The 67,347-nt window shown below is 38.8% G+C and overlaps 11 protein-coding genes across 16 annotated transcripts; 2 read left to right on the forward strand and 9 right to left on the reverse strand.

The window, feature by feature from the left end:
- Positions 1-490: 490 nt before the first annotated feature.
- On the reverse strand, positions 491-2,245 carry LOC111472915 (NAC domain-containing protein 40-like). 2 transcript variants are annotated; one of them, XM_023118512.1, is made up of 6 exons: positions 1,932-2,245; positions 1,728-1,848; positions 1,592-1,667; positions 1,423-1,488; positions 1,211-1,345; positions 491-874 (listed from the first exon to the last, which is right to left on the reverse strand). In XM_023118512.1, exons 1-6 carry the CDS (start codon positions 2,107-2,109, stop codon positions 668-670), a joined length of 783 nt encoding a protein of 260 aa, XP_022974280.1. In that variant the 5' UTR covers positions 2,110-2,245; the 3' UTR covers positions 491-667. The 2 variants fall into 2 exon arrangements, with proteins under 2 accessions (XP_022974280.1, XP_022974278.1); XM_023118510.1 differs by adding an exon at positions 945-1,061 and having other exon boundaries at positions 491-841; positions 1,184-1,345; positions 1,592-1,848.
- Positions 2,246-6,893: 4,648 nt separating this feature from the next.
- Positions 6,894-9,192, reverse strand: LOC111472910 (protein CUP-SHAPED COTYLEDON 2-like). Of its 2 annotated transcripts, none has more exons than XM_023118503.1 (7): positions 8,863-9,192; positions 8,738-8,771; positions 8,528-8,670; positions 8,381-8,460; positions 8,009-8,143; positions 7,544-7,933; positions 6,894-7,445 (listed from the first exon to the last, which is right to left on the reverse strand). In XM_023118503.1, exons 1-7 carry the CDS (start codon positions 9,038-9,040, stop codon positions 7,107-7,109), a joined length of 1,299 nt encoding a protein of 432 aa, XP_022974271.1. In that variant the 5' UTR covers positions 9,041-9,192; the 3' UTR covers positions 6,894-7,106. The 2 variants fall into 2 exon arrangements, with proteins under 2 accessions (XP_022974271.1, XP_022974272.1); XM_023118504.1 differs by having other exon boundaries at positions 8,381-8,455; positions 8,523-8,670.
- A 10,995-nt stretch (positions 9,193-20,187) lies between these two features.
- LOC111472913 (NAC domain-containing protein 62-like) lies at positions 20,188-21,887 on the reverse strand. The gene is made up of 4 exons (XM_023118508.1): positions 21,600-21,887; positions 21,261-21,517; positions 21,035-21,142; positions 20,188-20,934 (listed from the first exon to the last, which is right to left on the reverse strand). Exons 1-4 carry the CDS (start codon positions 21,775-21,777, stop codon positions 20,365-20,367), a joined length of 1,113 nt encoding a protein of 370 aa, XP_022974276.1. The 5' UTR covers positions 21,778-21,887; the 3' UTR covers positions 20,188-20,364.
- Positions 21,888-24,061: 2,174 nt separating this feature from the next.
- On the reverse strand, positions 24,062-27,762 carry LOC111472916 (NAC domain-containing protein 53-like). Its single transcript, XM_023118513.1, has 6 exons — positions 27,576-27,762; positions 27,191-27,465; positions 25,978-26,085; positions 25,482-25,811; positions 24,691-25,023; positions 24,062-24,520 (listed from the first exon to the last, which is right to left on the reverse strand). Exons 1-6 carry the CDS (start codon positions 27,751-27,753, stop codon positions 24,233-24,235), a joined length of 1,512 nt encoding a protein of 503 aa, XP_022974281.1. The 5' UTR covers positions 27,754-27,762; the 3' UTR covers positions 24,062-24,232.
- A 2,977-nt stretch (positions 27,763-30,739) lies between these two features.
- LOC111472911 (uncharacterized calcium-binding protein At1g02270-like) lies at positions 30,740-34,456 on the reverse strand. 3 transcript variants are annotated; one of them, XM_023118507.1, is made up of 11 exons: positions 33,918-34,456; positions 33,698-33,834; positions 33,511-33,615; positions 33,319-33,424; positions 33,004-33,224; positions 32,860-32,936; positions 32,655-32,769; positions 32,441-32,566; positions 31,529-31,618; positions 31,341-31,448; positions 30,740-31,213 (listed from the first exon to the last, which is right to left on the reverse strand). In XM_023118507.1, the coding sequence occupies exons 2-11, from the start codon at positions 33,785-33,787 to the stop codon at positions 31,031-31,033; spliced, it is 1,221 nt and encodes a 406-aa protein (XP_022974275.1). In that variant the 5' UTR covers positions 33,788-33,834; positions 33,918-34,456; the 3' UTR covers positions 30,740-31,030. The 3 variants fall into 3 exon arrangements, with proteins under 3 accessions (XP_022974275.1, XP_022974274.1, XP_022974273.1); XM_023118506.1 differs by having other exon boundaries at positions 30,740-31,243; XM_023118505.1 differs by having other exon boundaries at positions 30,740-31,246.
- A 363-nt stretch (positions 34,457-34,819) lies between these two features.
- On the reverse strand, positions 34,820-36,398 carry LOC111472914 (uncharacterized protein C594.04c). Its single transcript, XM_023118509.1, has 3 exons — positions 35,951-36,398; positions 35,600-35,863; positions 34,820-35,509 (listed from the first exon to the last, which is right to left on the reverse strand). Exons 1-3 carry the CDS (start codon positions 36,185-36,187, stop codon positions 35,027-35,029), a joined length of 984 nt encoding a protein of 327 aa, XP_022974277.1. The 5' UTR covers positions 36,188-36,398; the 3' UTR covers positions 34,820-35,026.
- Positions 36,399-36,929: 531 nt separating this feature from the next.
- Positions 36,930-44,554, reverse strand: LOC111472909 (transcription factor 25). The gene is made up of 4 exons (XM_023118502.1): positions 44,251-44,554; positions 39,209-39,756; positions 37,702-38,613; positions 36,930-37,522 (listed from the first exon to the last, which is right to left on the reverse strand). The coding sequence occupies exons 1-4, from the start codon at positions 44,437-44,439 to the stop codon at positions 37,249-37,251; spliced, it is 1,923 nt and encodes a 640-aa protein (XP_022974270.1). The 5' UTR covers positions 44,440-44,554; the 3' UTR covers positions 36,930-37,248.
- A 5,754-nt stretch (positions 44,555-50,308) lies between these two features.
- Positions 50,309-52,301, forward strand: LOC111472906 (probable WRKY transcription factor 12). 2 transcript variants are annotated; one of them, XM_023118497.1, is made up of 4 exons: positions 50,309-50,706; positions 50,778-50,851; positions 50,949-51,116; positions 51,706-52,301. In XM_023118497.1, the coding sequence occupies exons 1-4, from the start codon at positions 50,419-50,421 to the stop codon at positions 51,866-51,868; spliced, it is 693 nt and encodes a 230-aa protein (XP_022974265.1). In that variant the 5' UTR covers positions 50,309-50,418; the 3' UTR covers positions 51,869-52,301. The 2 variants fall into 2 exon arrangements, with proteins under 2 accessions (XP_022974265.1, XP_022974266.1); XM_023118498.1 differs by having other exon boundaries at positions 50,313-50,706; positions 50,955-51,116.
- A 647-nt stretch (positions 52,302-52,948) lies between these two features.
- Positions 52,949-54,425, forward strand: LOC111472907 (nucleoside diphosphate kinase). The gene is made up of 4 exons (XM_023118500.1): positions 52,949-53,110; positions 53,381-53,429; positions 53,760-53,991; positions 54,082-54,425. The coding sequence occupies exons 1-4, from the start codon at positions 53,060-53,062 to the stop codon at positions 54,194-54,196; spliced, it is 447 nt and encodes a 148-aa protein (XP_022974268.1). The 5' UTR covers positions 52,949-53,059; the 3' UTR covers positions 54,197-54,425.
- A 4,879-nt stretch (positions 54,426-59,304) lies between these two features.
- On the reverse strand, positions 59,305-59,811 carry LOC111472899 (ethylene-responsive transcription factor 13-like). Its single transcript, XM_023118491.1, has one exon. The coding sequence runs from the start codon at positions 59,809-59,811 to the stop codon at positions 59,305-59,307; it is 507 nt and encodes a 168-aa protein (XP_022974259.1).
- Positions 59,812-61,299: 1,488 nt separating this feature from the next.
- On the reverse strand, positions 61,300-66,707 carry LOC111472908 (serine/threonine-protein kinase D6PKL1-like). The gene is made up of 6 exons (XM_023118501.1): positions 66,349-66,707; positions 64,877-65,501; positions 64,073-64,809; positions 62,134-62,586; positions 61,912-62,066; positions 61,300-61,844 (listed from the first exon to the last, which is right to left on the reverse strand). The coding sequence occupies exons 2-6, from the start codon at positions 65,450-65,452 to the stop codon at positions 61,558-61,560; spliced, it is 2,208 nt and encodes a 735-aa protein (XP_022974269.1). The 5' UTR covers positions 65,453-65,501; positions 66,349-66,707; the 3' UTR covers positions 61,300-61,557.
- Between the last annotated feature and the right edge of the window lie 640 nt (positions 66,708-67,347).

Genomic DNA, 67,347 nt, shown 5'->3' on the forward strand with positions numbered 1-67,347 from the left:
TTTGAAAACCAAATGTTATACCAATACTATCATGAGGCAGCGTCTCGATTACTTGAAAATCAAGTGGTAACCTTGAGCTCATGTTGAGTTAGGTAACTTCTTGGTTGCTAGAAAATCAAACATCATCATAAAGCTTATCATGATGCATCATCCTAAACCGTGAGCTCATCTTGTATTAGAGTAGCCTCTAGCCCCTAAAGCTTATCATGAGGTAGCACTAGATTACTTGAAAAGCAAGTGCATATCTTAGACTCAATTTTAGTTAGGTAACCTAAATAAAATTAAAAAAAAAAAAAAAAAAAAGTGTTGTAGAGAGTAGGGATTTTTCGAAGCATACTATAGGCGAAGAATGTTCTAGGAAGATTTTAGGGTGAAGCTAGGTGAATGGCTGCCGATATGATCAACAAACTTCCTTGGTTAGGTTTCATCTCACTATTTAAGACACGGTGGGACATGAAACCTATCGTTAGCATATTAAAAAAACTCATAGTGGCTCTCAAATAAGAAAGTTTTACTAGACTAGAACAATATTGAAGAAATTCGAGGGGCATCGACGACATAGTAGACATAGTAGCCATATAATCAATACAAGACCTGTGAGGCAGAAGACAGATACATGATATGAAAAAGCTTAAGCCGAGATTGAGACAATGCTTCATGCTAATATTTAGCGCCTGAGTCGGTATAGCACCATGTCTCGGGCAAACATTACTAACATCACGATGCCTAGCAATGCTTTCGCAAAACAGACCAGTGGGTGTTGACTGGAGTTGTGGTGAATGCGCTTGGTAGATGGCTGGGGTTGGTTCACAAGTTGTGTACGTGTGTTATCCCCCTGAAGCTGCAGAATTGAAAATGAGAGTCTAAGAGTGTCGGGAAATCATGTAACATGAATTGTCACAACAACAATAGCTTCTACACTAAAAATACGCGTATCCCTTCACCTTGGATGGGGACACATTTGTACTTCCGGGTTTCCTCGGCAATGGGGCGTTTTGTGGTTTACTTTCTTCGTATACCTTTACACGTCTGAGTACTCTACGCAAGTATTTTATTTGGTTCTGGAATTGACAAGTAAAAATATGTGAGAAAAGAAGAGCAAAGGATGAGAAACTGTGTGGGTGCAACCTTCGAATTACCCATCACTGCAAAACAATTCAATCAAATAATTTTTAGTCAGTACATCAGAATAAGTGTCATCCGATTCCTCCGATTCCTCGTGGTTGTTTGATGTCATCTCGTCCAAGTTTTTATGCTTGCCTAACACCGATTCCATAATTTGCTTTTCAAAATCACATTCACTCTGTATGGCATTATCTGGATTTTCAGAAGTTCCAGCTCGAGGCTGTTAAAAATTAAGGAGGTCATCTCAAGCTCAGCATACAAGGTTATGTTCAAAATGTTCATATTGGACACTCTTACCTTCTGTATGATTTTCTTCTCTCCATCTGCATTGTTATCCTTCAATTTAAAAATGAGGAATGGGTGCTACATGGGCAGCAGTACATAAGAGGGACAATGTTACCACAAAAACCTCATTACTTAAAAATACTCATCATATTGGGAATAAAAGAAGCGTGGGAAATGAGACCTGGGAAGGGATTTTAGTGTCTGGGTGAAGCCTATACTCGCGTATCACCCAATTGGTCTTTACACCCTTGGCTCCCCGCCCTCGATGGAACACGAAGATTTGTCTACTTCCGATCACTTCATTGGTTCCTCGAGCCTTGATTGGGCGGGGTTCACCGGTGGATTTCCAGCTGCCAGTACCCGTGGTTCTTTCAATGTCCAAGGTGTTGGCCCGGAAGAAAAACCACTCGAAATTATCAGACGGGATGAACGATTTGTCTGCACAGGAACAAGGGAAAGGAAAGAATCAGAGGTGTGCTCCATCTTCAAAAGCTAAAATCAGGAATTTGATAAATACATACCTGGGAGTTGCTCGGGTTCGAACTTGTACAGATCAATCTCCTTGATAAAACTAACAACAGACTCGTTGCCATCATTCTTGTTCTTCAGGTAGTGGGTAATGAGCTGCTCCTCCGTGGGACGGAAAACAAAACCAGCCGGCAATGAAGAAAGATACGAAAATTCAGCGGTGGTGGCCATGGATTTGGTAGGAAGGGCGTCGGAGTTGGTGGTGGATGTTTATAACTATAACAACGGAGCAGGAGCAGGAGCAGGAGCAGAAGCAAGGAGGACTTGCATTGACTGGGTGGGGTGAGGTGCTTAAGTTGTCAAGGGAGACCACTTTCCTACAAGGTACGCATAATTAAATTTAGGTGCTGCCATGGCACAAGTCTTCGCACTACACTCCAACAGCTTTGAATTCGCTATTTCTTTGTACTAGATGTTACATGGCACAAGTCTTCGCACTACACTCCAACAGCTTTGAATTCGCTATTTCTTTGTACTAGATGTTAATAACACTGAGCTCATTATTTCATGTACGGATCACAATAATTTTTCTCCAATTTTTGTTCTCTACACGTTCTAAGAGGCAAAATTGCTATTTGGTCCATTGATATCAATTTTCTCCAATTTTTGTTCTCTACACGTTCTAAGAGGCAAAATTGCTATTTGGTCCATTGATATCAAGATTATTGAACCCATGAGGTCTTAAAAAATGGTCAAAGTCGGGGCAAAAGGGGCATTTTGCACCTCAGCCCACTATAGGGGTCTTGAGGATTTTCCACATATCACAAGAGAAAAGTGTGAGAAAGAAAGTTGAGAGAAAAGAAACTTGAGAGGGGAAAGCAAACGACCGGACTTCTCGTTGGAGAACCATTATCGAAGTTCATTTTCGACCAAGACTTACACACTGAAGTTTGTTCTTGAAGAAAAAGAGGACTCGTGTTGTTGAGGTTCCATTTTCCGTCAAGATCCAAGAGAAATTCGCAAGTTAAGATCTCGAACGTTTCTCTTAAGATCTGAGATCTTCCTTTAGGAATAGAGGGCTAAAGTTTGCTACCTTCATCTAGGGAAGATCCGCTACTGATTTCGTGAGGAAAATCAGACAAAATGTTGAGGTCGGAGAATCTTTCCAAGAACGGTAAGGATGTTAACGAACCTCTTTCCGATGCTCACAACTCGTCGTATGATTAAGTAAAAAAAAAAAAAAAAAATACTGGAACGTAGGTTGTAGTATGATCTAAAACTTTGTTGAAGAAGTCATTTCAATTTGGATTAAGAATCGAGAGATAGAAAAATGAGAAGAACGTCAAAAAACTAATTGGAAACCCATTTGTCTGCTAGGAGGAGAGAGAAAGCAACGACGTGCCACATGTCAACCATCGAGAGGTCTCTCATGTGCCGATAGCCACCAAACACACGTTGAACGCCGTCTGGAGCGACGCGGTTCCAGTTTCCCAGCGACGCGCGTTCGCAGTGGCAACACCCGACCTGCATCCCTCAACCGATCCGACACCTGCGCGACGAGATGAACCGCAATGACCTGCGGTCCACCCAAACCGAACTGACGACCCGCAGTTGCAGCAAAAGTGCATGCGCGTGACACTCTCATGTGGAAGCGCGTGTAAGCCCATTTTTGTCCAGTTTGACTCCTGTTTTCCCTATTTTCCTCCCAAATCCAATCTAACTCTATTTTATTCTAAAGACCTTGGTCCTCCGTCATGGATTCTGAGTCAAAAAGCTTGGTTTGTCTGATGCCTAAGCCTAGTTTAGGCACTTGTATGATCCCTCAACCTTGGATGAGTTTAAGAAGTGTAGATCTCATCATGACTATCCTCTTTCACTCTATACACGATGCATAACACTAGCTTTAATTCTAAAACATTTTCCCTAGAAGACCTAATAGGTCACATGGTTGGTAAACAACATGAACTTGAGGGTATACTTATGTTTGAGATTCAAACCAAGATTTGGAATCTTTGTTTGGCCAATGGTTGTCCTGAAATTTCCCTATGTCTCCCGTGACATAGTTTGAGTTTTGACATCCTATAAAGTATGACATCCTATTAGGGATTGAAGTAGATCATCGCATTAAAGTGAGAAAAATATGTGTTAATAATGTATTGCATTATCGAGAGGTCTAGGGTGACTTAGGGCATAAGGGAGGATTGGGTTGAGTGGTTCCTACCAATTTGATGCATATTAGGGTATTTTGAGAACTAGCCTACTTGGGTGGACTCTTCACCCTAGAACATAGGTTCATAAGTTTATGGATCTAGCTCTAACGGTCTTTCATGAAAACTTGAGGCATATCTAGGCAAAAGTTATATTATAAGGTTCACATGACATTTCATAATCATATCAATCCTTTGTAAATTCATGCCTAATTTATTCATAATGTCATAAGTAGGTTTCATGTCATTTGAAGTTCATTAGAAGTCATAAAATCCTATAAAATATTTATTAAGGGCATTTTCGTTATTTTTAACCTTATCGCTAGTTTACGCTCTACACATATTTCTATTACCTTTAAATCATATATAAAACATTTATAAGGTTATAAGTAGATATAAAGTTTCGAAGTCTTATAGACATTGAAACATTATAGGTGTATATTAGGGTAATTATGGTCATTTTACCTATAATGTTGGTTTATAACCTAAACATGCACCTATGACCTTCAAATTTAACCTAAACATGCACCTATGACCTTCAAATTATAGGTCTAACGGCTTACATTTGAGAGGGTCTTAGCTTGAATTTATTGCACCAAATGGAAGTTCTCGAGTAAAACGCTAATTAGGAAGTGAGGTTCTTCGTCTAATCCTTTCATAATTGCTCTCTTAGTATGCGTCTGTACTCCTTATAATGGAAAAATATCTCGATGCATATGACACGCAAATATGCATGAAATTCGCATAACTTATCATCCTGTCATAATGTATGATCAAGACAAACCTCAATTTATTTATAACATAATAAGTTGGTGAATTATGCTTACATAATTCTTATACATTATATAAAACATAGCATAACTTTCATTTCTTGGTCTACAGAGGTCTATACATTATAGATGAACAATTTCATAACAACTTTATATGCCATAGTATGGTCACAAAATAACATAATTTTATTACATAACATATCTTATCATATCATAACGTGGCATAGCATGACATACCATAGCATAGCATCAAACAATATATATTATGCATACATAATATAGATGCATGGGCCACTAGATACACGTCCTCATAACTAATGCATCTCATCCAACTACTTATCTAGTTGTCGTAAGTCGGAATCTCTAAATATTTCTAGAGTTGGTTCAATTCTATCCTCAAGATCCGTTTCAACCTAAGTTGACTTACGACATCATATTATGATATATTAACGAACTTAACTTATCTAAATCATTAAATAATTTCAACTTCTCGCTCAAAATAATTTAAAGGGTGAAAATAGGAGTTTAAGTGACCTTAAATGCCTTCAATAAGTTCCAACCAAGCTGAATAAGCCACTTGGGAGTCGCGCAAAGCCGAGTTGACGTCAGAGGTGTGTGGGTCAAATCAGTGTCGGGTCGGGTATACGAGGCAGTTATAGAGCAAGATTGCGCGCCGGTTGCCTAACCGGGTCAGGTTGGGTATGCGGGGCAACACACGGGTTGCATCGGTGGGCTGAGGCACATGGTCAGTGAGTTTTGGGTCGAGGACTTGTGGGCTGATCCAAGGTTGTGTGTGGGTTGGTTTCAGGTCCGACCCGACTTCGTTATTGACAAGCGGGGGTCTTCTTCTTTGCCTGACTTTTGGTGCTTCCAGATCTGCGCCCTCTCCGATTTCCATACGACGACAAGGGCTTAACGCACGACCAGTCATGTGTATGGTTGACATTGTTGGTGCCCTTGGAATCCCCCTTACTCCTGCCTCTCTCGGCGGTGTTCTCCATCTGCTTCTCTCTACATTGTGAAGGAGGGTGTAGGTAGTTTCATTCCCAGATCTTCAACGAGATTCAAATTTTGAATGTTTTTTTTTTCTTTATTTTTTTTGTATAACCCACTGCTGTTATAGAATAGGATATAGTTGTTTTCAGTCCTCCAAGTCTTCTAGAAAGTTGTTGTAAGCTTGATTATGAACAGTGTATTAATTGGTTTAAGCTAAAATGGTTGAGTGCAACTCTCTTATTTGGCCAAAATCGAAAGAAAAATACCCAAAATCTAATAGGTTTGTTCTTGTATTTGGGAGGGTCTTGGCTTAGAATTTTTTTTACACAAAATGGAAAGCATTGAGTTCTTGATTTAAAGCTTATGCGCATGGCTACTCTCAGTTCTTGATTCATTTAAAGAGGCTTGAGAGATAACCTGAACAAGGATATCTCATTAGTTGTAGCAGATCTTGTTTACTGTCATTAGAAGCAATTGGAAGGGAAAACAGGTTGATAGGTTCTTCTAATGAGGGGCCATGTGCAAAAGATTGTTGTTAGTGATAATGGAGAGATCTTTTAGTTTCCGAACTTGTTCATCATCTAATCATTCTATCACTGAATCCTGCAAAAAAAAAATGTTGCGAAAGAAAATACCAACATCTTGAGCATGTCACCTTTGAGATTTGGTGAGAAATTTGAAGATGCTTATAACATAGTCTTGATATGGGATGATCGAGAACAATTTGCCAACCACAGTTTTCGATTTTGGAGAATGATTGAAAATATCCAATAGTCAATTCAAGACCTAGATTGAGATTAAGAAGCTACCAGTGAGTGACACAATCTAGATTCTCGCCTCGCCACAAACATATGGATGTCCTACCTTTCTTTCTCAGTTTCATTATTAATAAAAAGAACCCTATAATTTGTCATCACATCACTCTGACTTCTTGGACGGTTACTGTTTAGATTAGGGATTCCACCAAATTCAGAATTGATCACAGAGTGAGCGACTTCTTGGACGGTTACTGTTTAGATTAGGGATTCCACCAAATTCAGAATTGATCACAGAGTGAGCTCAGATGCATTGGTACTTGTTTTTGTGGTCATGGCCCCAAGTTTTTGGCCACAAAGCTTCTTGAGAAATGAAGTTTAAAGATGGGCACCCGCATAATGGCCAACTCCCATTATTACCATTATTGTTATACAAGGCTGCCTTGTGTTAGACAGAAGAGAGATACATGATATGAAAAAGCTAACCACAAGATTGTTCTTCAGCGCCTGTATCGGTATAGCAGCACATCTTGGGCAAACATTAGAAGCATCACGACGCCTAGCAATGCTTTAGCAACATAGACCAGTGGGGGGAGAGTGGAGTTGTGGTGAATGCGTTTGGTAGTTAGGATATAGGAGAACCGATTTTTTGAAGAAAAGCAATGTTGAGCGGTTGCCCACTTGGTTGCTTTGTTGCCCGCTTCACTTTTCAGCTCATTATTAGAATCCGTCCCTGATAGCTGCGGTGAATTGCCAATTTCTATATGTTTTACATCACTGATCCGCAAACGCCTTGGAGGAAGGGGGGTTCTTTCCAACCTTTTCATAGTGTGATTATACTGCAATACATGAATTATGCAGATGAAGTAATGAATGAAGATACACAAGTATCTGGACTGGAATTTACAAGTAAACAATTCAAGTTAATTCTTCTTACCGGCAAGCCGAAGGCCGTATTGGAATTAGTCTCGCTACTATACATGCCTTCCCATTCTTGATTGTTTGATGTCATTTCGTCCCAGTTTTTATCATCGTGGACGAAATTCCTCAAGTAATCAAGTTGACTCTCAGATTGTTGGGTATCCATTAAACCTGGTTGTGGTTCGGAACGTCGTAGGGACCTGCACATATTTGCGGTCAATTTATGATTGAAGATATCATCCCAAATTACTGTCGAGTTAAGAAGCTCTGTCATATTTCCATCTGCAGAATCTCCATCTCCAAGCTGTATTGTTTGCATATTTACTTCATTATCATCATAGGCATTGACAGGTTGTTGGGCACAACTCCCTAGGGGCTTACAGATCGATTGTTCGTCTCTGTTTATCTGTGTTAAAAAAAAATTATAAACAAACTAGAATTAAGAAGGTCTCTTCAGAATGTTCATATCGGACACTCTTACCTTCCGGATTTCTCCTCCCCGTTTGACTTTCTTAGTCCGGTGAGAAGCAACGGTACTGTTCTGTCCATCTTCTTGGTCACGTATTGAAACATCTCTCTCTTCTGCATTTTTCTTCAATCGAAAAATGATGAATGGCTGTGCTACATGGGCAGCAGACACAGGAAGCACAATGTAATAACCAAAAGGTCAATTCTGAAAAATATATGAAACGCACACATACTCATCATATTGGGAATAAAACAAAAAATTGATGTATGTGTGGGATGTAGACTAACTATAGATCAGCAAGTACATATGGAAGGCGAGATCAAAAACCCAGAAGCCAAAAGAAGTTAGTGATACATGAGAAATGGATATAAACAGAAACGAGACCTGGGAAGTGATGTCTGTAAGTGTGTGAAGCTTATACTCGTGTATCACCCAATTGGTCTTTATAGCATTGCCTCCCTTGCCTCGATGGAACACATAAATGTGACAAGTTGCGATCACAATTGGTCTTTATAGCATTGCCTCCCTTGCCTCGATGGAACACATAAATGTGACAAGTTGCGATCACTTCGTTGGTTTCTCGAGCCTTGATTCGGCGGGGATCACCGGTGGATCTCCAGCTGCCAGTAGCCGTGGTTCTTTTATTGATGCCGGTGTTGGCCCGGAAGAAAAACCACTCAAAATTTGAAGAAGGGAGCCGTGGTTCTTTTATTGATGCCGGTGTTGGCCCGGAAGAAAAACCACTCAAAATTTGAAGAAGGGAAATACGATTTGTCTGCTTAGGGACAGGGGAAAGGAAAGAATCAGAGGTGTGCTCCATCTTCAAAAGCTAAAATCAGGGTGGGGGGAAATTGATAAATGAATACCTGGGAGTTGCTCGGGATCGAACTTGTACAGATCAATCTCCTTGATAAATTTAACCAGAAACTCCTGCCCAAGAATCTTGTTCTTCAGGTAGTGGGTAATGAGCTCCTCCTCCGTGGGACGGAAACCATAACCAACCGGCAACAAAGAAAGAAACGGAAAATCATCGATAGCGGCCATGAATTTGGTAGGAAGGGCGTCGAAGAACGGAGGAGGAGGAGCAAGGAAGTGAGGGAGTGGTGGAATCCTTGGTGGTGGAGGATGTTTATAACGACGGAGCAGGAGCAGGGGATGACTTGCGTTGACTGGGGCGGAGTGACGTAATTTTTGTTGGGTAGGTGAAGATAGTGGAGTGGAGTGGAAAGGAGTGGGGCTTGAAGTGGCCGACTGGAATAAAAAAGCAGCCGTCTGGTCACATGTGATTGAAGCGGGTGAGCGGCCTACAATCGTCTCTTCAAAAATACAAAGCATATTGTAGTACTGCATTTCAGCCGTAATACTTGGAGCTTTGCGCTGCAGTCCACATTGGGTCAAAACATACTTAGCCTATTTGGTGGTAGGGATGTTCCTATTATGGGTTGCTGTTCACAGAATTTTTTTTAACCAACCCAACAATTTTCTCAATCCAACTCTTTACTTTTTGGATGAGATACTAGTTATGAAACAATTAAGTGCCAAGGATAAAAGTCCAACAACAAACACAGAGCTAATAAGCCCTACTAAAGTGGAATGGTGTAAGGCTTCAAAAAAAAGGTCGGTCAAAGTTAAAGGGGCAAAATGGACATTTTACCCTCAGCCCATTATAGGGGTCTTGAGGACCCTCCATTGATTTGGTGAAGTTTACTATCTTCATCTATGGAAGATCCGCCACTGATTTGGTGGAGAAGTCTAAAGAAACGTCGAAATCTGAGAATCTTTCCAAGAACGGTAAGGATGTTATCGGACCTCTTTCCGACGCTCATAACTCGTCGTATGATTAAGTAAAAATCAAGAAAAAAATATTGTCACGTAGGTTGTAGTATGATCTAAACTTTGTTGAAGAAGTCATTACAGTTTGGATTAAGAATCAAGAGATAGAAAAATGAAAAGAACGTCGGAAAACTAATCGGAAACCTTGTTTTTCTGCTAGGAGGGGAGAGAAGTCGACGGCGCGCCAAATGTCAACCAGCAAGAGGACTGCGTGTGCCAACAACCTCCGGACACGCGTCGAACGCCGCCTAGAAAGACGTCGCTCCAGCCTTCCAGTGACACACGTCCCCGGCCACGCAACCCGACCCGCGTCCCTCGGCTGACCCAGTACCCGTACGACAAAACAAACCGTCGCGACCCGCGGTCCACTCGAACCACTATACCCGAACGGAATCGATGACCCGCGAAAGCAGAAAAATGTGGGCGCGTGACACTCGCGCGTGAAACCTGTGAGTGATTTTGTCCCGGCACGTGGAAGCGCATGTAAGCCCTCTTTCGTCCCGTTCGACTCTTGTTTTCCCTAATTTCCTCCCGAATCCAATCCTAACTCTATTTTATATGAAATAGGATCTAACTGAGGAAAAATCACTACTTTTCAATATGCTAATTGTGTGAAAACACTGCGTAAGGGCATGCATCATCCAGGTAAGTCACCACACGAAACTTTAGGAAGAAATACTTGTAGGAGTCGCTTGGAATGCATGCATGCTAGTTTAATTATCTTAGGTGGTAGCCTTTCGTGATTGAATGGAGGTATTTGATTGTTAAAAGTAAGATGTATTGTGTGAAAGATTAGGAGAATTATCTGAGTATTGTTGTTATGCTTTAAGCTTTCGCTTTATATATATATATATATGTTTAATTCATGCTGAAAGGAGGATGGGAACTTGTGAATTCTGCGCTCCGGGAGATGATGGATGTTATCGTCCCGTAGAGCATGTATGTTTACTTTGCATGAATTTTGTATAATGATCATGGATGGTAGTTGTGTACACTCAGTTGAATTTTCATGACCTACAAGTTTGATAAAGTCTAGGGATATGTGGTTAAAGCGACAAGTCACTAGGTGTAGACCTAACTTTTCCCAAGGAGCCTAAGAAACTACCACGACCTAAGAACCACCTCTAGAGTACCCTTAGGCTACTTGTGTGTGGATGATGTTATAGCTTCGTGGGGGACCAACGGGTTCCTGATCAGGACTCGACTGCTCGATAGTCATTTTAGCATGGGGAACGGGATACCCACATTGTAACTGACCATTTAGCTGGATGGGATAGGGAAGGTATCCCTCCCAAATACAGGGGAATTACCATGGGACTAGGGGGTTGCAGCTCACTTACTAAGTAAGACACCAGGTAATCTCATAGCCATGTTGAGGTAGCCACTCGCAGAGCACCAGTCCAACACAGGTTAGCATAAGAGGAACTCTAGGGGTATAAATGAAAGGACTAAGAACCAAAGAAGCCCCAATGGATAAGTCCCAAGGGGGAAGCCCTAATAAGCTAAGATTAGAACCAGATGTTCTAGAGCCAAAGGAAAGTTCGTGGATGTTTGTTAAGTTTAGGGTGCGATAAATGCCTACAAGTAGGTGGCTTACTGAGTATAATTTTATACTCATTCTTGCTATACCTTTCTTTTTCAGGTACGTGAGGTGTCGGGTCAAGAGAAGGCGCGTTGAACGATATGGGTTGTCACAGAGGTCCCGAGGCGTCAGTCTAGTCCTACTGATTAGTACACTTTGCCTTTCATGTTTTCTTTCTTTGTTTATAACTAGTCACTAAATCCTTTTTGTATTGAAACGCTTTCTTTACGAAATAAACGATTCATTTTTGAAATAATGTTTTCATTTGAAATTCTTGCTTGCACAGTACACGTCATAGTCATTGTTAGTCACGACTTGAGGTTAATTTTTTGGGGGTCGTGACAAATAAAGTGTCGAGCAGAGAGATAGTCGGCGACAATGTTCGACGAGAAACACAAAGACAAGGTCAAGAGGAGAAATGGGAACTAAGAAGAGAGTTGAACGGAGAAATATAGAGGCGAGCGACATTGACGTCCGACAATAAACAGAGACGAGACGAGAGTGAGATGAGAACTGAGAAGTCGAACGACGACTCATAGAGAGAGCCGAGAGAGTCAAATAGCGAATGACAAAGACGAACGTTGTGATGTGAGTTTGTGAGACTGTGAGTGCGAGAGTCGAGACTTTATTTCACTTGCCGAGTTACCCTCGAGGTCGAAGATGAACATTGCGTGAGACTACGAGTGTCGAACTCACAGTCAAAGAGTAGTCATAGACGATGACTCATGGAACTGGGTAGTCATAGACGATGACTCATGGAACTGGGTTGTGTGGGCGTGTGCCCATTTCATATCTTTTTTTCCTTAAGTTTTCGGGTTCGATCTAGTTAACCCAATGATTTGAATTTTGAACCCAAATCCAATCCAAACTAAATCGGGTTCTACAAAACAAACCCAATCCAAACCCAAAATTCTTTTAAACCCAACCTAAGTTGAGTTCTCGAGATAGTAGATGGGATGTACACCTCTATTTAGTAGTTTGTATTTCAAGTATTAGGTTTTGGTGGCAATTATATTTTTCGGAAAAACATCTTTCGTACATTAGCTAAAAATGGTTGTGGTCCAGCAATCCAACTGCACATTAATTTAATTATCAGTCTAAGTTCATTATTTAGAACATTTACCGTTTAGATTATAAATTTCATTTTAATTCTAATTTAATTTCAACAATTTAAGAATAAAGTTAGTTTTTTTAGTACAGAAAAATAAATTAATATGGTCTATTATTATTACTTCGACTGGAAAATAATTAGACTATGATAAAATTAAATTTTTATTTATTTAATTTTTTTTCTTTCTCAGTTTCCTAATTTTCTTTTAAAAAATGACCTCATTTTTATTTGTAAAATTATAAATTATACTATGGATATATTTTTAAATGTAAATTTGTACTGTCCATTTTCTAGTGCAAATTCTCAATTAAGAGTTACTTTATTGTGTTATTCTAGTCGCTACTCTTTACTCTAATTTTGTATTTGATAATGATATTGTTGGATGCCTTTTGCTACACCAAGAAATTGTTTCCAAATCGAGCTTGATTTATAATTAGAAAATGATTCCATATGATGGCTAGATAAACTTGGATAGGCTATATAATGTCACAATAACCAAAACCTCAAAAACCGACCATCTTCTCAAATGTTTATATCTTCGTTATGAGATTTGTGTTGTCACAAATGGATTTTGAGCATTTGAACCCGACTCTATTTATGAGTCATTTTTTCATTTCATTGGTTCTTATTTCTTATTTCACCATATCCATTTAGGTCTAATTTATTAGTTTTTTCTTCTTTCTACCTATACCATTTTTTTTTCCATAAGAATTCCGCATATTTTCATATTTAGGATTTACATATACAACATATATCACTGTCAAGAGTGAATTTTTTTTTTTTTTTTATTTCAATATTTTGAGGCAAAAGATTAGATTACAAACTTGAAAAAAAAAAGGATTGAGTTGCGCCATACATATGAAAGAGTATACAATAATGTTATATTTGGTGAATCAAATACCATGGTCTAATAATGAACCATTATGATTAGTTGATAATCTAGTTGAGAATTTTGTGAAAGGATTCCTATAAAAGGTTTCATTAACTCCTAATTCATGTCGAGTAGACCTTGTTGTTGCGAGAATTCTTAATTCATGAGTTGTAGGGAGGGACTTATGTCACCACAAACCGAGACTACATTTTATGTAGTGATATTTTTGAATTCTCAAATGAAGGAAAGGTTATCGTAAATGATATATATATCAAGAAGTTTGGGTTCTCAATTTGATCATTTCAATCGTCTTAATCTTGAACGGAACTATCTCCGTTGAAAGGACATCAAAGTCAATATTCAAAGTTTGGTTGGCGCACAAGTTAAAGAAACTAGTTGAGGTCTTAGAGTACTTACCTCATAAATCTCGTATAGACTGCCATTGTCCTAAAAGTGGCGTAATTCGACTAGTGAAGAAATCCTTGACCAAGAAAAATCGACAAAGAAATTGTTGGGAAAAGAAAAAACAGAAAAGTTGAATAAAATAATAGAAATAAAAGAGTATGGAAGATTTGGGATTTGACTTTGGTGAAAAAACACGGTGATTTGTGTCTTGACATATTTAAATAACATTTGTAGGCTAAAGATGACTCAACGGCTAGCTAAAAATATGTCATCCATTCGTTTTGAGTTGAAAAAATTCGGCCAAGAGTAAAAACGTGAAAAAACTAAATAAAATAAACCGCAGGCTTTTATCTAGCCGTCTCTTCCTAAAACATGTGGTATATCTACTTACTATTTGAACTTCGATCTTTGAACGAAGTTCTCAAATTTTACCCGCGTCAGAGACTTGGTGAAGATGTCTTCAAATTGTTCCTCTATTCGGATGAAGTCAATCTTGATAATCCCCCGATCTGCACACTCCCGTATGTAATGGAATCTGATCTCTATGTGCTTGCTCCGGTCGTGTAAAACTGGATTTTTGATCAGGTCGATCGTAGCTTTGTTGTCCACGTAAAGCATTGGTGGATCGCTTTCTCTTCCGATGAGTTCTTCCATCCGCCGCGCAAGCTAGACCCCCCTGTGTGGCTGTCGTCAAAGCGGCGATGTACTCTGCTTCGCAAGAAGACAAATCAACTACCTTTTGCTTAGTTGATTGCTAGTAGATCGCGTCGCCTGAGAGGAAGCCAAGTGGTTGTCGGACATAGACAATCTTCTTCAGCTCTCCGTTGAGGAAAGCGGACTTCATGTCCATGTGGTGGACCTCCCAGGAATGATATGCCATGATTGCCAGTAACAGGCAGACAAATTCCAACCTTGCCACCAGCGCAAACACCTCTTCAAAGTCCACTCCTTGCTTCTGGACGTAGCCCTTCGCCACCAGACGAGCCTTGAGCTTCACAACTTCTCCCTCTTCGTTATGCTTGAGTTTGAAGGCCCATTTGAGCATTATGGCTCGGTGTCCCGGCGACATGTCCTCCAGACTCCATGTCTTGTTCTCAGTGATGGACGCCATTTCTTCTTGCATTGCCTTCAGCCAGCACAGGTTTTTCTCTACTTCGACGAAGGAGTTCGGTTCATTTGGGTTAACAGCATGCAGTTCGTCCACCTCTTCTTCCAGCTTGCGCGCCGCCAGTCCCGGTGGTTCACCTCCTCCCAGTAGATCTTTAATCCTCTGGTACCTGGCCGCCAGACAATCCTCATGATTGGAATCCAACGTCGAGTTCACAGTACGTGGTCTTGGAAACTCCACTAGTTCAGGGGGTGTAGCAAGATGTAACGCCGAAAAAAAAAAAGGGCTAAGTCAACAAAGGGGCAAAAAGAAAAAGAAAGTTAGAGAGAAAATTGAGAGGAAACAGAAAAGAGTCGCCGTGAAGTTCATCGGACCACCGTCGGAATCCACCTCGAGACTTGTACAAGGACTGAGAGGCTAGCGAGGTCAACGCAACGTCAAGATCCAAGAACGATTCGTGAGGTAAGGTTCTGAATGACATTCTTGGATCTAAGATTTTCTTATGTGAATCGAGTCCTAAAATGTTGACTTATTCACCTAGGAACAACTCTACGCCCGATCTGCGAAGAAGTTTGGCCAAAATCTCAACCCGAAGGCAGAGATCTGAGAATCGTTCGAGAATAGTAAGCAAAATTCCGACGCTCTTAACTCGTCCAGTAATTAAGAAAAAATTACAAAAAAAATATCAGGACGTATCCCGTAACACGATCTAGAACCTTGCCGAAGAAATCATATCAATCTGAACTACGAATCAAAAGATAAGAAAATCGGAAATGGGACTTTGTGTTACGGATTGCAGAGGACAGAGAGAGAAAAAAAACCGGCTGGCGAGCGGCGGAGGGCGACGCAACATGCGTCGGACACGCATCGACTGTCGGCTGGAGCAACGCAACTCCAGTGAGATGACGACACATGTCACCTGCAAAGCCCGAGCTGAACCGCAAACTTGAGCAGAGCCGAGCCGAACAGGACCAGCCGACCCGCGACTGCGCAAAAGCTGCCACGCGTGCGGCCTGCAACTAGCGCACTTTCGCATGCGTGGTCGGTGTCACGATCATGCTCGTCCAAGGCGTGTTGCCCATGGTCGCATGCCCATGACAAGCCCAACCCTTTATGTCTTTTCATATTCTAGTCTTTTACTTTTGTATTTATAGGAAGTATGATGTTTCAGAAATATCATGTCTAGCCCTGTCAGACATGAAATGCCTCAAAATGTATTATAAGAGGATTCAACTAGTTGTCAACTTCTCCCTAACCAAGGTTATATACTGTGAGCCGTTGTTATTTCTCTCTTGCTTGCTTATATAACGTCTCTTTCAAAAATCTCTCTCTACCCTCGTTTTCTAAAACCTTGTCTTAAAACCGAGGCCAGAGACTCGAGCATACGTAGCTTGGCCGTAGGCAACGTAAGAACGAATTGGCTTAGCTCACTTGTCATTGGAAAGTGAGTGCCGCACAAAAGTGCCATTGTGACAGTCGGCGCACTGCCAGCACGTGAGCGCGTGTGAAACGGCCTTTGGCCTGTTTGCCCGATTGTTGTCCTGATTCCAATTCTAATACTGTTTTTATGTGAATAGGGACCTAATTTAAGGAAATCAGTATTTTTGGATACTTCACGGGCATAGAAACGCTAGCAAAAATGCACATGTCAACCACCACCCGGTATTTAGGAAGAAATACTTGTAGGATTAGCTTGGATTGCATGCATGCTAGTACCTTTACCTTAGATTAGCTATCCATGAATGAGATTAGTCAGATGGATTGTTATGAGTGTATTTGGGTGAATTATCTGAGTGTTGCTTGTATGCTTTAAGCTTCCGCTGTATGTATGCATGTGTTTAATTTATGTTGGAATTGTGTATTCTGCGTTTCGGGTGCTTGATGGATGAGTTCGTCCCATTGAGCGCGAGCTTCGTGTTCTGGGTGCTTGATGGAGGCCATCGCCCCGTTGAGCCAACGTGCCTAGTTTGCATGAATTATATATTATGATGTTAGAAGACGGTTGCATGCACACTGTTATTTTCTAGGACCCATTTCTATGATAAGCCTAGGAAATTGTTGTTAAGAGTGATAAGTCTCTCTAGCTAGACTTAACCTTCCCCTAGGAACTTAGCGAATTACCACGGCAACAAGGTATCTCAAGAGTGCTCATAGATTGCTAGGGTGACAATGGTATCTATAGCTTCGTGGGAGGACCAAGGGTTTCTGACCAGTCCTTACTACTCTTAGCCATTTCGCATGGGAAGTGTGTCCCCACGTCGTACAACCCATTAGTTGCATGGGAACGGGTTGGGTCGCGCCCCCCATAAGGGGGCTATATGGGCTTAGGGGTATTCAGCACACCCATAGGCTAGATACCATGTAGTCCCAAAGAGCCATGTAGAGGTAGCGCCTCATAGAGATACCGACCATATCTGCTTGGCGTAAAGAACCTCTAGGTGTCTAATGAAAGGACGATGAACCGGTGAAACCTAACGGGCGAGAGCCAAGGGACTAAGATTAGAACCAGATGTCCTAGAACCGAATTAGGAGACCGTGAGAACCTGTTAAATTAGGATGCGAAGAGAGCCTACAAGTAGGTGGCTTATTAAGTATAATTTTTATACTCATCCTTCCTATGTTTTCCTTTTTCAAGAGAGCGAGGCGTCGGTCAAGGACGGGAGTGATGGAGAGGGGGATTGTCACAGAGGAATGGGTTGTCCCGGGGCGTCAGTCCAATCGTTATTTTGTATTTGCATTATTTCGAAATTTATTTCCAAAATGTTAAGTGTGCTCTTTGTTTATTGTTGAAAAACTTTATTGGAATTAAAGGATTTTCTTTATTTCATATTTAAATCACTTTGTGCATTCGTGTATTGACTTGAGTCACAATCCGTAGTAAAATATTGGGTCGTGACACAGGAGTTGCAGTCAGTGTTGACGTAGGCGTGCCCGGTGCAGCTGTTGGCATTAGTGATAGTGCCCGATGCTGCACTCCTCTATCTCCCGGTTCGGTGACGAGGTACTCCACCGTGAATTGATTTGGGTTTTGATCCACCTCGGTCACGTCGTTCCACCGCCAGGTGTTCTCGTTGAAGACAACGTCGCACGACACGTGAGCTCGACCCCCCGCAAGATCATAGAGCCTGTACGCCTTGGTCCCGGGTTCGTAGCCGATGAAGATGACCTTTAGCCCCCTAGGATAGAGCTTGGCGAGGTGGGGTTGCGTGAGCTTGACCCCCCGCAGGATCATAGAGCCTGTACGCCTTGGTCTCGGGTTCGTAGCCAATGAAGATGACCTTTAGCCCCCTGGGATGGAGCTTGGCGATGTGGGGATGCGTGACCTTTATGTATGCGACGCAGCTGAACACTCGTAGATGATGTACTGCTAACTTCTTATTGTACTAGGCCTCGTGTGGCGTCTTCCCGTGAGGCTACGCATTGGCAACCGATTGAGGAGGTACACTGCCGTCATGACCATCTCTCCCCAAAACCTCCAGAACATCCCTGTTGTCATCAGTAATGACCTTGTTGTCCCGACAATGGTTTGATTTTAGCGCTCCACCACCCTATTTTGCTAGGGGGAGTAGGGCGTCGTTAGGTGTTGCTACATGCCGAGTTCGTCGCAATACTTACTAAAACTCGCCGAGGTGAACTCTTCGCCTAGGTCCGTGCACAGCACTCTTATCTTCTTCCTACATTCGACCTCCGCACGCGCTTGAATGTGCTTGATTGCGTCTGTCGCCTCACTCTTCCGTGCAGTAGGACCAGCCACATGAAGCGGCTCTTGCCATCGACCAGCAGGAGGAAGAGGGTCTTGCCGCCTGGGGTCGCCAGCTTGCTGGGCTCGCATATATCGTCGTGCACGAGCTCCAACAGCTCACCAATGCAGTAGGATGCCTTAGACGAAAAGGGGGTGCGCCTCTGCTTGCCAAAGAGACACCCATCACACAGCCTGTTCACGCCTTCAATTGCCGGCAAATCATACACCATCTCCTCCTTGTGTAGTTTTTGTAGAGCAAGAAAGCTAAGGTGCCCATACCTTGCGTGCCACCTCCAAGCTACTTCTTCAGTCCTGGCCGAGAGGCTGACCGGCTGCTCTATCTTCAACTCCAGGATGTAGAGTTGGTTTGTTGTTTGCCGAACTTGCGTGAGTAGCCATCGTCGATCATCGCGGAACTTGAGTAGCCCTCGCTCAATGGAAACATGGCAACCGGCCTCATCGAGTTGACCCAGGCTCACAAGGTTAGCCTTGAGCCTCAAGATGAAGTAGACGTTGGTCAGCTTGCGATGCTCACCTCCCTTGCCGACGAATAGGATGGTGCCACACCCTTCGATCTCGATGACGGAGCTATCGCCAAACTTCACTATCCTGCGAATCCCCGAGTTAAGCTCGGAGAATGCAGACCTGACCCCAGTCATATGGTTTGTTGCCCCCGTGTCAAGGACCCATCGTTGGTGCTCGTGCTACTCGCCCTTCTCGTTGATCTGAGCGAACACACGCTCCTCCTTCAGCTGAATTGGCTCCCTAGCCGGTGCCTTTGTCATGCCCAACTGAAGCTCTTCCTCGGATAAGACCGTCGATTACTGTGGATTTGGAACCAGAATTGGGGACGTCGGATAAGACCGATGTGCTCACCATGAAAAGAGTCGGCTCTTCCTCTTAGGATTGAGCCACATGGGCCTTCTTCTTGTTCCTAAGCTTGCTCCAACAATTCTTGCTCAGGTGGCCTTTCTTCCCGCTTGACATTGTGCAACCTTTCGGTCACCTCTTCCACCGTTAGGTCGTTCATGTCAAGTAATGTCTCAATCGAAATCGAGACTTGCTCAAGGTGGTCTAAGGCGACCTGCAGCATCTTCTTCACGATTTCTATCTCGCTAATTCTCCCATCGAGAGTGGTGATACTATTGGCGAGCCCCGTGATCCGCATTGAAAAATCATCGATAGCTCCTTCCGAGGAACGGTCTCAAGTTAGATCGTCGTTTGAAATAACTGGAATTTTGAGTACAATATATCATCGAGAGTGGTGATATTATTGGCGAGCCCCGTGATCCGCATTAAAAAATCATCGATAGCTCCTTCCGAGGAACAGCCTCAAGTTAGATAGTCATTTGAAATAACTCGAATTCTGGGTACAATATATCCGCGATTGTGGAAGATGTTTCATGACGATCAAGTTCATATATTAAAGTTATCTTTAAAATCTTCATAGACTTTGATGGATGTGTATGTTTCTTTGTGTTCTCCATATGTTGTCAAGGCTATTTCTTTACCATCATTATTTCAATCGATTTCTCTAAATTCATGATTAAAAGTTTATTTATTTATTTATTTTGTGAAGCAGAGCTTTTGTGCTCATGGCACTAAGTTTTTGGTCACAAAGCTTGAAGCCTTGTGTTAGGCAGAAGAGACATACGTGGTATGAACAAGACAAGATTAATACAATGCTTCATGCTAATCATCAGCGCCTGTGTCGGTTTAGCACCACATCTTGGCAAACATTACGGCCACTACGATGGCTAGCAAGGCTACAGCAACAACGACCAGTCGGTATGTATTATTGGTATCAGGGTCGCGTCCACTTTGAAGTACGATATGTCCACTTTGAAGTTTATCAGTCCTCACATGCCTTCTTTTAGTGTAGCGTCGGTTAAAGTGGTTGTTTGGTGTCATCTCATCCAAGTTTTTATCCTTCACCTCCGAGTTCATCCACTGCTTATACTCATCAAATTCACTCTCAGATGATCGCTTATTTACTTCACCACGATTGCCATTCGAAGGTTGAAAATCCGTTAAAACTGGTTCTGGTTCTGGTTCGGATCGCAATGGGGACCTGCATATCGTTGAGGTCGCATCGTCATCTAAGCTTCCTTCCGGATCGAATATCCACTTCAAAATCTGAGTGAAATTTTCATCTTCAGAAGCTCCAGCTCCAGGCTGTATCTGCTGCTGTGTATTGACTTCAACTCCATCATCATAGGCATCGATAGGTTGTTGGGTACAACTCCCTAGGGGCTCACACTCCGATAATTGTTCGTCTCTGTTCATCTGTGTTAAAAAAAATTATAAACAAACTAGAATTAAGAAGGCCTCTCTCAAGCTCTGCATACAAGTTGATATTCAAAATGTTCATATCCGACACTCTTACCTCCCGGATTTCTCCTCCCTGTGTGACTTTCTTAGTCCTGTGAGAAGCAACGGTACTGCTCTGCCCATCTTCTGCATTTTCCTTCAATCGAAAAACGAGGAATGGGTGCTACATGGGCAGCAGAACAGGAAGCACAATGTCATAACAAAAAGGTCAATTGTGAAAAATATATGAAACTCACACATACTCATCATATAGGGAATAAAAGAAGCGTGGGAAATGAGACCTGGGAAGGGATTTTAGTGTCTGGGTGAGGCTTATACTCGTGTATCACCCAATTGGTCTTTATAGCATTGCCTCCCTTGCCTCGATGGAACACAAAAATTTGTCTACTTGCGATCACTTCATTGGTTCCTCGAGCCTTGATTGGGCGGGGTTTACCGGTGGATTTCCAGTAGCCAGTAGTGGTGGTTCTTTTAGTGTCGGAGGTGTTGGCCCGGAAGAAAAACCACTCAAAATTATCAGACGGGAAAAACGATTTGTCTGCACAGGGACAGGGGAAGGAAAGAATCAGAGGTGTGCTTCATCTTCAAAAGCTAAAATCAGGAATTTGATAAATGCATACCTGGGAGTTGCTCGGGCTCGAACTTGTACAGATCAATCTCCTTGATAAAACTAACAACAGACTCGTTGCCAACATTCTTGTTCTTCAGGTAGTAGGTGATGAGCTCCTCCTCCGTGGGACGGAAACCAAAACCAGTCGGGAATGGGGAAGCAAACGGAAATTCAGCAGTAGCGGCCATGAATTTGGTAGCAAGTGCGTCTGTGGTGTTGGTGGTGGTGGATGTTTATAACTATAACAACGGAGCAGGAGCAAGGACGACTTGCGTTGACTGGGGGGGAGTGACATAATTTGAGTTGCTCGGGAGTCACAATAGCCTTTTTCTTGCTTTAGATCGCATTGATCTAGGTAACATATGCTCAAGTCTCTGACCCTAAATTAAAAAAAAGACTTTTAAAAATGGAACAGAGAGATTAAAAATAAGAGGCGACATGTATTCATATGTGATTGAAGCGGATAAGCAGCCTACAACTATTGCTCGTCTCAGCAAAAATACAAAACAAGGAATAGTTAACGAGTGTCTGCACAAGACGCCAACGACTTAGAGTCCACCATTTGAATCATGAAATGATTGTATTATTATTTTAGCCAACGACTTAGAGTCCACCACTTGAATCATGAAATGATTGTATTATTATTTTAATTGTAGCTTTTTTGGCGATCCAAATAATGGTTTGTTGTTTTTTTCTTGGAAATAAATTGCAAACTAATTTTAAACCTAATCCACTTACAAATTCAATATTCAAAAATAATTTTGTATAAAACAAAATTATGTATCAGTATATATTTAAATAAATTATATCAGTATATATTTAAACAAAATTATGTATCATTATATATCAAAAATAATTTTTTACTTAAATCTTATTTAAATAAATTATATCAGTATATATTTAACCAATGTTTTTATTCAAAATTTAAATACAAATTCTTATTCTAATATTTAATTTTTTTTTTTTTAATTATAAATAATTTTATCAAAATATGTCTCGTAGAGACATATGAGTGGAGTATCGTATATAGTAATTTTGTATAAAACAAAATTATGAAATGTTTTGTATCTCATAATAAATCTATTAATTAGAAGATAAATATTTCACAAATTGAGCGTATGCAATTCAATCTTTATTCTGAGTAAGTTCTCCTCCTTTGTGCTCTCGTGTAGCTATTTGACTTAGTTTATCACCTCTTTGCCTTAATTTATATTTCTTAGTCTTCTTTTTCATTCTATTGTCAACAACGGCTGAATAGGGTTCTTATTCCTCGTTTTCTCTGTTTTTTACCGGAATAGAACCCCCTGCTGTTGTATTTTCCGTTCTTTTCGTCTTTGATGCCTCTCTCATTGAGTATTCAGCTATCCATGTGCATGATGATTTGGATTATAATTTCTCTGTCGTCCCTAAAAAATTTGCTATAGCATCATGATTCAGCACAAATATTCTAAAATTATATTAAATGACTCAATTAAATGTACAATTAGGTTCGCTTTAGGTAAATTGATCCCCTTTTCATGTTAAACCACAATATATGACTATTTAAGACCATTACATTCGCTGAGTAACCTACTAGCAGACATTAGGTTCCATAGTCTAATGGTCTCTATTAAAATAATATATAGTCATTTATCATGTATAGCATTGAGAAACCTATAAGTAAACACCAAATTTTATAGCTTAACAATCTCTATTAAAACAACATATAGTCATTTATCATGTATAGCGGTTGAATAACCTACAAGTAAACATCATAGTCTAACCGTCTCTACAAGAACAATCTATGTGGTTAGACTGAAATCTTACATTAAAGTAATTATACTCAAAGTTGTTATTTTTGGATTACTCATAACTCATCATAATCAAATTTGCAAGTTCAAACGATTACAAGCACAAATTAATAAGGACTCGAGCCTTTTCGCACCTTTCGTATGAACAAGCAGGGGCTAATTTCAGACTTATTGAACATGAATTAAGAACTGAGTTGGAGAAGATTGAGTTAGTAAGTCTTATAAATCTCGCAGAGCGACTCTCAACAAGGACGTTGAGACGTGGGCCCATTACAAATTAAGCAGATAAATTTGAGTTAGGTTCTTGACCATATACTTCGTTGTTTTTGGTTGACAAAGAATTACGCTGAATTAAACAAGTTTTGGATTGAGAGAGTAAGGGACCTTCCTCATACATGGTTATGTAATGTTTTGGGGCGTTATGGATGATTCAAGGTCTTTTTAGATGGTTAATGTCTTTACATGTTGGTTCACATCGAGCTAGATAATTCTGATCCAAGGCAGGTCATTATTTTGAAATAAAAATCGGTCCCTTAAATTTTACTTGCTAATTCTATGTGTATGTATATCTAACCCGAATATGAGAGTTTCTTACTAGATATTTTCCATACTCGACCTTTTACAAAACGTAAATTATTATTAATCATTCCTCGATGAGCGTATTTATACAGAAAAGGATAGCTTTAACACAACCAGCTTAACTTATTAACTTGCTTACACAGCTAACACGCGAGAAGAAATAACTTATTATCAACTTAGTTAAACACCTTCCTTAATTACAGTAATGCATAGTAACATGCTATTATGAGTATCATAATTACCTGTATCATATCCATATGGGTACTAAATTTTATCACCAATTTCCATCCAGCAGCATATCTCTTGCAACTACGAAGAACAAAATAAGGCCTATACATACTCTGGCAACATAGGCGGATGCGGAGCTTGATCTGTGGTGAATGCATTTTGTAGTCAGGATACTAGAACAACGCTTTCCTCGACTCTCAACAGACCCACGTCCAGTTGAATTGGACTGGTGGGCTACACGACTCTTAACTTCAGTTTCTCGGTCTACAACAATGTCTTTATTTGAAGTTGCAGCTGCTCCATCAACTTTCTTCCACTTTGAAACTGCTTTTGCCTGCAAATTAAACGATGTTTCATGTAAGACATGCAAAATTGAAGTCATTCAAATTGGTTTCATTTGCCTGCAAATTAAACGATGTTTCATGTAAGACATGCAAAATTGAAGTCATTCAAATTGGTTTCACGAGAAGAACATTTTTGAGTATTTTTGTTCTGTTCTCTCACCTTGTCGGGGGATGATACTACTTGGAGTTGACTTTTCCTCTTCCATTGGACATTTTGTGAATCCTTTGCGTGGTTTACAACCTTATCGGATCTGGGTTGGCTTTGAAATCTTAAAGTTATTGTTTCCCTATCAGAGTCATCACTGAGGTATGAAATGCCATTGGTTTGAAGTTCATCTCCACGAGGCCGGACAGAGGAAAGATCTTCTTCCCCTCCATACTTGAAAATCTTTGAAGTAAGTGGGCTTCTACGCGATTCTTTAATGATCGGCGTAGTTTGAGTTGGTACCCTTGAACTATGTTCATCGAACATGCTGTGAGAAGTAGAATTACCCTGCAATGCACAATGAAATACAGACTATTTAGCTCTAATAATAATCGCTGTGAGAAGTAGAATTACCCTGCAATGCACAATGAAATACAGACTATTTAGCTCTAATAATAATCGAATGCACCGCTAGCAAACACTCTACTCTTTGGACAACATTCTACTTTTTGGACTTTTCCTTTTGGGTATACCTCAACATTTTTAAAACGTGTCTATTAGGAAGAAGTTTTTACACTCTTATAAAGAATATTTCGTTCTCACAATTTCTAACATGACATAAATCAGAAGTGGAATCACAGTGAAAAAACATGGTTTAAGAAAGCTCGAATCAATTTCTTCAGTCAAGGATTTCCACCAAGACATTTGTGTAAACTTAAAGATTTATAACATTTTTTACCTGCAGATTTAAAGTTGCTTTCCACCAAGACATTTGTGTAAACTTAAAGATTTATAACATTTTTTACCTGCAGATTTAAAGTTGCATACATGCCAGTGTCACCTTTGAGTGCACCACCCTGGTCTAGATCAACCTTTTCGAGCAATTCCTTCCAGTTGAAACCACTGGTTGAACTATTTGGTGTCCCTTCATGGAGATAAATCTCCTCAATATCGATTTCCTCATCAGTAGGTCTATCGACGGGAGTCCCGTAGCTGTTGTTAGCTTGGAAATCCATTGAAATGGGTTCCCGGTCACAAAACAAAAGGGACTCCAATTGAGAAAAATCGTAACCCGAAACCTGGAGATTCGGTGGAAACAATGATTGTCCATTTCCTGGAATCTGAACATATGAATGCTAAGATTATTAAAACAAATCATGCTGCAGTAGGCACTAGGCAACGTCCAGGGATTGATCTTTCTAAATTCTAACCTCTTTATTTTGGTTCACTGAGACTTCATTATCGAACGTCAAATTCATAAGACCATTTTGTTCAGCTTCATCACATATCGTTCACTGAGACTTCATTATCGAACGTCAAATTCATAAGACCATTTTGTTCAGCTTCATCACATATCAAAACATCATTCTCATCCAGCTTTTTCTTTAGGAGACAAATAACAAACGGCCTCTGCATGAAAAAGAGGACAGGGATTCTCATCCAGCTTTTTCTTTAGGAGACAAATAACAAACGGCCTCTGCATGAAAAAGAGGACAGGGGGACAGTTAAACTAAGCATCATCAAGAAACTAGACCAACATATACTCCAATGCAAATCGTTAGGAATCACGAATCTCCACAATACTATGATATTGTCCACTTTGAGCATAAGCTCTCATGGCTTTACTTTTGATTTTTCCAAAAGGCCTCAAACCAATTTGGTATGTATTCCTTACTTATAAACTATGATCAACCCCTTAATTAGCCGTGGTGGGACTCCTCTCCCAACAATCCTTAACAATCCTCCCCTCAAACAAAGTACACTATAGAGCCTCCCCGAGGTCTATGGAGCCTTCGAACAACCTCCTCTTAATTGAGGCTCGACTCCTTTGGAGCCCTCGAACAAAGTACACCATTTGTTCGACACTTTAGTCACTTTTGACTACACCTTCGAGGCTCACAATTCTTTGTTCGATATTTGAGAAGGCTAAGTTATTAGTCACTTTTGACTACACCTTCGAGGCTCACAATTCTTTGTTCGATATTTGAGAAGGCTAAGTTAAGGGCATGACTCTGATACCATGTTAGGAACCATAAACCTCCACAATGGTATGATAATGTCCAATTTGAGCCTAAGCTCTCATGTCTTTGCTTTGGTTCTCCCAAAAGGCCTCATACCTATGAATGTCCAATTTGAGCCTAAGCTCTCATGTCTTTGCTTTGGTTCTCCCAAAAGGCCTCATACCTATGAAATATATTCCTTACTTATAAACCAATGATCAACCCCTTAATTAGTCGACAAGGGACTCCTCTCCCAACCATCCTCAACCCAACGGTTAAATTCATATTTCCTAATCAAAGTCAAGCTTTTAGTACATATCAAGATTCAACGTTCAAAATCACATGAGAGCAGCATGAGAGGACATAAGCAGAAGCACAAAAGAAAGGAAATTAGAGTAGAGAGACGCGAAGAAAAAATGAATAGGGGACAAAGAATGAGGGAAATCACCAGCTGCGCGAACTGGGGATCGGAATGAAGAAAAAATGAATAGGGGACAAAGAATGAGGGAAATCACCAGCTGCGCGAACTGGGGATCGGAATGAAGATGATACTCGTGTATGACCCAATTGGTCCTGATTCCATTTGAAACCCGGCCACTGTAGAAGACCAGAGTCTTTTTGGTACCAATCAACTTCTTGGTTCGTGGAGCCAAGATTTTGCGGTCCTTGCCCGTGGATTTCCAGTAGCCGGTTTTTGTGGCCCTATTGGATCGACGGCTATTGGAATACTTCAAATCTTGGGCAGCAAAGAAAAACCATTCCTGCTCACTTGTATGGTCGTTTGAAAGGACTACGAAGAGATACAGAACGTTAGAGAAAGTAGAGACGGACAAATGCAAATGCGAAGGCATGAAATGAAAAAAAATGTGATCGAGAAAGAGGGATAAACATTAAACGTACAAGGAAGATCCCATGGCTCATACTTGCAGATATCAACTTGACGGATGTAATCAACGAGGGATTCCCTTCCAAGCATCTTGTTCTTCAGGTAGTGATTAATTAGCTCCTCATCCGTCGGATGGAAGCGGAATCCGACCGGCAATAAATCCCCAGAAGGAAGAACGATGCAATCGGCCATCTAGTTTGCGATAACGGAATCCGACCGGCAATAAATCCCCAGAAGGAAGAACGATGCAATCGGCCATCTAGTTTGCGATAACTACAAGATTCGTGGCGTATGTTTATGGGAAGAAGAAGAAAGGAGTAGGGGAGCGAAGAGAAATGGAGGAGGAGGAAGGAATTAAGTAGAGGGATTTCCATTGACTCTGAATCGGAGTCTGCCCGTGAGAGTGGAGGTCTTCAACTTCGTAAAGAAGCTAATGACTAGAAAGCGAATATGAAAAGGAGAGTGGCTATTGGTGACTGTCAATTCAAGCCGCACCACTCCGAAGCTTCAAGCGCCAACACTTGACTCATTATCTAAATTATTACAATTTTCGAAAGTGATAGGAAGCTTGGCTAATACCGATTTGCACTACTCTTTAACCCATCAAGCCAAATTTTGGATGTAAATCGACCAAAGTTCTAAACCACACTCATTGTTTGGAGTAACATTGACTTGAAAACAAGGCAAGGCCACAATGTTGTTGGATCAAAACCGACTCAAGCTTAGTCAAGGGCATGTGGGGCATGTGTTATGCACAAAAAGCAGAACAAGATCAAAACCGACTCAAGCTTAGTCAAGGGCATGTGGGGCATGTGTTATGCACAAAAAGCAGAACAAATGTACTCACACCACCAATGAACGAAATTACACAAATAGACCCCAAGATATTTACGTGGTTCGGAGAGAAGAAGTTTCCCTACATCTACGGGTAGCAACCAATCACTAATAAACAAAGTGTTACAAGTGAATATCTCGCTATCACACTACAAAGACTCACCAATACAATATGTCACTCAACAAATACAATGTGACACCCAAAACTCTCCCAAATTCCGACATCAAATTACCTCAAATACCACAATCAAATCTAATCCAAATAACAAAATCAAATCAAAACTTATGACAATTTACAACAGCATGCTCAATGATACTCATTGTGCTCAAAGCCTCAATATGGGATATCGAGGGCGGTCTCCTCAGCCTGATCCAAATTGACCAAATTGATACTAACTCGTTGTAATACCGACACCTCCTTCAAAAACCTAATTTGCCTCAAATGCGCCTTCCAAAAACTTTAATAACGGCTCTTCTCTTTTATTTTACATGTAGTCTTGGTTGGAAATAAACGTTTCATCCACAATATAGAAACATTAGAATTGATTAAAATTTTATTTAAAATAAAACAAAAGTAAAGATTAAGCAAACTTAATGAGAAGATTTTTTTGCCTGTTTTTTTATTTTCTTACTCCAAACTCCACATGTTTAAGCAAACTTAATGAGAAGATTTTTTTGCCTGTTTTTTTATTTTCTTACTCCAAACTCCACATGTTTGAACCACTTTGTTTCGCAACTATTTCAAGTTCGATTTTTTATTTGGTTTCAATAATGAAAGTTACATATTATGATCATTTTTACATTTTTTGTATTTAGATTTGTATGTTACCGTCATTCAAGTAGAGTTACATATTATGATCATTTTTACATTTTTTGTATTTAGATTTGTATGTTACCGTCATTCAAGTAGTGTTGATCAAACTATGTTGTGAGGTGATTCAAATGCGAGTTTAGAAATGAGTTTTTCTTACTTTTGATCTTAACCATTAAGGTAATCTATTCCAAAACTTTTCTTTAGATTGATTTCTTATTTCTTACTTTTGATCTTAACCATTAAGGTAATCTATTCCAAAACTTTTCTTTAGATTGATTTCTTATCGTTTTGGGGGCTTTTAGATAATTTAAATCTAAACATTCTTGTTCGAGTTTCATAATATTTGTTTAAGATGTTGAAGGATGGAATTTTAATACTCCACCAAAGTTTTGTAAGGATCTAAGGCTGTGAGAAGGAATGGTACATTTTACTCACTTTTAGCAAATTTTCTTGATTTTTAATTAATGATGGAGAAGGAAATTCAACAGGCCCAAGGCCCAAGGCCCAATAAGGAAAAGGTGGTTAAAATTAGGGAAGGAGTTAAAAAAAAAAAAAAAAAAAATAGATTTTTTCATAAATAATATATTAAAATATAAAACTGCTAAAAGGGCCCTGAATTTTGGATATTTGCAAAACGGTCCCTACAACAAAATATGCTATCATATTAACGTTAGACTTAACCCGCTGAATAAATATCCAAATATCCAACTGTCCAACTGTCCAAATGATCTCTAATTCCAATAGAATCTTCCAAACTCAAGATTTAATCCGGGTTAATTCTTGAATGTTTTTTTAAATTCACGAGTTCCCGTACATCATTTAATCGAAAATTTAACCATTTTTATTAAAAAATTGAAGGCTAAGAATATCTCGAACCAATACCCCAAATCGAGCCTCCAATTCCAACCCGAGGGTAGATTTTGAAAACTCAATCCAAGCCCAACGAACTTATTTCATTAACTTTCTAAGAGATCAAAGATAATTTGAATAGAAAACTCAATCAACTTTTTGCTCTATTGTCCAAAATCGATGAAGTTTATTCCAGTGTCTTCCTGAAAACAAGATATAAAAGTTTTGTGAAGAAATCGAGTTGAATCTAGGCTTAAATAGATCTATACAAAGACAAAACTAGAGGTAAATGGTAAAAACAATCGTTATTCATCAACCTCAAAGAAAGCTAACCAAAACCTACCCGAAAGAGCGCATTGTGATGGAATGGCCATCATGAGGTAGCTAAAGCCTGCTCTAGTCACCTCAAGCCGAACTAACTAGACCAATCCTTCTGATGGGCCATCAAGGTATGTGTGGCAAGGTGCCATACTCATAGATTCTCTCAGTTTTGCAAGTAGTCTCATCCCTTTCTAGCCAAGCGTGATTAATGCACGAACACTTTGAAATTTGTATCTCTGATATGTTGTTTGAGAATGTCTTAAATCAGTTAGACTACATTCAAATGGACTATTAATCTTCTTAACTTATCACTAAATAATCTTAATCTTAGTATATAATACATTAATTTGCAACCAAAAAAAAAAAAAAAAAATCTATTTATTTCCACAAGCTGAGATTGTGATGTTCATTGCTGTTTCCAAGACTTGAGATGAACATGGACTATTGACCACAAGCTCGAGACTGAGAAGGTTTATAGCACATGTTCCGCTTACCTGAAACTTTACTGCTGCTGCTGCGGCGGCGGCGGCGGCGCTCAGATAATGCTGTTTTAAGGATCCAAGTAACCTTCCAAAGCTTGATAGAGGGACATGGGCAGAGTATTGTTCGTATATATATATATGATACACATCCAACTTTAGTATCACAACTCTAAGAACACTGCAGCATTACTGGTGAAAACTCGACTCTAAGTCGGGCGTGATCGGAGAGGGAATAACCGTCAGGCCATGTCCCTTTCTCGACTTCCCGAGGAAATAGAACAGCATGCTTCACTTTGAAGCCTACAAATTCTTCGTTGCATGCATCAGTTCTCCCATTCACATTTTCCTCTGTCTGTTCGGAACATGCAAAACTCCTTAGCCTCTGCTGCACGTTTAAATTTGAGCAGATAAACACAAATTCCACATGTAAAATTAAGGAATTGGATGAAGATAAGGCTAAGGAAACGTGATGAACATACCAGAAACGGTTCATAACTGGCTACACCATTTCCATCAATGGCGGCTTGTGTCCATAGGTTCTTAGTTTCTTGAAAACTCAACCCATAAGGGAGATCGATCAAATTTACCTGTGTGAGATTTCTAATCATATTAATACCTCCGTACAAATAAATATATGCAGAACGGAATTAGGCGTGATCTAAAACACCTGGCGAAGTGCTTCACACAAAGTTGAGTATCTAATTAAATCATCATTTGTTTCATCCTTTTCAGACACTGAAACTTTTCCGAGCTGATTCTGCAACAAGCAGTGATTAAAGATTCAGATATAGCCCTGTCATAAACGCAAAAGAATCCTTTCCACAACATCAATCCTATGGCAGCACTCTCGTCCCCCTCACCCACCCAAGCATTAGAAGTCAGTGCTTGGCATTAAGAATAAGGTTTTAAGCAGACCGTGCTTGTGTAGCCAAGTGTGAGATCCCACATCGGTCGGGGAGGAGAACGAAGCATTTTTTATAAGGGTGTGAAACCTCTCCCTAGCATACACATTTTAAAAACCTTGAGGGGAAGCTCAAAAATAAAAGTCCAAAGAGGACAATATCTACTAGTAGTGGGCTTGGGCTGTTACAAAAAATATCAGAGCTAGACACCACGCGATGTGCCAGCGAGAAGGCTAAGCTCCAAAGGGGTAGACACGAGGCGGTGTGCCAGCAAAGACGTTGGGTCTCGAAGGGGGTGGATTGGGGGGGTCCCACATCGATTGGAGAAGGGAACGAGTATCAATGAGCATGTTGGGCCCCCCAGAAGGAGAACGAACAGGCGGATTGTAAGTTCCTACATCGGTTGAGGATGAGAACGAAGCATGGTAAATTTCAGAAAACTAGAGTCCTGTATTGTAGGTTGTAGATTTGAAATTTAGAAAAGTTTGTGGTCTTGTGGTTTAGGGAACTATACTGTTCAACACAAACTCAAGAACCAAAAGCTCCCAAAAGTTCTTCCTTCCCTAGCTTGGCAAGTGAAAGCTTCATCTTTGTTGTAATTAAATACATAAGAACAGATAGCACTGGACTAATAGATATAAAACAGGACACGTATAATATGAAAATGACAGATTTACCTTAATTATACCAAAAACAGCTTCTGCAAAACTTGTCTTCAACGGTTTTCTGGACATATTAGGATTACGAAGCCAAATAAAATCAACACCACAGATATTTCCTCGGTGATTGAGATGACTAACCCACTGTGTATAACAAGGAAGAAAATCAAACTTGCATTATTACAGAGTTGATATCAACTCAAAACGAAAATCGACATGTTCTAATACGAACCTTGTGAGCATCCACTTCATTGTCAGTATAATGATGAGCAGCGTCATATGATGAAACAAACCCTTGTGACCTCAGAAATTTATAAACATGCCCACGTTTGCTTCCATTCCAGTCCCTGCAAAACATATCTTCAAACCATATCAACGTTTAAAAGAACTTTGAGTGACATGAATCTTACAACTCAAACGAATGGCAGCATGCTAACCCGCAGAGTATAACAGGCATGGGTTTGAGATGGTTTTCTATCTGATATGACTCTACATATTCCAATATCTTGTAAACCTAGCAGAAGACAACAAATTTAGTTCGGGCATCACTGGATTAGAAGGATGAACAAGTGAGTATATACCTGGTTTAGTCTTGCTAAGGATAGACTGGAATCATGAGGAAATAACAGATGAGTATTAACAACAATGATTTCTGGGGGAACAATAGTTTTTAGATTTTGAGAAAAGGGCTTAACCAATTGGATATGTAACATTTGGGCAACACGATCTCCAAAGTCATTAAAAAGCAAATCTTTAACATTAAGAACCGTGAAGTAGTTCTTATGCACAGCAGTTAGCAGACCTACAAAGAGAAATTTGAAGATTACATGGAATTTTCTTAATCTATGAACATCAATTATGATTAGTGGAGTGGGTGGGTAAGAGCATAATAATACCATCTCCACGATTGTTGGTCCGTGCAAGTTTGAAGCATGTATATCCTGCATGACCAAGCTTGTCCAAATACATACGTACAAGTTCTTCATTGCCCACCCAGAATTCCTGTTTATGAATCCCAAGAGAGTGATTATATTAACAAATGAGGTAAGAGGAGTAGAGAAAAGATAAGAAAAACACTGAAATACAACCTGGAGACATATAATGGAAGATGGATCATAGAGCAAGCAGTCTAGAATTTTGCGGTTTCTATCCAACCAAAACGCTCTGAAGTCGCTTTCCCTGAGGCACTGATTCTGTACCATAATAAAAATGGGGAATTCAGATAAGGAAATCCATCTTCGATTAGATTATAACGGAAGAGACCAGAAGACAGACCTGTTGATCAAGACGTTTATAAATCGGAGCTAGAATGTTAAAAGTGGTGCAGGACACACATGGTTCTTCCCTTATCTCTGACTCTGCCATGGATTTAGAATTACAGTTCTTGGTTCTTGAAAGAATCAACTCAATCTCTGCAAAATATGAATCCAATAGTTCTACCTGAATGAATACAACAATCTTTGGTATAGGAAAGCAAACAAACAGTAGAACCCACCTGAAATTGAAAGCAAGAACTAATATCTCTACTTGAATGTTGTTCGATTTGTCACGGGAAAGCAAACGAACGCGAGAAACTCGAAATGGGTTTTAATGAGAGATGGAAAAGAGATGGAGGGTAGAGGATCGACAAACACGTTAATGATTTTATTGACGACAAGATTATGTAGCAAAAGGTTCGAGAAAATAAGGCAACGGGGTGTGGAACTTGGATATTTTGAAGAGATGAGTAAAGTAAAATCCTTTTGAGGAATAGAGGGTCACACGAACTGGAAAATTCTGTGCTTTTGACGCTTTCGTATCTCTTTAATGAACGATGTCTAGAACTTGACAACTGGGTTGCATAGTATATGGCTTGGCTACCATGTTTATGTTACTGAACCCAAACAACAAAGCAACCGCGTGTCGGTGCCCTCTAGCTAAGCATTCGACTGTCACTGGCAACTAAATCGAGAAAATAATTCAGAACCACAAGCTTAACGCGGCGAAAAGGACCCAGCCTTGCCCAATTCTGATGCACCAATGAAGCTCTCTGCCCTTTTGGTCTTAGAATTTTTGAGAGAGGGAAAACCGAAGGGTAAGATGATGAGGATGGTTTCAAAGGATAAGGGCAAGATATTAAGCAAGAGATGCTGAATATGTTGAAAACTAAATACAAAATATCATACCATTGTTGAGATGTTATTAGGGTCATGCTCTTAGCTTAGTCATGTTAATGGAATCCTCGAGTGTCGAACAAAGACGTTATGAGCATCGAAGGTGTAGTCAAAAGTGACTAAGTGTCGAATAAATAATGTATTTTATTAGAGGACTCCTACTTATTCCATTTGTAAGAAATACTACTTAGGTTCCATTTTTAACATAAGAGTGTTAAAGAGAAAGAGAGAGAGAAAGAGATCCAATCCAAGAAAACAAGATAAGAGCGGGTGTCTTACACATAGACAGAGGATAGAACAATCCTTGCAACTTTTTCTCACCCAATAGTAGAAAGGCGAAAGCTTTACAACAAGATTACCATAAACCAACAAAGCTGAGCTGACCGCATACAAATTCATAAAAAGAGAAGACGCTGCACATTGACAGAAAGAAAGAGCCACGCTTATTTACTCACATATTCTTATCCTTTTCATCATCTTTCACTGATGTGTTGAACCAAGGTATCCACACAGATGTAGTCTTCTGATATTGCCTGTAAGCTTCAGCTCTGTACTCTTGCTTCACCATTCGCTCTTCAACCAGCTTGGTTACATAAGCTAAGCACAAACTGTTCACCATTGATCCAACAAGGCTCCATTCCTCACCTAAACCCCACGCAAATATCACAAGTCCCCACCACCACAGCTGCTCTCCAAAGTAGTTTGGGTGTCGGGAGTAACGCCACAATCCCTCCTCTAAATTGGGCACCATTGATTTTCCACTCATTTTTAGCTCGTTGTTCCTTGTCACGAATTCGTGGAGTTGGGTGTCAGCAAAGTAGGCGATCACAATTCCAGACACACACACAAAGATTGCTACCAAATCCCACAAATTCAATGCCTCGTCAACTGAGTGGACGACGTATAGAGGAAGGCATACGCCTACCAGGAATATCTGTATTAAAGTTGAAGGGAAACAAACACAAATGAACCAAATGGCTTAGGCATAGACAAGGAGAGTATCGTGGATTAGATCAGTTCTTACCTGCTGTGAAAAATAGACGGCGAAGAAAGAAACCCACCACCAGTTCTTGCCGTACTGTTGGCGCATATCAGTGAACCTCCAGTCCTCTCTGACTCCCAGCTGCCATCCCTCCCGCCTCAAGTAGTTGTGGGTAAGCCTTATGCTCCATATCCAAGTCAAAGCAATTGCGATCCATGACCTCAATTCATTATAGTGAGCTAAAGGGTGAGAAGCAAAATAGTGAACGAGCATCACGGGTATCAAAGTCCAGTACAGGTCAATCATCTGCACCAATCAAAACATGAAATAGAAATCAGCCGTTTGGTGCTGAGGAAATCGAGAAGAGAAGAATTTTGGGGGAAGGAGGCTCACCCAGTGGCTGGATTGTACATGGCTGAGGAGCCAGAAGACGAAGTTGACGTTGAGGAAGAAGAGTGCATTCACCAATAGAAGAGGATGGTGATAGCACCACTTCCAGAGACCAGTACAAGTATCATTACCACAGTTGCTGAGGAAACAGAGGTAAAAGAAAATGGAGGGAAGCGGAACCAGTAAGGCTACAACAGCATTTTTCAGATTACCGCCATTTCTGCCGCTACCCATCGCCATGGCCTTTCCAACTTTCCTGTCAGAATCTTGCTCGATGATCGTCCGCGCCACAGCCCCGCTTATGCCAACGCCTCCCACTGCTGATTGCCGTCTCCCCTGTCCATTTTTATAGGGCTGCTGCTGCTGCTACTGAGACGAGACTTTTGGGCGTCTCTTTTGACTTTGTAACCAGCCTATGTGATTTTCTTACCAACTAAAGTGCTCAAATTTCGAACCACAAGGAGTTGGCAAGATATCAAAACTGGAATTTTTCATTGGTCCCTAATTCGAACAATAACAATGAAAAAAGCCTCCTGGCAGTGGGGTTTAGTGAAGAGTAGGGGTCCATTGGATAAGTAAAATAACAATTAAGATAATTAATTATTTGAGGACCACGAAAAGGAAGTATAATAATTATGGTAACTAATTATTAGAGAACCAGAAGCAGCAGGCTTGGTATTGGCATATGATTAAAGAGACTGCAAGTAGCTTTGCATGCAATTAGTAATTGGTAATTGGGAAATGGGGTGTGAGCGAAATGATGCGAGGTTGAGGGCAATGCTAGTGCGCCTAATCATAATGATGGGCGGCCCCCCGCGCAGTCCGGCAAATCCAACTAGCGCAGCTGCTCTTCAATTATCTGGCGAGCAGCTCCGTCTCATAATTGGGATGCTGTCAGGCCTCACAGCCGCATGCACCATCCACAATGCACTCATGCTTTATTCTTTTACAAAACAAAAGAAAGAGCTATGATGCTCATTCTTACACGACCAATAGAGTTACCAGTACATGCTATAAATAACCAAGCGGGGAAATGTTTTAAGTCCTCTGTATACAGCACAAACTTTAAGAAAAATGACTAATCCAATTTTGGGATTGATCTTCTTTGCATGCATTGGGAATTCAAAACTTCCTACTTACAAGTACAACTATCAGTATAGAGAAATCTTGGTGGGCAACCAATGACAAATATCAGTAAACAAAACTCAAAGCAATTGCTACAACACAAGGCAAGTTATCACATTAAGTCATTCTCTCAAAGCATTTTGAAGAGAACTAGCAATTCGAGAAGAATTGACAACTTAATGGTCATGCTCGTCGAACTGGTTGCCTTCATCGACACCTATATCTCTTTCATCCCCATAGTTTACCCAAGGAAGCATTGATTCAAACAGGACAGCCAATGCACTCCTATTTGCAATTTCCCGGGTGGGATGCCGTTGATTAGGAGGATTTGCATGTTGAATTATGTTCTGCACGTCTCTCATCCTTGGATCTACCACAAAATCTTGCAAGGCTTCAGGAGGGGCAGATGATACTGAATCAGAGAAATCTGAGACCAACAGATGAGCATACCTGGCAATAAAAGAAACATATCACTTTTACCTCACAAAAATTGCACTGATAATTAGTAAATTCCACAACTTCAAAGCGCATGCGTTGAGCGGTACTCAGATGAAAAACAAAATGCCTGACACACAGAGACCATTTTTAATCACCAAAAAGAGGGAAGGAGAGAAGGAGAAGATACTCACTCATTTTTCTCGCACGAGAATGCTTCTTTTCTCACACAAGCCCAGTCTTTAGCATCATTTCGATCAGTTTCCAAGACTTCAATTACCAATTGTGCAGTCTCTTTGAGTAACTTCTGCAGATCTGGGATTCTCCATATAAGGTAATTCCTCTCAACGTACAAATTAATGAGGTGGTCCAAGGATGGAATTCCTGTCTGATCAGACGAGAAGAAGGAATTCTTGAGTATATGCACCCAAAACTGTTCCTTCAGCGGGACCTTTTCCACTAATCTCTTTAAGACCAAAGGGTGAAGCATTAACGCCTGCTTCAAAAGATCTGTTGAATTAGCCCTTGTAGCATCAAGATTATCATTCTTTGAGTCTTCTTCCCGCTCAAGATAATATCGACATACCGAAAGGGAAAATGAGAAATTTGGAAACAACCACAAAGAAGTATCATTTTTGTAGCTCTCAGCAAACCTTTCCAGCCAACTGTATTCCTCCGCCCTCAAAGATAAGTAATCAATGAAGAAAAGAGCCCCCATTGGGTCATCGGAATCCAGTGAAAGTAATAGTTTGCAAACTTCCAATGCAGATCGATGACAACCACGTCTATCCAAGTTTTTTACGTGAGTGAAAAGTGATGTAAACATTGGCTTGTTCGTTTCATGGCTGATCTTCAACTGGCAATTACCCTGTAACGCAGTGAACATAGGATGCCATGCACATTCCAAGGCATATAAACTCTTTGCAACTGCATCAGAGGACATTTCATGGTCACCCGCAAATTTAAAATACTCTGCCATCGTTATAAGTGAATCCAAGTGATATGGGTGGTGCAACAGAATACTAGCAATGCCATTGAGATCATGAATAGATTTGGCAGCTTCAAATGCTTTCTGAGCTTCAACATAGGATGGCGGATGTACATATCTGGAATTCATTGCATTACAATCCAAATCCCAGAAATAAACATTATGTTTATATTAAACCATTTTTGTGACAGCAGTGACACTAATTTATAGAAAACATAATTAAAAGAAAGTTCAAAAAGGTGAAAAAACAAGGGTCAACATTCGCAAGAATTTGAAATAGTTTGGAAAAATGAAGACAAAAAGAAAATATGATTGACAATATTGAACACGAGGGAATATAATTGACTGAAATGTACAAGACTCTGTGGGTGTGTGGGGTAGGGGAACAATTATCTACAAATGGAAATATTTTAAATGAAGATTCATCTCTAGGTATTTTCTTCATGCCCCAGATTAAAAGAGTACTAGATTCATAAAACTGAAGTTCAGCTCATACAAGGCTATATTGAATCGCGGGAAAGGCAAGCTTTCAACATTTACTTAGTTCAAATATTCAGGTATTATATGTCACAGCCGCAAACCACTCAACATCCCCCAGCAGGTTGGACACACATAAACTGCCATCCCATTCTAGTTGAAGGCTACTTGAATTCAGTATGTGTATTTTAGGGAGCAGAAGGTATAAGAGAAGATAAAATGAAAACGGAATTTACCTGAAGTAGTGATATCCATTCTTTGTCTCCAAAAATTCCATGGAAAGAGAACCATCCCAACGAGGCCAATGGTCTGATGGACTAACAAGATAGGTCTTCCTAGAAAGATGGTTGACACGTCTTCCCCCACGTATTTGTCTAGAACTACTGGCCTGATTATTTTTTTCAAATGATTTTACCACCTTTGAACCAAATATTCTTCGCAGTTCATTCCCAGCATTTAAATATTTAGGATCCACTTCTAACAATGAAGTCAAACATTGTTTTCCACGGTTCCTTTCTTCTTCTACGACATCTTTGGCTTTCTCAGGGTCCTGTTGACGGCTTAAAGCAAAGGGGTTAACATCCAGAGACAGTGATTCTAGAATCACATCCAAGGGTTTATCAAGGATTTTATTTGTGGTGGAAGAAGAATTCTCACGCTCTTTCTTCTTTTTCTTTTTCTTCAGTTTTTTATTGGAGGTTGAACTTGCACTTTTAGTTCCATTGCGCACAAACTCCTTGTGCATGTTCACAGAGACTTCTTCGGCGGCCTCCTGTTCATCGTCCTGTAGACAAATTTCAAAAGCAATTGGCCAAAAAAATTGCCTTACATTTAATGAATGCACGCTATAGCCAGTATTTCATAAGACGAATGATAAGAACCAAAAAAAAAAAAAAAAAAAAAGACAAATAAAGGAAGATTATTACAATTGCATCGTTAATGATTTGTGGAAGAAGAATTTTATGAATTCAAATCAGCAACTTGAAGGATTTCAGTAAATTTGTTTAGAAATGCTACTGTTGGTAGTAAATCCCGGCTAATATAGTCTATTAGGGGTCGTTTGATTGAAGGTTTTCTGTAAAATGCCTAAGAGTAGACTACATGGAAATCACATAACTACGAGAATGCTATCATGCTATCAGAATTTTATATAAATTATTAATATCTTTATTCAGTTCCAACCAATATTTACAATAATTTTATTAGAATTTTTTTAATTTTTAGATGATTAATTATTGTTATATAGTTTTATTAAGTAAAATTATTCAATTAAATTTTAATTTATTTTGCCTTAAATTTTAGGATTTCAAATTTATTTAGCAATCAATCTTAACAACTATTCTCATATCAATGAATGTAATAAAGTAATATAAACTTTCACTTGTAAATAAGTAGCACAATAATCAAATTGAATAATTATTTATGCATGTTGTATTTACAAAAATCAAATATAATTAATTAATCTCACTCCTCCCGACATAAGCGCATATGTTTCAATTTACTATCATTTATCCTTCTTCTTTCTCTCACAACCCCTCTGTAAACCATTTGGAATCTCCAAGATTGATAGATAAAAATAAAATTAAAAAAAAACAAATAATGAAAAGGAAACCACAAAACCACAAGCTAAGTACAAAACAAAACACAAACAAAAAAAGAGAGAATCATATTAAAAAACAACAAAAACAAAATTAAAATAAAAAAATAGAAGAAAAAGAAAGTCATGCCTGAAGAAGAAAAGAAGAATAAGAAATGGAGAACAGTTGAGAAAAATAAAGGAGGAGAAGAAGGAAAAATAAAAGTACCCAAGCGGAAAAAAAACTGGAGAAAGAAAAGAAGAAGATTTAGGTACCCGAAGAAAAAAGTGATATGGGATTTTCCCTTTTGATGGGTTACAAATTCTATACTTTTTATGCACGAGAAGAGTATTCACAGGTAAAAGAGTAAATCCCTCCAACCAATCATGGGTTTCATACGCCCATGTACAATTTGCACTCAAAAACCTCAATCCAAACTGACCTTTAGGGATTGAACTGTCCCCAAGAAAGTTAATTTTCACTTGCCTATGATGCATACCTGAGATAAAATTAAGAACAGAGCCTTAAAAAAGATGCAGGAAAGATATCCAAACCCAATTTTCTCTTATTCTCTGCAACGAGTTTGTAACAAAACACCCTTTTCTTGAGATCTTAGGTGCCAATGTGATAGTCTACAATTATTCAAGGTCACCCATTTCAAATGTTACAACTTAGCTACTAACATCTCCAACAAATTTTTTCTTTTTCTTTGAATACCTTATCATTTATTTCCAAACAAAAACTCCAATGATCGAGTTTCATCACATTGACCAGCATCGAAAAATTCCTAGACCTACCTTTAAGTAAATGGGCCAAATTTTCCTTCAAGGATTGATGAAAGACCACTGAAAGCCAAACAAAAAACATAATAGTGAGTTCCAACACCTCTAGCTATAAAATCAATGAAAGAAAAAGTGATCCACTCCACCATCTCTTGAACAAAGTGAGACCAATTCATATAGTTCCCACCCACTGGAGCAAACTGCCAACACAGACATTTTGATTGTTTTATGACATTTTCCTTTCCAAACCACATAAGAAAGCTCTCAAAATATTAGTTTAGCTAAAAACTAGGGACTTCAACAAATTATATATATATCTCACAAGATGGATGAAAATTCCAGCTCCTACCACCACTCCTTGTCAAAACTTCTCTTATTCAGCAGCCTCAAACTGGCAATAGCTCACCAAGTTCTCCCTCCAATATATGTATATATATATATATATATATATATATTAAGTTTTAGGTTACTCATCCCACTGCTCATTAACTGGCTTAAATTAGGCTTCATGACTCCTTATGTCTTGGGGAAGCTCACAGCTATGGGTTGAGCATCAAACCACTAATCTTCCCAATACTTGATCATCTTCCCATCTCCAACACTCTTCCAAAAATGGTTTAGGACAAGGCCTTTCAGCTTGGCAATATTCCATCACTTCACACAGTCGATCTTCCACTCTTTGGTCAACAAACTTTTCTCCATTTATCAAGCCTGCACAAAACCTTTTCCTCCGGAACTTTCCACAACCCAAGTCTCTTTTGATTGTCTCACAACAGCGATGCCCAATAAGGACAAAGAATATGTGCAGGCTTTACACCCAATCTCTATTGCAACTCTTGATCATTACCAATAGGCCCTTAGTCTGAAGGGAAGACTAACTACTAAGAAGATGTGATGTATTCTTGTCTTCTCATCCTCACAAATGTGTCGTCGGCAAATTGAATATGAGATACATAAATCTCTTCTTTCCTACATGGAACCCTTCCAATATGCGCTCTAACTAACCTTGAGTTTGATCAACCTACTTAGCAGTTAACACATATCTCGCAATTACCAAGAGAAAGGGAGAAAGAGAAGACCCTCACTTAAGCCTCCTTGATTTGTTCCATTGGTTATCTATTTAAAAATATGGAGAATCTAATCTCATATATATGCATTCCTTATCTATTCTATCCATTTCTCCACAAACATTTTTTTTTCCATCATCATCATTAAAAAAAACCTAAGCATACCATACCATGCGTTCTCATTTATTTTCAAAGCTAACAATTTGAGTCTACATGGTTTAATTTTCAAGTAAATCAAACCGTTAACTTGGAACTCAACTCTACCTTTTTTTGTATTTAGCATGGGCTAGGTGTTCCATTGTGGATTCAACTTTAGAAAGACAAGTTCTAGCTTCATCAAAAGGCTATTTTTGTTTTCATTTCTGACTTTTGAGCACTCATGAAACTCTACTCTTGATCAACAACTCAAGGCTTATGAATTTTCGTTTTTATTAATTTGAGAATTCATGAGATGATGAAGTGAGCCATTCAGGATGAAAACGGCTATGTTTGTTGGTAGGTTGGCTTTTTTGTCATCATGTGCCTCTGTTACAGCTTGAAAAGGAATAGGAGAATGTATTGATAAGGTTAGATAGATCACAGGACAAAGTCTCTGTTACAGCTTGAAAAGGAATAGGAGAATGTATTGATAAGGTTAGATAGATCACAGGACAAAGTCTCCAATTTTGAGCACTTCAGTGCTTCCCTCAGGTTCTTGACTAAATTATGCCATGTAATTTTATTTATTCAATTACAAAACATTGGGTACTTCATTTTTGCAAGTTTTCTGTGCTCCCCACTAGTTGGTTTCTTATTTTCTAAACATACATACATACATATATATATATATATATATATATATATATTAGAATTAGTGATATCCAAGTTTCCATACTGAACTAAAGGAGGAGTTGGTCCATGCCTGGAAAGGGAATGCGATTAGTGGTTCAGTATCAATATTAAGAACTAAAGGAGGAGTTGGTCCATGCCTGGAAAGGGAATGCGATTAGTGGTTCAGTATCAATATTAAGCTCAAGTCAACCACCTTTGGCATTTAAAATAGTTAATAATTGTGAACAAAATTTGCCAAAGTTGAAACTGATGGATACCACCTTTGGCATTTAAAATAGTTAATAATTGTGAACAAAATTTGCCAAAGTTGAAACTGATGGATTCAAAACAGTAGAAAATATAGTTTAACCATACTTCGGGAAAAAATTGTTAAAAAGTTTGTTTGGAAAAATCCCTTTCTTATTCCGGTTTTTGTAATCCTTTCTCTTTCTGTTTGTTCAAAATATATAATGAATGCAAGCCAGCACTCATCATTACATGAATAGGAGATTTTTAAAAACACAAAAAACTGTGATTGATTCAAAAACAAAAGGCAGTTTATAAGACTGCTTTCGAAGAGGCATAAACTTCTGAATATGTATTGCCTGATAAATATGACTCATATATTGTAAAAAAAAAAACTATTCATACGTTAAAAAATTGAGTACACATAGCAGCACATGGAACCAGAGAAGTCTCAACGCAAGTAAATATGCTTAAGATATCTAGTCTAGCAAGGTGAAGTGACCAAATTGGAAGGACTAAAGAAATTGGGAAAACTAGAGTTCGCCAATTTCTTTCCTATTGGTGAGAATTTAGGCAGGCGAAAAAATTCAGAGTGGATGGACAAAGAAACAGAAACAATCGAAATGATGGTTGAATTAGCAACCAAAGTGAAACGAAGTAATGAATTGTGAGATTAACAATAAGGGTCGGGGCATTCAGAAATTAGCAACCAAAGTGAAACGAAGTAATGAATTGTGAGATTAACAATAAGGGTCGGGGCATTCAGAAATTTGTAGAGGGGAATGAAATAAGAAACCTGTTGAGGGTTAATTTGGGAGTCGTCTTCGTCATCGATAAGGAGATCAAATGGATTGATAGAAGAAGCAGCAGGAGGCGATGGCCCAGGATCTTGTCCATCTTCATCATCAGTAGTAGAAGGTTGGGAATGGTGTTGTTGCAGCTCCTCCTGTTCCTTCAAAACCTTTTTGAGCAGCCGAGCGGACATTTTATGGTATCGTCCTTTGGCGTCTGCGTCAGTGAAATATGAATTCCAAATCCGTTCCTGTGCTGCAATATATGGAGTTCGGCGTTACACGGCTTGCTTCTGCAATGCAATTGCAAATGCGACAAAAATTTGAGCATCCTCGGAAGCCGTTCAATTTCGAACCCGTTTGCTAATGGAACGGTGCAAGCCCACCGACGCACAGCGAATATTGGATCGGCTCAATTCACAAAGATCAGGCCCAACTTCACCTTCTCGTTGGATTACCAATTGGACCAACCTACCAAAACTTCGCCTCTCATATCCCGAGTTTCAAATCAATTGGGCCAATAAATTAGTAATAATTGATATGTACTCGTTATATTTGTTGTACCCACATACGTTATATTTGTTGTACTACGAAAAATAATGAAACCCATATCAATTCCCATTATTTGTTATCTATTTCACTCTTAAGCAAGAAAAATGGTTATATAGAATTTGATTAACTCAATCAACTACTTGAACGTGATCGTGATGATTAACACAAAATAATTCATACCTACAATTCTGAAGTCAATATGATCCATATGTACACATAAGTTTCGAAAGAACCCTTATATATGGTTTGAAAGACAAGTTTAGTTGGGTTAAAATTGTTTCTCGGTTTGAATTTGGTCATTTTTTTTAGGTTTTTTTTGTCTAGTTCACATGACGAATCTAAAAATAGAAATACAACTCAACCCAACTCATTAAATTTCATAAAATATCATGAGATCAAATCCAATATCTAGACTATTCTATCTTAAAGATATATGGGTCGGATTAGTTTGGTTCAAAATATTTTGTTAATCCAAATCAATGGAACTATGAGTGAATTGAAGTAATTAGTAGTTAATAGAATTAAGTAAGGTAAATAAAGGTTAAAAATGAAAGGGTAATGAGTGTATTTAGTGCGTGGAAGAACTCAAAACCAAAAGAGAAAAAAAGGGGGAAGATTTTAGAGACAGGATGGAACCCACCAAAGATGTGGTGCCTCACTCTACCATAATGGGATTTTAGAATTTCTTGGAAATCAGCAATCATTGCTGCATGGAATTCAATTCCAAACTAAAACACATACTCCATTTTCCCTCTCAAATACTCCTTCTACCCTTATATCCTACTCAAAATAATTTAAACACAATCTCGTAAATATATAAATAAGAGATACGACTCGAAACCGAATATGGCTCCAACTCACCACCCCCACTGGTCGAGAGACCTCTCCCTTGTGAACGAATCTTCCCGACTCAACCATAATATGGGGCACCAAAGCAACACGCATCCCAATTACTCAATGGGCACTGCGCAGGGCAGCCTTAATCTACTTTCTTTCTTTTATAAATAAACAACGCAGTGCTTTCACAATTCATTACATACAGATTTTTGCGATCAAAAAATGGCGCAATAAATAAACAACGCAGTGCTTTCACAATTCATTACATACAGATTTTTGCGATCAAAAAATGGCGCAGGTGAATCAATGCCCATCAACCCATACAATCCTCTGAGTTTCTTTTTGCATTTTAATAAGAAAATGAATCATTGTACAATGATTTACTCTGCTCTACCCAGAAAAGAAAAGAACACAGTGGAGAATGGATCAGACAAAGTGGGAAGAACACTCTTAATCATCGTCATTTACCATTGGGTTAAATTGGTGAAAAAGTGAAATTTAAAACTAGGGTTCCTGGAGAGAGTTGTTGGATTAAATTAAACAAGAATTTGAAGCCTCAAAATCAGAGAAAAAACTAGGTCTGATGCTGTCATGCATCTGCCTTTTGACGTCGGTGTGGGCCGTGCAATATACTGCAATACTCTTATACTTCCAACGTCAACCATTCCCAACCAATTTGTTTAATATTTTATCTTACCCTTTACCCACATCGTACCCTCTCCTTCAACGAATCTCCGCAATAGTACAATATTTTTTCTCGTACCTTTGTTTTTTATCTTCTTAAAAAACCCTCGTATCAATGAAGATTGTATCAGTGAGATTCCACGTCGATTGGGTAAGAGAACCAAACATTCTTTCTAAGAGTGAAAAATCTCTTTCAAGCATACGCATTTTAAAAACTTTGAGGGGAAAACCGAAAGAGACAATATCTGTTACAAATAGTATCACAGCGAGACACCGGGCGATGTGTCAGCGAGGAGTCTAAACTCCGAAGAGGGTGTACACGAGGTGGTGTGCTAGCAAGGACGTTAGCCTCAAAGGGGGTGGATTGGGGGCTCCCACATCAATTGGTGAAGGGACAAGTGTCAGCGAGAACGCTGGGTCTCGAAGAGGGTGGATTGTGAGATCCCACTTCAATTGGGGAGGAGACAAAACATTCTTTACAATCATGTAAAAACTTCTTCCTAGTATATGTATTTTAAAAACCTCAAGAGGAAGCCCGAAAGTGAAAGTACAAGGAGGACAATAACTTCTCGCGGTGGGCTTGGGGCGTTACGTTACGTAGTCCCTTACTTATGCATCGAGAATTTTATTAAATAACGAATGTGGGACTCCAATAAATAATCCTAATTACAATAGTATAGACGGAGAGTCTTTCGAATAGCTCCAAAAGAGGTAGGAAGTGGAGAAAAAATCTTCGATTAGCTAAACAGAAACGAAGATCGGAATATATTCCTCGTCCCCACCCCACTTGTATAGGTATACTTAGTCCCCACCTCTAAATGCTTTTGTGCATTCTTTTTTATTACAAGGTTAAAAAAAATGGTATTAACCATTATGATTAGTGATTATTTAATGGGGATTTTTTTGAGTCTACTTGGATCATGTAGTAAAGAAATTCATTGTAAAAGCAAGTTTGAAACTTATGGTAAAGTTTAGAAATATTTGGTATAATTGGGTACAGGAATATCTTTTATGTTGGGGTCGTCTGGTCTCCACTCTCCTGTTAGGGCCTTTCCTTTTCCTTTGGCTGTGAGTACTAAACTCTGACTGGAAGGGAAGATTGGGATGGTTAGTTGGTTGGAGTTGTGGGTTTGTTGGGAGGCCGTTCTCCAATAGGGAAAAGGTTCGTTGAGAGTCGTTAGAGTCCTCTTTGGACATTCTCTCAATGTACTTAAAACGTGTCTGTTAAAGAGAGTTTTTTATACCTAATGTTTTGTTATGTGAGATCTTGTAATTCACCATTCTGGAGTCTAGCATCCTTGTTGGCACACCACCTCGAGTCCACCTGAGTCATGCAAAATTGAAACTGGAATTTGATAGGAAAGGGAGGAAGGGGTTTGATGATTTTAATGGGCTCATCTACAGCCTCCTAGACATCCCGACATGGATGGAAGCTTTGATGTAACCCCCACCACTCATTGCTCTCAAGACTTTTCTCCAGCTACTTCTCTCTCCCTTGCTAATATCTATCCATTCATTCATTTTAACCAAAATAAATTTGAGGTCACATGTCACAATTTCACTTTTTCCCACTTAAATTTTCATAAGGTGTAGAGTATTAATGGAATCAGGTATGAAGTGTATGCTAGAATTACAATCAAGCTAAGCAACCCACTTTGGGTCAATGCTTCCATCATTAACCTACGCACACATTTCACATTACCTCTTTCTCTCCCTTTTCCACCTTACGCTCCATAAACCAAACACATGCTTTTCTTTCATATTCCCCGTCAAATTATACCAAACACATCACTAACAGAGAAACATCGGTAAGAAATACCATCTCCGTTGGTATAAAATCTTTTTGGGAAATCAAAACAAGAGTTACGAGAGCTTATGCTCATCAAAGTGGACATTATCATACCATAAAATCAAATGTGACGCAAGTGTTGAACAAAATGTGTATATGGTTTGAAGGCTCTAGAAAAAGAGTTGAGCCTCAAATAAAAGGAGGCGGTTTGAGAGCTCAAGAGAAGAAGGTCTTAGAGGGAGCTCTAAAATGTATGGGAATTTATAAATAAGGAACATTATCTCTATTGGTACGAGTCATTTTAGAGAAGCCAAAAGTAAAGTTACTAAAACTTCTCAAAATATACCGTACACCCTTCTGCTTTCTAATAATTATAATTGACATTCAAAGAAGATATTTTTGAAACGTATCGACTAGTGATCAAAGTTGCTAGCCTCGTTCACTTATATTAAGAGAAGAAATAAAACTTGTTAAATAATAGAGCCATAAATAAAGGCTACCTACCAATTCAGGGGCAATATATTTGGTAGGTTCAGTTGCAATATATTGACAAAAATAATATAACAATTACTTTTCAGATTGGCAATTGACTTTGAATGACCAAATTTACTAATATTATGAATTCAAAATCTTATATCCTTCTATCCAATATTACGAAAATTCAACTAAGACATTTATAACCAATGTCAATGATAAATTATGACCCATGAATGTTTAATATTTGAGTTAGGTTGGATTGTGAACTTTATTTGCATGGTTCGAGTCACCAATTCAATCAACTCGAAATTTCAAATGAGATGATTATAGTGACGAAAATAGGTAGAAAGTAGATACGAAATAAGAAAAGGGGTTAGTCAGGGAAAGAAAGGTGTATTATGGGTGGGCATGTGTGGGTGTACTACTACGGGATGAACACATTACAAGTATGGGCGACGTTTTATAGTACACATCTTTTTAGAAGGCAAGGCTACACACGAAATAACGTTTAATAGTACACAAGTTATTGAATAAAATAGTGAATGACCAAGAACAAATGATGGTTTGGAGTAGTAGTTGGAAGTGGGTTTTCCTGTTTCTGTAAGAAGGCAATGGGTAAAAAAAAAAAAAAGAGGGAAAAATGTGGAGAGTTTGGAATTGTAGTTTGAAATGAGATAGATAGATAAATAAATGGTTAAAAAAAAATGAAAAAGAAAAGAAGATTCGAATATTTTCAATGGCTTTTGGAGTAGGAACAAAAGAAGTGGCGTAGACCCGCATTATGGAGCAGCTGGCATATGATATGTCTTAATGCCCAGTTGCTGCGCTTCTCTTGTTTTCAACATCTATATAATTGTACTGTGCAAACGGAGGAGCAAGAGTGTTTGAGCATGGTTGGGACAAAACTCCGACTTCATCTACATCTACATCTCCATTGTTACGAGATCTTTTGGAGAAACCAAAATCAAAGGCATGAGAACTTATTTTCAAAGCAGACAATATCATACCACGTTCCTGATTCTTAACAGAGCGAGCGAGAGAGAGAGAGTTTGTATTCCTAGTAGAGAGAGGGATCTCCATTAGTACGAGCCCTTTTGGAAAAATCAAAAGCAAACTCACTAGAGATTATGCTTGAAGTGGACAATATCATATTACCACGGACGTTCCCGATTCCTAACAAAGAGAGAGAGGGTTTGTATTCCTAACCGCGAGAGAGAGTAATCTCTATTGGTATGAGGTATTTTGGAGAAACCAAAAGCAAAGCCACGAGAGTTTATGCTCAAAGTGGACAATATCATACTATTGTGTAAGTTCGTGATTTCTAATACAAAGAGAGGGTTTGTATTCCTAACTCAAAGAGAGAGAGAGGGATCTCCATTGGTACGGGGCCTAAACAAAACCATAAGAATTTATGCTCAAACGGGACAACATCATACCATTGAGACAGAAATCTCCATTAGTATGAGACTTAAGCAAAGTTACGAGAGTTTATGCTCAAAATGGAAAATATCACACATTATCATTGCAGAGGTTGGTAATTGAGTGGTGTTGGAAGTGGAAGAGAAGGGAAAGAATATAAATAGGTTTGAAAACATTCCCTTTCCATTTTACACGTTGACCCCAACAGCAACCTGAGTTGAACTGTGTGGACAAAGTGCCCTAAAACGATTAACGCAACCAAGCCAAGGGGATCTTTCTTTCTTTCCTTCTTTCCTGCTTGTGCTTGCTTGCTTTCTTTCTTTCTTTCTTTCTTTCCTTCTTTCCTTCTTTTTCTTTCTTTTCCCTCTCTCTTTCTTCCTCACTTTCTTTGCAACAATCATATTGAGAAAGACAAATGGAAGGATCACAAAGATCAGAGCTTCCCAATTATCAACTTCAAGTCTCCTTCCTCTCAAATGCACCGCACCCTCAGCCCATCCACGAAATGGGGTTTGTCCATTTTGAAGACCACAATCAGGTTTTGAGCTTCTTGGCTCCTAATAGCAACGCCGCCACAACCACTACTGCACCATCCACCACCACCACCGACAACACCACCACCACCACCACCGCCATGCCTTCTGCCTTCACTACCCCTCCTCACGCGCACCTCCTTAGTAGACCCTCTTGGAGCAACGACCAGGTGGGGTTTTTAATCAAACCATGTAAAAAGGATGGATCTTGGTTATTAAGATTTGGGTTTTGTGTGATCAGGTGGGAACACTAGATCCAAAGCCCGGTGGCGATGAAAACTGCACTGGTAGCACCAGCGACGGCAGCAATTCATGGTACGTACACACAAACACCCCTTTCCCCTACCTTTCATATTACTTCATTATCATTACATTAACCTAACAATTGGTTACTCAAAAATTGATTCCTGAGTGGCAGGTGGAGAAACTCCAACGCAGATAAGACCAAAGTTAAGGTAAGGAGAAAGCTGAGAGAACCGCGTTTCTGTTTCCAGACGAGAAGCGATGTCGATGTACTCGACGACGGCTACAAATGGAGAAAATACGGCCAAAAAGTCGTCAAGAACAGTCTTCATCCACGGTAGCACCTCATTTCAATTCTTCTTCTAATTGATACTATGATATTGTCTACTTTGAACATAAACTCTAATCAACCTCTAAATTGAAACCCTTATGAGTAATTTAGAACCCCATTAGAAACCCTTATGTGTAATTTAGAACCCCACATCCAATAATGGGAAATAGATTGATTAATTATGCCCAAAAAAACCCCTTAAAGAGGGATGTGCATGTTTTGTTAGATATGGGGAATATATAGAGTATGATGAGGTGAATATATAAGCGACAGTGAGAGGGATAGCAAAAGAGGGTAATAATACTCACAGTTGAGCCTGAGTAGTAGCCAGATGAGGAATGATTATGTTATATTCTCTCTGAGCCTGAGAATTAGCAGAGGCAGGCATCATTATTGATTTGGGGTATTTGGGTGATAGGTGGCCGCCCCCCAAGGCCATGTCCAAGGCCACAACACTAGCAGTCAGTCATGCATTTCATTCGCCTGTGTCTTGACTACTTTTTGGTCATCAGCGTTGTCCGTTTGTTTAGGGTTGTTGTAATGATGGTGATGATGAATAAATAGTTAAAAAAAGATATGATGCTATTGCATGCAGAAGCTACTACCGTTGCACGCATAGCAACTGCCGTGTGAAGAAGAGGGTGGAGCGGCTGTCGGAGGATTGCCGGATGGTCATAACTACATACGAAGGTAGACACAACCACTCCCCTTGCGACGACTCCAATTCTTCCGACCATGAACCCTTTACCTCCTTCTGACTTTAATTACACTTTTACCCTCTCCATAAATTTTTATATATAATTATTTTCTTTTTTGTACTTAAATTATTTAGAGATAAGATGGATTCCTCTCCAAATGCTCCCTAAATTCTGCCTTTTATTATTATTATTATTATTATTATTATTCCCTTTATTCTGAATAACAAAGGAGCCACCCACAGCTGGATCGGAATCTCAAGGCCCAGCCCAAAACCCTTCATGTGTCACCAATTCATGAGATTCTGATCCAACCAATACTTTCATAGAGCTGAGGAATGTGATGTTGTGGGATGTTTTATTAGTCTAATAGTAATTGACATGTATTGTTATCTCATCTGACCAATTCTTTTATAGTGCTGTAGAATGCGAGATGATGTGAGATTTCCATTGATTAGCTTAATGGTAATTGACATGTTCTGATTTTTCTTAACCATTATCGGGTTTAAATGATTTCAGCTTTCACTCTCACTGTTCACGTTTTTTAATTTTGAGTTGTCCCATAACAAACTCAAATATTTTCATTTTTTTTAAATTACTCCGAGCAAAACAAAGTCGACCGTCTCTTTTATGTTCTTGTAAGAACAAGAGAATGGAATCAAAACGTGGGTTCGCTTTAAATTGTGAATCATTCAAAAAAAACAAATGGGAATCTCATTCCTTAAGGAAAAAAAAAAAAATTCCCAATTTTTTTCTTTTTTCCTATTTAATATGATCCCCATTTACCCTTTCCTATCTAATATAAAAGAAAAGTACAATATTTTAATTAATATAATTCTATCACGATATATTATAAAATTAATATTAATTTACCAATTCTTTAGATTTAAAAATGTTTTTTCTTTTTTTTTTTCCCCGTAAAATTAATAATATAAACATAAAAAGAATAATTTAAGGATTTATTATGGAATGGAATATATTTTAAGTTAGGGAATTGGAATGTAAATCTGAATGAATTAAATTTAATTGAAAAAAGAGTGTAAGAGATGAGCATATTAGGAAAGATTTAAATTGGTTGGAAATAAAAGTCATATAATATTGTTCGAAGGATATTCCAGTGGAGGAGGGCTAGGGTTACGCGGCGCCAAATCCACCTATAAAACCCCTTATACGCCCCCTGCCGCTTCACCACCACGGAGCTATACTACAGAGTTGTAAGAGAAGCGTTGTTCAGCAGAACGCCGGTCCACAAAAATGGAGCAGAGCTTTATCATGATCAAGCCTGATGGAGTCCAGAGAGGACTGGTATCACTCTACTACTCTCATTTCTTCTCTTGAATTCCATGTTTCCGATGGAGTCCAGAGAGGACTGGTATCACTCTACTACTCTCATTTCTTCTCTTGAATTCCATGTTTCCGACTTCTCATCCGTTTTCATTTCGCTCTTCCGGTTTTTTACTTTGATGTTAAGCATAATCCACGGAGCTAAAAGACTGAAATTAGCTTGGGGGCGTATTTGCATGTCTGCGATTGATCCATTATGTTTTTGTGTTTATTTCTTATTATTTGTTTCAGGTTGGAGAGATTATCAGTAGGTTTGAGAAGAAGGGCTTTGCTCTTAAAGGTATACTTTCTGAGAACTTTATTTATGAGTTCTCTGCTTGGATTTGTCTTGTTTTCTTATTTGTTGTTTTAAGCTTGGATCTCGTCCAGGCTTGGATATCCCTTTCTTGCTTTGTGTTTGATAATAGTTTGAGCAGAGTTCAGCTCTTCCCCGACTTGATCTAGTTTACGTTACATTAGTTTCTTCTGATTCTGACGTCGTCTTGCTTGCCTAAGTTTGAGTTCGAGTTTCAGTTGAGATAAATCTTATTTACTTTACCATCTGCATCCAGCAGTTATCTGTAGTATTGAATTTTGAATGTTGCTGATTTTGAACTAAATGGTGAGTTAGGTTTAAAGCTTATGTCTGTGGATCGTGCTTTTGCTGAGAACCATTACTCAGATCTTGCTGGAAAGCCTTTCTTCAATGGTTTGATCGAGTACATCATTTCCGGCCCAGTTGTTGCCATGATCTGGGAGGGGAAGAATGTTGTTGCAACTGGTAGGAAGATCATTGGAGCCACCAAGCCAGCAGATTCTGATGTAGGAACCATCCGTGGTGACTTTGCAATTGATGTTGGCAGGTAATGATTCGTGAATCGAATGTCTGCTAATAGAAGTTGATAAGGGATACCTGGTGTCTGGATGATTGATTGTTGGATCTTACTTTCCAGGAACATCATTCATGGAAGCGATTCCGTTGAAAGTGCGAGGAAGGAAATTGCTCTATGGTTCTCGGAGGGCCCTGTTAACTGGCAGAGCAGCCTTCATTCTTGGATCTACGAGTGAGAACTAATCTTGTCAATCATCCCATTCCATCTTGCCCTTTGGCTTATATCTTAAGTTGAAATAATTCTCTGTTTACTCAATGGCTGAGCTATAAGCATCGTGTTTTATTTTTAGTTCTTGTTTGCTACGGTTAATGTTTGATGGGATGATTCAGAGTTAGGCCTGCCTGATGTTACTTTTTGAACTTTGTTATGGAATCCAAGTTTGTCTGGGTTTTATTTATTTCTTAGATAACTCTACAGCTCAACTCGAACTCAAAACATCCTGTTCACTGGCAGAAATTTCTTAGTTATGACTGAGTACACTTCTTAACAATGATTATAAACAGTTTAACTAATCAAAATTTGATATAAAATCTAAATGGTGTTAATTGAAGACTTGTAAATTTATAATTTAGTATTGAACCGAAGAGCCGATTGTTGTGTTCCTAATAACTTAAAATCTTCCTTCTTTGGTCTAACGAGTGGATGATATATTTGATTATGACTTAAGCATCAGAGTATGTGGTACCTAACATCATACTAGTACTAGATTCTTCTCGTGCAGGCCCACAGGTCATTGCTTGCATCACTTGAGACTATTTGAGCTTGTAAACAAGAATTTGACACGAACATTTTATGACATCTATGGGTAAGTGAAAGGCACACATATTACATTACATGACACAATGACAAGCTTCCTCTCTTCCCTAGAACACTATGCACAACCACTCTCATAAAGTAAGATCTTCGGGAGAGACTCAATTTATGGTTGGATCATTATATATTATTTAATCGAGAATCAATGGTACAAATAGTTGATGAAAGTTCAATTTGCTTATAATAATTATATCAAAGAAACTCATCCTACAATACATAAGAGTGCCACATAAACATATAGTTTAGCATGAAAATTGATTGATTAATTTTGTATTATTGAAGCTTGTAATATGTATGACTATAAGGTCTCTTTGCTAGCACATATTAACACCAAAAATTTTAAACTTAGATGAAAGAAATATCTAAAGTATTCAAATCATATGTTCCTAAGGTGATGAGAATGAGTGAATTTCATCTCGCAAGATTAAGCATTTTGTGATATTTTGTGATTAAATTTTATGCAAACTCATTGCATAGGATACTCTTACTAACATGTTTCTATATGAACGATTTGGATCAAATCATTTGTAATGATTATAAGGTGGGTTGTGTTAATTGCAATATTAGGATAAGACAACCAACTTTATTCATATATTGTAGATCACGATGCTTTTGTATGTCAACTATATACTATTCAAGTTGTAACGACCCAATTCAACATGTGCATGCACTTTGAAATTCAATTAAAATAGTAATGAAAATTTTGCTTTTACAAAAGAAGAAAAAAAGGAGACCACCAAAATGCATGACTATAAGATCAAACTATTTCAAATTCATGAAATACCGGATTTGAAAGATAAGTACAAAAGTAACTCTAAACTCAAGTGTGATGAGACTCTCTCTAGCCAACAACCCATGTGTGCTTTCGCTCGACCGCTACATCAATCTCTATAATAAAAGAAAGTTGAAGTAGTAGGGTTGAGCATATAAATATACTCAGCAAGCTGGTAATTCATAGTTTGATATCGGATTCTATTAATCTTGTTATTGGTTTTATCTCGAACTCCAACATTTGGAATATTCTTAAGTTCTCTAGATATTTTGGTTAGTCGTTTCTGCTAGTCTCTCTCATCATCATATCTCTAAGTCCTTGAGGCGCGACACTGCATAAATCTCATAGGGTTCATGCATGCTCAACCAACTATAAGGTGCAACTATTGACCCTTGTTGCTCGTGTCTGATTCACCAAGAGAAACCTAACTAGCAAACTTCCTAATAATCCCTACACAAAACAAGTCAATCATAAAACATCATATGCAGTTCTATGGTTATCCCAACCCTTGACAATCGAGTTAGTTTACGACTAGGGGCTAGTTGGCGAACCTCTATCGTCATTGTATAAGTGCATAACTCACATGCATGAGCAATAATCACAAGCAACTTTTAAGGTACAATTGTGGATTCTTGTCGCTCATGGCAAACTCACTACAAAAATTAATGGGAAAACTTCACAGTAGTTCTCACAGGGTACACTCATAAACTCATAGTAGTCGACATGTGGCAGATGCAGACTTGAGTCAGGTCAATCGATTTAGGTTGGCCCATTGGCGTTGTGATGTGTGGTGTACTCTCGTCCAGACACACTTCCTTGACACATGTCACACCGGATGATTGCCGCATTATTCCACTCGGTGCTTGACACATGTCAACGTGCACTTCTGTCTTCTATGGTTAGATTTCCAAATTATTGCAATTTCAATGATTTTTCCTATTTTCTTTTGGTTTTTGAACCTTTTTATACCCCATTTGAATTAACATGATTCTTTCCTGAGAGTTATATAGTTCTAATCGTACTTTCCAAAGGTTTTTTACTTGTAAATAATCGTCAACTACAGAAAGAAATAAATTGTAGTCGACGTTGGTTAAAAATTTTGTTCATACTGTTTTCAGGAGCTCGTCAAAACTTCAGCTTCTGGTTTATTTAACCAACTCCAACTTTTTGCTGAGAAGTTGTGCGAAATACTCTTATGAAAATCATACTAAATTTTCGACCTAGAGAAATACGAAAATTAAAATCTCGAGAACTTACCTATCGTTCTTGCTTATTTCTGTATGGTTTTAGACGATCTAAAAATCTATAATGATTCTCCTAAAACATTTGAGCAACTTTTATGAAAGAACCATGGTACAAAATGATCTTTTAGTTTTTATTTTTTTTAATTTAAGTTAAACTTCATAATTGTTATCTTTTTAGTAATGGTTGGGATGAGTTAGTGTAGGAAAAGTCTGGTCCTGACAGTTGGAACATTTTTTCTCTTTTTCTTTTTTCTTTTTCTCCTAAATAAATATTGATTATCCTCATTAATAATTTCAAGGTGGTGCGGAAATCACCAAAATATCCTTCTGGCTGGTTAACTTTGACCATTTCTTTTTCGATTTTCACTTTTTTATATATTTTTTTCCTTAAGCTTATGGAAATTTTATAAGTATTTCTCTCTTCTAATATCGACTTTTAATAAAATTTTAAAAGTTTAAAAAAAATTGAAAAATTAATTAAAAATTTGAAATTAGTTAAACCAATTCTTAAATCATATTTTACCCACTTAAACTGTCCTATAACATATAAAATCTAACTAACAATAATTTAGCAGATACAAAATATAAATTTATTGCACATATATAGTCCAATTAATTAAAAATATTATAAACCTACATTATAAGGGCTAACTTGGTAATTTACCTCTCATTTAACTTGGTCAATGCTGATTCAACCAAGTAGGGCTAACTGCTTAACACGTTTTCAAAGTCTGTATCCTTGAATCTTGACTTTCATTTTGACTGAAAAAATATTTTATTATTATAATTACTGTTGCTATTAAAATTTTAAAAAAATAACGTAGGTTTACCTGTGGATTTTTTAGTCACGGACAAACTTACCAATAGAGTTATAATCCAACCCTATATTCTACTTTTAAAATTATTATAAAAATAAAAAATATTTAACTTTCCAAGGTTAAAAACAATAAAGAACTCTTTCCATAAAATAATAATAATAAAAAAAAGCGAATAAAGGTGAAACATCTAATTAAATAAAAACCACCCAATTAATATTCAAATCCATCCAATTTATTATTATTTTTTTGTTCATCAAATCTAGAAAATAAAAACCTATAATTTATTATATTTCTATTTACTGTATTATTTTTATTGTTTTCCATTTTTTATTTGCCTTACTACTATTATTGAATAATATATATATATATATATATATCCACCATTAGTTTTATGGCAACATATATTGAATAAAAAATAAATAAATTTAACTTTTATTTTTTTACCCTTCACTCAAATTTCAATTTTTTTTTACAAAATATATATATATAAAACTTAAAAATGATGGAAAAAATAAATACAAGTTTTAAAAAATGAAAATACTAAAATAGGAACGGTCATCTTTCTTCTTTAGCTACGTGGTTGTGTATAAACTACAAGTTTTCCTCGATTTAGAGCACGAAATTCGATTCATTATCTATCTATAATAATCAAGTATTTGAATTCACACCTTCACGTTATTTAATTTTAAAATTTATAAAAATTTCAAGACTTTTTTTTATTATAGTTAAGTCATAAGTATACGAATAGTTTTTGATCTAACCTAACTCGTCGACAAAACAAGTGTCAAAAAAAGGCTTCTATCAACGCAACGCAGGTGTGTATACATGAATAAATATATACTTTTTTATACGACAAAAGCAAACAACGAAAGAAAGGTTAGTTATTAAATTCTTTTTTGCTTTAAAAAATGTAAAAGGAATATGAGGATGTCACATGCGATTGCAAATAACATTTAATATATGATGAGGGGGTTTAGTTTTTTTGTAACGAAGAGGGAATAATGAATAAGGTTCCCTTAATTGTGGACAAAAATAATAAATAAAAAATAATATTATTATTCTTATTTTATTGCTATTATTTATATTGTTATATGAGAACGAGGAACACGGGACTAAAATGTAAATTAACTTTTAATTGTTTTAGGCTTTTCTTACCTTTCATTTCTTCATGATTGCTCTAATTTGGATGTTGTTTAATTCATTTACGTCCCTCTCCTTTATTCAGGTGTCACATTGTCCATATCACTTAATATCATTGTCCTATATCGAATGATATAGAATTGTTAGTCACGTTAGTTCCAACTTTGGATGTTGAAGACCCTTTAATTGACAATTTGATATTCAATGTGTTGATGATGAAAGACCCACATTGGCTAATTTAGGCAAAGTCATAAGAGGTTATGCTCAAAGTGGTCGTACCATTGTGGAGAGTAAGTCATGCCCTCCTTAAACTTAGTCGTCGCTCCTATATTATATTGTAGCTTTTTATTTGTATTAGTGAATCGTCGATCAATCCCCTGAAGTAAAAGAAAAAGGGGAGAACAATTTACATAAGCATAAGCATAGGGATACAAAATCCATTAGGCAAGGGAAGGCAAACATGATGCATATGAGTAGTGGTAGGGATTTATGAAGTTTAACATCGTGGCATTGAGGGCGAGTCAGTTCTAGGGCGCTTGACGCTGAATAGGGGCGGAGGGGAATTAGGGGAAGCGCGCTTAGGGTAACAGCAGCCTATGCCAATCAGCGCCTCCGCGGAACCAATCATGTGAGGAAAGTTGAGCTTGGCCTTGGCTCCCCGCATCTGAAAAGCAGCTCGGTCGTAAGCCAAAGCAGCCTCTTCAGCGGTCTGGTATGTCCCCAGCCATATCCGAGCCCCTTTTCTGTTGGGGTCTCTGATCTCTGCTGCGTACTTCCCCCATGGCCTCCTCCTCACTCCTCTAAACTGCAGCCCTCTAATCGAACTCCCTTTCCCGGGGGCCTCGATATCCGTAACCCCATCACCACTCTTCAAACTCGGAGTATTTTTCCCTAATCCTCCAACCGAATCCAACTCGTCCTCCAAAAGATGTCGCCGAATCCACTCCAACAGAAACACCTCCGACGACGACGACCCTTGTGAACAATTGCTGTTACTCGACATTCTTGGTTCTCTCAGTCTACTAAAATCAGCCACACTCACTATTCATATCTATGTCTTTATATATCATTCAGTTCAACGCAACGTCTATTTCTTGGAAACTTCCAAATCACCACGTGTTCGTAATTCATATTCTATTATATTATTCTCTGGGAAATTGTATAATTTAAATGCCAACAAAATTGGTATTCTTAAATACATTATGGGGAAAGTTTGAATGTATTTTTTAATTTGAAAATTTTAATATAATATTTATGGTTATGTCAGATTCTATAAAAATAAGTTTAAAAAATGGTAGCACTATGAAAAAGGTGCATAAAACCATGGCCACAACATTGAAAACGTGTGTTTCAAATATTTTATATGTAATGGTCAGTTCTCACTTGAACGTTCATGGTTACTTCTACTTCTCCTTTCTTCTTTTATATATAAATACATATATCTACCACCATATCGTATCCGTTTCTAACATAAAAGTCTTCAAAAAGTATTATGTCCGTATAAAAATAATTTTTACATACATTTCATTTGATCCATACCGAATAAAAGATCTACGTTCATATAGAAAATATATTCCATACAAAATATATATCCAAATTTAGTAAAAAATAAATAAGTTTATATTTATAAAATATTATTAAATTTATTAAAATAGTTTACTTTTCATAATAAAAATTATAGTAAAAAATGGACATTAAAAAATTATATATATATATATATATATATAATTGATTTTTTTTTATTTTTTTATTTTCTATTTTTATGGGTAATCTCCACTCCACTCAAATCTTTATGGAAATAAAATATGAACCCAATCTTTACGAAAATAAATATGAAATTATAATAAGAGGCGAGAACGAAGATGAAAAATGTTTTTGTATCTCCCAAAGGCTAATTGAATGAATTATGATTTAATTGTTTATTTAATGGGTCCTCTCCCTTTTGTCTCTAGGGTTGTAGGAAATGAGCATGGCCTAAAGGGTTTGTTTTTTGTAATCTTGTCTTGACCCTCTTCTTCTCTTTCGATTACTCATATCTCTATTGACATTAGGGTTTCAATTTTGTGCGATGCAAATAGACCAATTGGAGTTGCTGATGGATCGACTGAACTTTGATTGAATAAGAGGAGATGACCTGACCATGGTTTTGACCAATTATGATATCAATATGACTGAATTTGATTGTTGTGTATTTTCAAGAATCTTTGATCTGTTACGGAGCACGAAGGCATGTTTTTTTAATCTTCTTCTAAATGAGTGAATAGGTGTTTACCAGCTTCATAACAAATGCAATTAGTTTTTGTTAGGCAAAGGTGTAGCTGCCTGCTTACAATCATATATTTTTTTGTCAACGGCCTTTGTGATTGTGCAAGAGAGTCAAACCAATTTATGGTCGGGTACTGTATTCTCAATCTAGAAGGGATTGCCTTGCACAGACGACAGTAATTTGCAGTAGTGAGTGATGATTGTTGATGAAAAAGAGGCAGACATGGGTCATGAATTGCAATTTACTGCAGTGTACCAAATGGAAGATCTGATGAGAATACCATCATGGTTCAGACTTGTTCATATCAGACAGCGTGCAATACGTGGATTCTTTCAGAAACTCAATTTATCAAACGTACCAATTCTAGGAGTGGAATATCTATCTAACTATGAGGCGGATTCAATATTGGAAGAACGAACAACACAGACCATCTTGTGGCCAATTACTTTTAGACGCCACCAAACCATCCTGCTTATCCGAGATTTAAAAGAACTCGAAGTCAAGATATTGACCACCGGACTTCACAACATCTGTACCTACCCTCCTCTTACTGCCGCCGCCGACGCCGCCGACGCCGCCGCCTCCGCCAACCCCTGTTGTGTCAGCTACCCCAAACTTAGGCAGTTCGGCCTCCATTGGTCTAGGCACTTCTGGGGGCGTGCTGCATCGAATCAAAGCCCAATTCACACCTTCAAAGAAAGGATGTTGCTTGATCTCAGTTGCACCCCTCTTGACCCCAAGTCGATGCTGTGGCTCCTTCACGAGTAAACCTCTAATAAGATCTCGGCTAGCATAACTAGTTGCTGGAGACTCTGGGAACTTCCTTCACGAGTAAACCTCTAATAAGATCTCGGCTAGCATAACTAGTTGCTGGAGACTCTGGGAACTTCAGCTGCTGCCCTACTACATTGAATAGTGTGGCTCTGTTCCCTGATCCCTTGAATGGGGTTTTTCCATACAATAGTTCATGCAAGAAAATGCCAAAAGTCCACCAATCAACAGCACTTCCATGACCCTTTTCCATACAATAGTTCATGCAAGAAAATGCCAAAAGTCCACCAATCAACAGCACTTCCATGACCCTCTCCTTTAATGATTTCAGGGGCTAGGTACTCGTGGGTGCCAACAAAAGACATGGATCGCGCAGCAGTAGGCTCTGCTACCAGCTCGGGAAGGGCACTAGATTGCAACCCCAGCTCACTTCGAGGCTTGGGACTTTTCTTTTTGCTTTTCTGAGGGAAGAGTCGAGGAAGAAAGCATGAAGGTTGGATGCAAACTGATGAGGGCTCAATACAGGCTGGCTGGACACAAAATCCTCGTTTAGATGGGTCGGAATCGTATGAGGTTCGTATCAGGGTGGGCGACACTGCACATCTTAGGGAAAGGTCGAAATCTGAGAGCATTATGTGGCCATCATCACGAACCAGTACATTCTCTGGTTTCAAGTCCCTATAGACAACACCAAGCATGTGTAGATATTCGAGTGCCAGTAGAACCTCTGCTGCATAAAACCTGCAAATACAAGAACCCAAGCATGTGTAGATATTCGAGTGCCAGTAGAACCTCTGCTGCATAAAACCTGCAAATACAAGAACTTGCATAAGGACACATTGACCTCAGTTGGACGGACACAAAGATAACAAATGAATTTTGCTTGAAGTTCTCGCCTTTTAAAACTACTGTTTCAAAAGAAAACGAATTTTTCAGTAGAAGAACAAAATGAAGACAGCCTAAAGGCCACGGCGGCAAGGAAACCCCACGCTTCAAAGGAAGGTTAAACAAAGGAGGTTAAACAAAAGGCTACCGTTTATAAGTGGATAACAAAAGAAGTGTAAACAGAAGCATTGCTTCTACTAAAAATAAAGGAAGCAAGCAGAGCAGATCTATCGAAATGGGAAAAAAAAAAAAACACTATGAAATTGTAGTAAATTATTGCTATATCCACACAGAAATTGGATTTAGCAATGACATCGTTGGGAAATTAGGGAGCTGTAACTTGTAAGTGGACATTGACGCAGACACCGAAGGTGTCTCTGTTGAGGATTGTTGGGAGGGAGTCCCATGTCGGCTAATTGAGGGTGATCATGGATTTATAAGTAATGAATATATCTTCATTGGTACGAAGTATTTTGGGGAAACCAAAAGCAAATCCACGAGAGCTTATACTCAAAGTGGACAATATCATACTATTGTGGAGGTTGTGATTCCTAACATGCTATCAGAGTCATGCCCTTAACCATGTCAATAGAATCCTCAAATGTCGAACAAAGAAGTTATGAGTCTCGAAGGTGTAGTCAAAAGTGACTCGAGTATTGAACAAAGTACACCCTTTGTTCGAGGACTCTAGAGAAAGGAGTCGAGCCTCAATTAAGAGGAGGCTGTACGAGGGCTTCATAGACCTTAGGGGAGGCTCTATGGTGTACTTTGTTCAAGGGGAGGATTGTTGAGGATCGAAGATGAGAACACACAAAAAGGAAGGAGAGAGGGGAGGATAGGAAACAGTATCTTTCATTTGAAAAATGAGGAAACACAAGAGAAAGAAAAGTCTTCAAATTTATTGAAAGCATTAGAGGTACATGGCAGCAAGGCTACCCTTGGCGATATTCAACTATTGGGGTTGGGCATGAGAAACTTGATGAAGCCACTCAAATTCTTGGTGTCATAATAAAAGAAGGTTCACCATCAAATATAACATAAACAGTTAGTTTATATATGGATATGCAGCTATTCATTGCATTGGAGTGTCCTCAAATGCAACTCTATCCTCTTTTATCTTCATTATTTTTCCAAGTTTTCAGCTCAAAGAGAATCCAGGAATGATCAGTTATCTAGATACCCAAAGAATGCAACAGACGTGTTTTTGAATCAGATGTGAGCGTGCAGGACCTCTCCAAACTCTAATGATAAGAAATATAAAACTGACCGAAGGAAAAACAAATGGAAAAAAAAAAAAAAACAGGGGCTAATTATATTTCCTTCATTAAAGTATTTATTGTACCTTGCAGCATACTCAGAGAAGTGTTTCCCTGGCTGTCGTTGCCTCAAAGTGTGCAGGTCTCCTCCTGGACAATACTCCATTACTAGACAGCAAAACCTGTCAGTCTCGAAGTGGGTGTACAAAGTCGGCAGAAATGGATGGTCAAGTAATTGTAAGATCTCCCTTTCTGTCTGAGCTCTCGTTAACTTCTTCCTGATGGCAAGCGATGCCTTGTCCATTACTTTCATTGCAAAATGACAACGAGTCCCACTTAGCTCTGACAGATAAACACTACCAATATCACCACATCCAAGTCTTTTCAGAAGCTTAAAATGGCTCATGCCTAATATTCCATCTCTAGCTCGAATAGCAAGAATGGCTTTCCATCTAGGATCGTTTCCTTTGTGGGGTTTATTAGCACTTCCTGTAATGTTACTCCAACTACTATCATCACTAAGACCACTGCTATCACTAGCACGACTAATACTTGTTTTTGCACTCTCAAGAGAGTCCCCTCTAATGCTTCCTTTCGTACTTTCACAGTTTCTCTCAATACTAACCATTCCATCACTTCGATATGCGCTACCACAACTATTAACCACGCTCATAGCTGTGACAACTCCACTGCTATCAATGCTACTGTGTGGACTTACATTCCCACTTGGGGGCAAAGAAGCATCCCAAACACATTCTTTCTCCTCCGAATCTGGGGGAAGGAGGGAGGTTTCTGTATTTTGTGATGCACGAGGAATTGAAACCTTTCTCCTCCGAATCTGGGGGAAGGAGGGAGGTTTCTGTATTTTGTGATGCACGAGGAATTGAAACAGGGGAAGATAAAACACCCAACTCATGTGGTTCATCAACTAAGCTTTCTGCAGGGGAGAGAACAGCTGGGCTTGGTTTCTTGGCTGGAACCCTGATTGAAAGATCCTCAAGAAAAGGGCCCTTCACTGAAAAACTCTTCATCAAGCACCGGGCATCGGGTTTATTCTGCCCTATGGGTACATAAACTGTTCTCATAAGATCCATATCCACAGGCTCTGGCGGGTGGCTAGCCCCAGAGAAGGAACTTGGACCACCTTCCTCAATTAGATTTCTACTACCCCTTAATGTGGCATCACGCTTAGGTTCTTCCTGCCCCAAAAAAGAGGATTTCCCCTTCATTGTCCGTATAGGTACAGTAAATTCTAGATCTTGATACCCTTGTCCAATAGATCTTCCTACTTCTCTTACCTTAGCTGAGTGCATGTTCGACCAATGGCCAGCTTGCTTGGCTGAGGCCATGTGTGTTTTTGGTATATCATCCAAAACACAAAATTTTCCCGGACGTAGCTTTGATTCTGGAAGCATCTCTATGGGCAGTAATAATGGAACTGCTTTTGATTCTGGAATCCTCTCCATGTACAGTGACTTGTGTCATCACATAGAGAAGCTTCCAAGTGAAAAAGATCTGCACATATGGTTTTAGTTCAGTTAATCCTATCTTCAACAGGTAACATACGAATCAATATATCCTTACTTAGTCTTCCATGCTTTCTTAAATATCAGTGAAATGAGTATCCCACAATAAGTAAGGACAAGCAGTTAAAGAACACAAGAAGGCCCCAAACGTAATGGAAACAGAGATCCGCAAGAACTAAAACTAATCCGAATAACCTGATGCAATCGGAAGAATAGCTTAGCTCAGGGTTAGTGACACAACCCTGTCCTTGGAGCATAAGAAATTACAAAACTCAATTCGAATTTCTTGGTCATGCAGACAAAAAATGGGAAGCTCAGGAAATAAGCAGAAGTGAAACTCCAACATTGATATAGTTAGAAGGGTTTTATAAACGGTTCCTTTTAATCACATTGCTACAATATATGCTTTGTTTCCTGGCATTGCAAGCTCGGAAANAAGGCCCCAAACGTAATGGAAACAGAGATCCGCAAGAACTAAAACTAATCCGAATAACCTGATGCAATCGGAAGAATAGCTTAGCTCAGGGTTAGTGACACAACCCTGTCCTTGGAGCATAAGAAATTACAAAACCCAATTCGAATTTCTTGGTTATGCAGACAAAAAACGGGAAGCTCAGGAAATAAGCAGAAGTGAAACTCCAACATTGATATAGTTAGAAGGGTTTTATAAACGGTTCCTTTTAATCACATTGCTACAATATATGCTTTGTTTCCTGGCATTGCAAGCTCGGAAAGAGAGTAGAAAAGCGAGGGCAAACTTAAAATGAACTGAAAGCAACGCAACAAGGAAAACAAAGAGATCTGAAAGAGGTAATGAGCAAGAAAACAGAAACCACCTGGTGAGACGATATTGTAGGAGAAGGGCAGAGCAGTATGCAGGGTTTGTGCAATTCGACGACGGTAGAGTCCTGGAAGGTTGAGGCAGAGAGAGACGGTGCGGCGGAGCGAAGTGTGAGTGACCCAGAGAAGGGATCTGGAGAAGGAGCTAATAGAAGGAATGGTAAAACAAAGAATGAGAGCAGAATCCGGAAAAGACTTTTGCTTTGCTTTGGGCGGAAAGAAAATGACTGTGAAAGAGAAGGGAGGGAGGTGTGGAGCCCACGGTTGTCCCTCTTTTAAAATATGTAGGGACGCTCCACTCCGCCTCCCTCCGCTGCGCCTACGCTTTTGGATGGATGGGCTAGGCACTCACTCAGGACAGTGGCAGTGAGTAAAAGCGTCAAGGAGGCTTAGTTTTAAGGGACTGGCGAACTGCCCACTGCCACACCAGTTGAGTAAGACTTAACAATTTTACCTTTCCTTCAATAATCAATCACCACATCTTAATCAACTGAGAGCTACCCAACAAAATTTGTTGTTATTACAAGGTATATGCCATTGAATTATATAAAATCTTGTCCCTTTCCTTCATGCTTTTGTGTCTAAATAGGATGAAACCCCATACACTGTTCTGTCACAGTCGCCAAAGCATTCTTCATGCTTTTGTGTCTAAATAGGATGAAACCCCATACACTGTTCTGTCACAGTCGCCAAAGCATTAAGAACTTGCTGAGATCAAGCAGAAAATGGGCTTTTCTAAACCGGATTTTGCCATATTTTAAAGGAAACATCTTAGGATGTAAGTCATCACCGGCGATATTGTTCCTTTTGAACTTTCATTTTCTAATTTTTCACTTAAGATTTTTAAAACGCGTTTGTTAAAAAGAAGTTTTTACGTCTGTATGAAAGAGTGTTTTGTTCTCCTCTCTAATAAACGTGGAATCGCACAACATGGGTCTCTTTATTTATGTAGGGTGAAAATTGTTAGCATGTGACATAAGATATTAGAAAAGAGG

This window comes from Cucurbita maxima, unplaced genomic scaffold (genome assembly GCF_002738345.1).
Source record: "Cucurbita maxima cultivar Rimu unplaced genomic scaffold, Cmax_1.0 Cma_Scf00091, whole genome shotgun sequence".
Classification (NCBI taxonomy): domain Eukaryota; kingdom Viridiplantae; phylum Streptophyta; class Magnoliopsida; order Cucurbitales; family Cucurbitaceae; genus Cucurbita; species Cucurbita maxima.

Bases quoted from the DNA above. Each gene is read 5' to 3' on its own strand.
- LOC111472910 (XM_023118503.1), bottom strand. From the start codon at position 9,040: ATGGCCGCTATCGATGATTTTCCGTTTCTTTCTTTGTTGCCGGTTGGT. The intron at 8,461-8,527 runs GCAAGGGAGGCA...TGTTCCATCGAG, and splicing joins CATTTATGTGTTCCATCGAG to GCAAGGGAGGCAATGCTATA. The intron at 7,934-8,008 runs GTAAGAGTGTCC...TTTTTAACACAG, and splicing joins GGGGAGGAGAAATCCGGAAG to ATAAACAGAGACGAACAATC.
- LOC111472906 (XM_023118497.1), top strand. From the start codon at position 50,419: ATGGAAGGATCACAAAGATCAGAGCTTCCCAATTATCAACTTCAAGTC. The intron at 50,707-50,777 runs GTGGGGTTTTTA...TTGTGTGATCAG, and splicing joins CCTCTTGGAGCAACGACCAG to GTGGGAACACTAGATCCAAA. The intron at 50,852-50,948 runs GTACGTACACAC...TTGATTCCTGAG, and splicing joins AGCGACGGCAGCAATTCATG to TGGCAGGTGGAGAAACTCCA.
- LOC111472911 (XM_023118505.1), bottom strand. From the start codon at position 33,787: ATGGCAGAGTCAGAGATAAGGGAAGAACCATGTGTGTCCTGCACCACT. The intron at 32,937-33,003 runs GTATATACTCAC...GTCTTCTGCTAG, and splicing joins CCTTAGCAAGACTAAACCAG to GTTTACAAGATATTGGAATA. The intron at 32,770-32,859 runs GTTAGCATGCTG...TATGTTTTGCAG, and splicing joins ATGCCTGTTATACTCTGCGG to GGACTGGAATGGAAGCAAAC.
- LOC111472909 (XM_023118502.1), bottom strand. From the start codon at position 44,439: ATGTCCGCTCGGCTGCTCAAAAAGGTTTTGAAGGAACAGGAGGAGCTG. The intron at 39,757-44,250 runs GTTTCTTATTTC...ATTTGTCTACAG, and splicing joins CCCAAATTAACCCTCAACAG to GACGATGAACAGGAGGCCGC. The intron at 38,614-39,208 runs GTAAATTCCGTT...AATGAATTCCAG, and splicing joins AATGGATATCACTACTTCAG to ATATGTACATCCGCCATCCT.
- LOC111472914 (XM_023118509.1), bottom strand. From the start codon at position 36,187: ATGGCGATGGGTAGCGGCAGAAATGGCGGTAATCTGAAAAATGCTGTT. The intron at 35,864-35,950 runs GTGAGCCTCCTT...TGATTGGTGCAG, and splicing joins ATGTACAATCCAGCCACTGG to ATGATTGACCTGTACTGGAC. The intron at 35,510-35,599 runs GTAAGAACTGAT...ACTTTAATACAG, and splicing joins CCGTCTATTTTTCACAGCAG to ATATTCCTGGTAGGCGTATG.
- LOC111472915 (XM_023118510.1), bottom strand. From the start codon at position 2,109: ATGGCCACCACCGCTGAATTTTCGTATCTTTCTTCATTGCCGGCTGGT. The intron at 1,346-1,422 runs GTAAGAGTGTCC...AATTTTTAACAG, and splicing joins AGAAGAAAATCATACAGAAG to CCTCGAGCTGGAACTTCTGA. The intron at 1,062-1,183 runs GTACTGACTAAA...TGTCAATTCCAG, and splicing joins CGGATGACACTTATTCTGAT to AACCAAATAAAATACTTGCG.
- LOC111472908 (XM_023118501.1), bottom strand. From the start codon at position 65,452: ATGGAGAGGATTCCAGAATCAAAAGCAGTTCCATTATTACTGCCCATA. The intron at 62,587-64,072 runs GTACAATAAATA...TTGTATTTGCAG, and splicing joins TTCTCTGAGTATGCTGCAAG to GTTTTATGCAGCAGAGGTTC. The intron at 62,067-62,133 runs GTGGACTTTTGG...TGCTGTTGATTG, and splicing joins CATGGAAGTGCTGTTGATTG to GTGGACTTTTGGCATTTTCT.
- LOC111472899 (XM_023118491.1), bottom strand. From the start codon at position 59,811: ATGTCGAGTAACAGCAATTGTTCACAAGGGTCGTCGTCGTCGGAGGTG.
- LOC111472907 (XM_023118500.1), top strand. From the start codon at position 53,060: ATGGAGCAGAGCTTTATCATGATCAAGCCTGATGGAGTCCAGAGAGGA. The intron at 53,111-53,380 runs GTATCACTCTAC...TATTTGTTTCAG, and splicing joins ATGGAGTCCAGAGAGGACTG to GTTGGAGAGATTATCAGTAG. The intron at 53,430-53,759 runs GTATACTTTCTG...ATGGTGAGTTAG, and splicing joins GAAGGGCTTTGCTCTTAAAG to GTTTAAAGCTTATGTCTGTG.
- LOC111472916 (XM_023118513.1), bottom strand. From the start codon at position 27,753: ATGGCCGATTGCATCGTTCTTCCTTCTGGGGATTTATTGCCGGTCGGA. The intron at 26,086-27,190 runs GTGATTTCCCTC...TTTTTCATGCAG, and splicing joins ATCCCCAGTTCGCGCAGCTG to AGGCCGTTTGTTATTTGTCT. The intron at 25,024-25,481 runs GTAAAAAATGTT...TGTGCATTGCAG, and splicing joins ATGCAACTTTAAATCTGCAG to GGTAATTCTACTTCTCACAG.
- LOC111472913 (XM_023118508.1), bottom strand. From the start codon at position 21,777: ATGGCCGCTACTGCTGAATTTCCGTTTGCTTCCCCATTCCCGACTGGT. The intron at 21,518-21,599 runs GTATGCATTTAT...GTCCCTGTGCAG, and splicing joins CGAGCCCGAGCAACTCCCAG to ACAAATCGTTTTTCCCGTCT. The intron at 20,935-21,034 runs GTAAGAGTGTCG...TTTTTAACACAG, and splicing joins AGGGAGGAGAAATCCGGGAG to ATGAACAGAGACGAACAATT.